Source organism: Hyla sarda, chromosome 3 (assembly GCF_029499605.1).
Source record: "Hyla sarda isolate aHylSar1 chromosome 3, aHylSar1.hap1, whole genome shotgun sequence".
NCBI classification, from domain to species: Eukaryota; Metazoa; Chordata; class Amphibia; order Anura; family Hylidae; genus Hyla; species Hyla sarda.
Window position 1 is genome coordinate 107,814,089 of NC_079191.1, and position 72,089 is coordinate 107,886,177.

Here is a 72,089-nt window from a genome sequence, read left to right on the forward strand (position 1 = left end):
AGGGGATAGGAGGAGGTGGCATCGCGGCAACCTCGCTCCTATCCCTTAGGATGATCGGGGCTGTCACTGACAGCTCCGATCATCTCGGTTTTCCGGGCGATCGGGTCACCAGAGACCCGATCAGCCCGGAATAGCAGAAAATCGCATGTCTAAATTGACATGCGATTTCCTACGATCGCCAAATGGGGGGGTCTCTGGACGCCCCTGGGCGATGTACCGGGATGCCTGCTGAATCAGCTGGCATCCCAGTCCGGTCCCCGCCGCCAGCCAGTCTGTATCCATACGCCCTTAGTCCTTAAGGACTTTAAAATGGGGGCATATGGATATGCCCACCGTCCTTAAGAGGTTAAATCACTATATAGAGAGCAGGTGCTTAGTCAGGGTCCTGTACAGTACACAGTGTACCGGAGATACAAGGAAAAAGAAATACCCTCACCTAGGGTCCAATGGAGCAGCTAGTGTCAGCACAGGTAAAGAGTTGTGCAGTACTGAACTATACTGTAGGGAGGCACTACTAGACAGACAATCAATGTATGTACTTAAATAATACAGGGGTTTTACCTGTGAAATGCCCATTATTATTGTTGGATCCCCAGGCATTCATAGGAGATGTGGATTCTGACTATTTCTGACATATGATGTATAATGAGTCGAAGAAAGACCATTGTATGTTAAACATTTTGGAACCTGAGGCCATTGTAACATGAGTGCTCACTGTAGTTAAAATGTGTATGCTTAATTCTTTCATATTTATCATAGGGGTGTTTTGGTGCCATTAAAACTATTGCTTAGCAGCATTGAGAACACAGTTTAAAACTAGAGATGGGCGAATCGAATTAATTCTAATTTGTTCCAAATTATAACAAATCGCTTCATTCAATCCATTTTGTGCAGGCCGGGGAGCTAAAATGGTGGCTACATGAGGGAGGACATGGAGCAAGGAATTCTGGGAAGATGGGTAGGAGGGATCACTCTGAATCACATGGTGACATGCAGCCTATCAGCAGCCAGACATCCCTGTGATGTCACAGCCCTATATATTCGGCAGCCATTGCTGAAGACAGGCATTTCTGGGACTTTTTGCAGAGAGAGCAGACACTGTATGTTACTGACAATACAGAATCAGATATTTACAGTGGTGACTCCATTCACCTCAAGCCTGAATCACTGCAGGTAGGCAGACAGGCAGGGACAGTTCGCAGAAAGAGAGAGTACACTTATTTCTGGTGCAACTGTACTGGGGCGTATTATCCTAAAATAAGTGAAATATATATGCACTCAGCAGTTCTACATTTTTTCTGGTTAACCCCTTAACAACACTGGATGTAAATGTGCGTCCTGATGAGTTGGTACTTAATACACCAGGACGTACATTACATCCTATACATAACCGCGAGCATCGGAGCGATGCTCGGGTCATGCGTGGCAGGTCCCAGCTGGTGATAGCAGCCAGGGACCCACAGGTAATGGCGGACATCCACGATCGTGCGGATGTCCGCCATTAAGCCCTCAGATGCCGTGATCAATACAGATCACGGCATCTGCAGCATTGCGGTCACAAAAATGGATGATCGGATCGCCCGCAGCTGCCGTGGTGATTCGATCATCCAGAATGGCAGATGGAGGTCCCTCACCTGCCTCTGCTGCCTTCCACGGGTCTTTTGTTCTGGTCTGCGATCGAGCAGACCAGAGCAGAAGATGACCGTTAAAACCGATCAGTGCTATGTCCTATGCATAGCACTGAACAGTATTAGCAATCAAATGATTGCTATAAATAGTCCCCTATGGTGACTATTAAAGTGTAAAAATAAAAGTAAACTAAATGTGAAAAAACCCCTCCCCCAATAAAAACGTAGTAAAAAAAATTATTTTATATACATATTAGGTATCCCCGCATGCGTAAATATCCGAATTATTAAAATATAATGTTAATGATACCGTACAGTGAACGGCGTGAACATAAAAAAAAGTCCAAAATAGTTGCTTTTTTATAACATTTTATTCCCAAAAAAATTATTAAAAATGTATTAAAAGTTTTATATAAGCAAATATGATATAAATAAAAAGCACAGATCACGGCACAAAAAATTAGCCCTCATACCGCCACTTATACTGAAAAATGAAAAAGTTATAGGTCTTCAAAACAGATGGATTTTAAACATACTAATTTGGTTAAAAAGTTTGCGTTTTTTTTTTTTGCGCAACAGTAATAGAAAAGTATAGTATCATGGGTATCATTTTAATCGTATTGACCCAAAGAATAAAGAACACATCATTTTTACCGTAAATTGTACGGTGTGAAAACGAAACCTTAAAAAATTTGCAAAATTGAGGTTTTCTTTATAATTTCCCCACACAAATAGTATTTTTTGGTTGCACCATACAAACAAGCCCTCATACTAGTCTGTGGATGAAAATATAAAAGAGATCTGATTTTTTGAAGGCGAGGGGGAAAAAACAAAAACATAAAAATAATAGCCCAAATGGGCTGAGTCCTTAAGGGGTTGAAGCTACTAGGGAGCATTTAGTGTAAAAGTCCTAAAAGACTAACTCACTAGATTGTTACACTTCTACTAACTGTTCACACACAGCGTTTGCAACCTCTTGCTGTGTGTCTCGTCCACACTTTGCTGTTGGAGCCAATTTTAGGACATGTACATGCTGGTATACCCACAACATTTTAAAATTATTGTTGTATTATAATAGAATAAGGCACAAAATAATTGTGTAAGAATTTTTACAGACTATGTAAATAACCCATATGTGGCACTAAAATTTTTCCTTAAAAAAACAAAAAACATCCATAGTAATGCAGCTTCATACACATTTTGGGGTGGGTAATGTACTGAGCCTTTTTTTTTATTTTTTTTTTGTGGCTTCAGGCTGTGCACATCGAGTGGCAGAGACCTAAATTCAACAGGCGCAGGCAGAGGCTGCAGCAGAGTAGGGGCAAGTGGCAGCAAGAGTCGCAGTGAGAGGTCTGAGCTCCCAGTGTCAGCTAGCAGTCATGTCTCTACCGGCAACCCAGCAGCCGTGATTGATTGGTTCATTTGGTCATCCACTTCATCCCAAGTGACATCCGACACCCCAGTCAACAGTCAGTAGGTTCCTCAGACTCAACCCTGAATTGGCATGGTCCTCATGCTGCTGCTGCCACCTCCAGGTTCTGTCATTGTGCCAAAATATGGTCTCCTCATGCTGATGCTGCCACCTCCAGGCTCTCTCATTGTGCCGCCATATGGTCTCCTCATGCTGATGATGCCACCTTCTGACTCTCTCAATGTGCTGCCATATGGTCTCTTCATGCAGATTCTGCAACCTTCAGGCTCTCTCATTGTGCCACCATTGGTCTCCTCATGCTGATGCTGCCACCTCCAGACTCTCTCATTGTGCTGAAGAAAATAACAAAATGATCCAGCACTGAAGAAATTCCCAGCTTTTTTAAATCCTCTTTAAAAACAGCTTGGCAAGATACACTTCACATGGTCTGAGCAATCTTGACGCGTTTCGAGCGCATACGCTCTTTGTCAAAAGATACGTTGTATGGTAACCAACATAAAGAAATAGGCAGTGCTCCAGATGCATCCAATTAGTTAAAATGACTCAGAAAACGGAGTTCAAATAGTTACAACATGGGGTTAAAAACAAAATATAGAACTTCCAATTCTATTCAAGCAACCTGGTTTCGTTGAGCAAATATAAACACATCTTGTAGAGACCTTGTGAACAATAAATGACCATAAAGAGATGGACAACAAGAAGAAATGGCCGTGCCTTGGGTGGGCAGATAATAAGTCAGGCAGACGGCTGTTCCACTGCCACCTGCAGCAGTTTACGGCCCAGACTAGCACAGCCGATGCGAAGGTATGAACCCAGAAAGTGTGCAAAGACGACCAAGTAGCCACCTTGCAATCTGCGAGGCCGAGGCTTGTTCTGGAGAGCCCAGGATACCCCAACAGAAACAGGCAGAATGAGCCACAACCATGAAGGGAGGAGTCTTCCCCCCACAGTGATAGGTTTCCGAAATGGCAAACCTGATCCACAGAGAAGTGGTGGCTTTGGAAGCAGGTTGTCCCTTACAACGACCCTCCGTAAGGACGAAAAAGGAATCGCACTGACAAGACGAAGAAGAGGTAGAGAGGTAATACCTAACAGCCCAAACCACATCCAGTTTGTGGAGTAAATGCTCCCTAATGAGAAGGAGCGGGAGAAAAGGAAGGAAGAACAATGTCCTCATTGAGCTGAAAGGCCGAAACAACCTTAGGCAAAAAGGAAGGATCTGGCCGGAAGACAACCTTGTCCTGGTGAAGCACCAGAAACGGAGAAAGGCAGGAGAGAGCTGCCAATTCAGACACTCTCCGAATGGAGGTGATAACAACAAGAAAACGCCACTTTCCAAGAAAGGAGGCTCAGGGACACCTCCCCAAGGAGTTCAAAAGGTTCACCTTGGAGTACCCCCATAACCAGATTCAAGTCCCAAGGGGGAGAAGGGGACCGATAAGGAGGCATGCACCACTCCTTGAAGGAAGGTCCAGACATGAGAATTAGAAGCTAGAGGATGTTGGAAAAGAAAAGAAAGGGTCAAAACCTGACCCTTAAGGAAACTGAGAGACAACCCCAGTTCCAATCCCGACTGCAAGAAAGAGAGAAGTCGGGAAACCGAAGGAGGACTAACGAGCCCTGAGCATGGTGCGAATGACTTGGGAAGAGAAACAGCGGCTCTCAAAACCGCGGTCTCGTCCGCCACGCCGTCAAAGCAGAGACGGTAATAGGGGTGGCACAGGAGACCTGAGATAGGAGGTCTGGACGATAGGGAAGGCGCAATGTTAAGTCATTCAGGAGCTTGACCATGACGACTTACCACGCCCGCCGGGCCCAGGCTGGGTCACTAGAATGGCTGAAACGTCCCACTGAGAGTTTCCTCAGGCCCCCGAAAGGAAAGAAAGGGAGGAAACAGATAAGGTAGGGCAAAGCCCGACCACCAAATAGACAAGGTAGGGCAAGGTTTGACCAAGAGAGAGGAATGCTTCGGTTGTGGCGGGACAAGCAGAGATCCACGCCTGGAGCGCCCCAGGTGTTGCAGATCACAGCAAACACCCCTGGATGTAGGGACCAGTGGCCTTGGACGACTGAGGACCGGCCCAGAAGATCACATCCCAGGGACGGCCAGACTGAAGATAACTGAGATGGCCGGAAACCTGAGTTCCGCCCAGGAGGGAAATTCCAAAGAAGCAAGCAAAGAAAGAATTGCCCTAGGCCCCAAAATGTTGAAGGGGAAAAAGTTTCTAGGGGGGCCAAGACCCCAGACTGGGTGGTCCCTGAAAACACCTCCCCAGCCTGACAGACAGGCAGGGATGGAAAGGAAGGGACACCCCTGAAAAAAATGAGGGGGAAAACGAAGCCACCATAGAAGGGACCAACAAGACTGACGAGAGAGAACAATCTTTCAGCCGAGAGACAATGGAGACCTGTCACACTGGAAGAAAATCACCAGTTGAAGAGGTTGGTGATGAAACAGGGCAAATGGCATGGCCTCCACGGCCGCCGCCAATCGACCCAGGACATCCTTGCAAAAGCGAATGGAAACTGGAGCAGGGAGCCGAAGGCATCAGACTCTTGAAAAGAATCGGCGGAGTCGAAAGCGGGCAGAGGCCGCATCGAACTGGAGCCCCAGGAGAGCGGTTGGGCTTGTCCCAAATGACCATCCAACCGAAGTGAGAAGAGGTCTGGAGGTTGAGACTAAGACTCTCCAGGATCTGGGTCCTGCTGGAGCTCAGATCAGGAGGTAGTCCAAATAAGGAATCACGGAAACAACTGTTGTCCATAAAAAAGGCTATCACAGGCGCCAGGACTTTGGTAAAGGTCCGCGGAGAAGTGGCCAGACCGAAATGGATAGCCACAGTAGAAAATGACCGTCCGGAACTGTAGAGCAGAGGTACCGCTGATGACCGGGAACCAAAGATATGTGGAGGCAGGCATCCTGATGTCCACCGAGGAATAAAAACTCCCCTTGAACCATGGACGCCAGCACCGAATGGAGAGACTCCATTCGGGATGGGAACGCAAGATGCTGGCTGAGATACTCGAGAACCAAGACTGGGCGGACAGAAACGCCTTTCTTGGAGACCACAGAGAGGTTGGAATAAACCTGGAAAACATTCCCCTGAAGCTGCATGTCCAGGCATCCCGGCGGGTAATAGGCAACCAACCACCCGAGAGAGGTCGACGGTTGGGGGGGACCCTTCAGGCCGAGGAAGACCTACGGGTGCCTGATGGGGCTGTCAAACGGCCAGAATGGACAGCCGACCTCCGGGAGGAATGGGATCGGAAAGAGGAGCCCTTTTCCCATGAAGGCGCCTGGCTGGACCCTTTCTTGGTACCCTTTGTTGGTACCAAAGGTCCGCAAAATCGGAAGGAGGACTTACGACGGAAGTGGTTCTGTGAGTCTTACCAGAGGTAATAAAGAACTCTTTTTCCACCCGTCGCCTCACTTCTTGAAGGTGGCATCCGCATTCCAGGCTTAAAGCCACATGCAGGGACGGTGGCTACTAGGTAGCTTGTGGTAAAGGCAGCACAGTGGCTGCACATGGAAGCAGAACACAGAAAAAAATCTCCAGCTGCGGAGCATCGGAGAGCTAGATTAAATAAATCCTCTGGAGGGATCTTGAAGACTACCCTGGCGGAGTTGGAAGACCATCCTAAAAGAGACGTTGACACCCAGGCAGAAGCAAAAGCAGGAAGAACCTGCTGCCTCAAGGGCAGAGATTGCCAAAGTATCCACCTTCATGTCCGCTGGATCCTTGAAGGGCGCCACATCAGCCAATGGCCGGGTAGGCGCCTTAGAGTGGCAGGAGACTGGTGGATCCACAGTTGGAGAGGAGGTCCACAGAGCAATGACGTCCTTGGCGAAGGAATACCGCACTTGAACCTTCTTCGTTTCCTGAAACTTCTTGTCAGGATGACTTCAGGCGGATACCAGCAAGGCGTAAAATTCAGTATGAGAGCTGAAAGTCTTGAGTGCCGGTCGGGCACAAAGAAAGGAGACTTCTGGAGCCACGTCCGAAGTTCCTGGGTCCTTTAGATGGAAGGCGTCTCTTATGGCCGCCACCACTGAGTACACCACATCAGGCACATCCGTGCAGTCCTCTGAGTGGGAGGCCGAATCAGAAACCTCATCCACAAGTTCTTCAGGTGAATGGGAACGAGGTGAGGCAGCCCTGGAAGAGGTTGGGCACGATGAAAGGAAACTTCTGGACCATGTCCGAAGTTGCTGGGTCCTTTAGTTGGAAGGTGTCTATTATGGCCGCAACCAATGAGTACACCACATTAGGCACATCCGTGCGGTCCTCGGAGGCCGAATCAGAAACTTCTTCCACAAGTTCTCCAGGTGAATGAGAACGTGTGAGGCAGCCCTGGAAGAGAGAGAGAGACTGACCTGGTATGCGGGTCTGGAGAGCCAGAGCGGTGACCCTGGGAGCCTTCTCTAAAGGAGTGACGCTTGCTACAACGGGGCGATGCCTGCGAGGGGTGCCCGCATGCCTGCCAGAAGACTCGGGGGATGAGTCAGATGACACACCCCTATGACGCTGCAAGAGCGTCAGAATAGGGGGAGCAGGACCCTCCGGAGGGCCGGTGTAGGGAGGGCCTCTCCAAGGCAGTCACCACATAACGGGAGACCTGAGCCAAGTCGGATATAGACTGGGAGAGGGAGGGAACCAAGGCTGGAGGGGCTGCCGAACCCACCGGGTCGGGAAGAACAACCGGGGTAGAGTAGCAGAGGGGTCTGGGGGAGCAGGGGAGCAGGCAGAACAAGTGGTTCAGCAGAACCAGACAGTTTAGAGTTACAGTATTAACAAAGTAAAGGAGTGGCTAACACTTCAGTTAACTGTTTAGAGGGAGGCCGTTCTCGGCCTCTCTCACCCAAGACTGTGTTCCATTTCACTGTGTTGCTGATACAGTCTGCTTATCTTACTGTTTCACATGCCTTGAGATCCCCATAGACCACAATGGGCCTATTTAAAAAAATTAAACTACAACACTGTAACACTCTGTCCCACCTGGGACTCAAACCCGTGGTGGTCTTCAGGCTGTCAAAGAGGAGAAATGCCGGCCAACTGCAAGTGAGGGGCGTGTTAGGAGCAGGGGGCACCGCTGATTGGCCCCTGCCACCAATCGCGCGCACAGCGCTGATTGGTGTACAGTTCGTGCCCAGAGAAGCTTCAGCAGCCCTGGGTGTGCGGAGCTAAAGCGCTCAGGGCCGCCAAAGCATTAACAAGAAGTCTGTAATGGAGCCCGCTCCTTGCCCCGAGTGCACATGCGAATGCATGTGCGCTCGCGGGGAACTGAGCGGACTAGATGCCACCGGCAGCAGCCACTGCCGAAAGTGAAAGTAAACCAGTGCTCAGAGTGCCCGCATAGAGAATGCCGCGGCTGTCAGCTGCTTCAATGTAAAAACACACACACAGACATTCCACACACACACACACACACACACATATATATGAATAAAGTGTAGAGAGTTGTGCCCCATCCAAACTGCCACTGCTCCCCACAGTAATAAAGGACCCCCTGTCCAGGCCAGCCTCATTGGACCCATGAGAAAAGTGGGCCAAAAACTGAGGGTCTCCAGCTGTGGCAAATCTGCATCTAAGGAGAAAGGGAAATGTACTCAACTCAGTCAGAAGAACTTACCTCATGAAGTCTTCCTATGAAGTCTTCAGAAAGCTTTTATCACCTGCATCATGCTGGGCTACCATGTGCGAGCGAGGCGAGCAAGGAGATAGGGTGACACGGACCCATGAGGTACAACCCCAGGCGCTGACCGTTGGTGAGAGGGGGTGAACAGCGCATATACGCAATGTCTGTGCCCCCTTACTCACAATGGGGAAACAGTGAGCCGCAGTTCCTGAGTCCCCACCTGAAAACATGAAAGAAAATGGAATAAAAAACTAACACATTCCCTAACTAGGAAAATAATAAAACATAAGACCTGGTCTGGAGAAATCCAGACCATGTCCACTTCCTTCAGACACTAAGCTTAAACTGATTAGCTCAGGCCCTGGAGGCGGGTATATCCTGCTGGGAGGAGCCGACTTCTTTGTTGCCATAGTGTCATACTCCTAGAGACAGCAGCATACACCCACGGTCTGTGTCCCCCAATGGAGCCGATAGAGAAAGAAATTATCTCCTTAAATTGAGACCGTGAGGCATTCTGGAATTCAATGTGAATTGCCAAAATGCCTCACAGTCCATGAGTTTTCATTGTATATTTCCGCTTCTAACATTCATGTATACCTTTTCTATAGCAAACACTCGAATCAAGTGTATGTTTCTGTTATGTTCTTGTATAAAATGTAATGAGGCGCTGGAAAGATTTCTTATGGTTGTGTTATTAATGTCATTTACAAGTTCCAAAAATCGGGTTTTTAATTTGCGTGTAGTACAACCAACATATTTTTTGGAACATGCTTGACATTCAATAACATAGATACAGTTGGTGGTATTGCAGTTCAAAAGATTTTTGATTACATACAATTTTGTCCCATCAGCATTGTGAACATTTTTGTACACTTTGACAAATTTACAAGTGTGGCATGCAGTAGAGCCGCAATGATAAAAGCCTGTGATGCATAACCAATTAGAAGTTCCCTGTGATTGGGATGTAACTATGCTGGGAGAAAGTAAGTCGCCCAAAGTAGGGGCTCTTTTTAAGACTACACGACATCCCGTTTTGAGTATCTCCATCATGTAATGATCATCCTTTAGAAGATGTAAATTGTGGTAAATCATTTGTTTGACTTCTTTAAATGGAGGCATGTAAGTGACACTCAAACCTGGGATGGGCATATAACGAGGCTTGCAGTTTTGGTTGCGGTGAAGATTTGAATATAAATTTCTACTTAATAGATCATTCCTTCGTTGATATGCAGTATGTAAATGTTTGGTTGTATAACCGCATAACTGTAGTTTAGAATTCAGCTGCATGGCTTCCTGTTTAAATTCATTGATGTCAGAACAATTGTGTCTGAGTCTAGTTAGTTCTCCCGTTGGGATGGCTTTCACTGTGTGTGGGGGATGATTGGAATCGTAATATAGTGTTGCCTGAAAGAGGTTTGCAATAAGTGGAAGAAACAATGACGTGACCGACAATGCCCCTTACTTGCAAGTCCATAAATGCTGCACTGTCAGAATGGAGCTCAAAGGTGAATTTCAAATTGAATGAATTGGAGTTTAGATAGTCCACAAAAGGTGGTACGGGAGAGAAGTCCCCCCTCCAAATCAGGAGGAGGTCATCTATGTACCTCCCATACCACTTTATGTGACTAGAAAACGGATTGGATACCGTATAGATGTGCAACTCCTCCCAGTGCGACATTGTTAGATTTGCAAGTAAAGGGGAATGTCGAAACTCCACTGGATTGTAAGAAAAATGTGGAATCAAATGTAAAAAAAATTGTGTGTGATCAGAAACCAGGTTACTTTCAGGATATAACAAATCAAATCCGAGGTATAATGACTATATTTACATAGATGAAATTTTAGGGCACCCATTGCAATCTCCCATGGAATACTCGTGCACAACGAGTTCATGGAGATTGCCAAGGACGTCCTTAGAGTCCTGGAGATATCCAGGAACTCTCTTGACTAGAGGTTGGAGCAATAGATCTAGCCATGAGGACAATCGGTCAGACATGGATCCTATGCTAGAGACTATGGGTCTCCAGGCCCTTGTGGGTTTTTAGTAATGCATGCATTATAGGAGTTTTAGGATGTTCAACAAACAAATATTCAGCCTCTTTGTCCTTCAAAATTCCATATGCTACTCCCTCTGTGAGTAAACCTTTCAATTCCTGTTGGAAGGACTTGGTGGGATAATTTTTCAGATTGTGATAAACATTGTTATCTGATAATAATTTGTGTATGGAGGATATATACTCCTTCTTGTCCATAACAGTTACCAGACCCCCCTTGTCAAACATCATAATGGTTATGTCATTAAAGGACTGTAATTCCTTTAGAGAAGCACACTCCTGAACATTTAAATGATGTCTGTACTTGGGTTGTGAATCTAATCTAATCTAATCTCTAATCTAATCCACTAAATCCTTCTCAACTTGATTTTGGAATTCATCCATACCCTCAGTTCTAGACTGTATGGGATAGAAGTATGGATTTTTTGTAATGTAATTGCTATTGCGGGATACTAACGGAGATGTGTCTCCCACCTCCGCCAAATCCTACAATGCCACCAAAGCTTGTTGCTCATGAAAATCCATACCCTTATGCTCATTGGATTCCTCCAAAGGGGATTCCATATTAACAGATTACGAATAAAAAAAAATTAATTTGACAGTTAGTATGCGCACAAATCTATTTATATCACACAAAGTTTAATAAACATCAAGAGTATTAGAGAGAGAAAAATTTAAGCCACATTCTAACACAGAAATTTGGTGTTCAGTAAGATTTTTTGAGGACAAATTTAATACACCCCTAGATTTCAAAACTGGAAAATTGTCCAGCAAATCAGTTCCAAGATGTTCCATGGATCTGATGGATCTAGAATGTTTACGACCACCTCTTCTTATTTTCTTTTTGGTTTTGGTTTGACATGGGGTTTCTTGGCTTTCCGAAAAAAAAGAAATCCTACTATCTTGGTGTGGAGAGGGGTTTTCAGATTCCGAACTTGCTCCCACATCAGATTTATGTTCAGATGAGCTGAATATCACATACGGTTTTTCAACAGATTGTGTTTTTGGTTGTTGGTTTTTCTTTTTTCTTTTTAGGATAGATTTTGGGGTTGTATCAAGTTTTTCCCAGTGTCCCCATTTATATACCTGGTTCAGTGCATAGTCATTTAAATCACATTTGAATTTGATTTCCTTTGTTTGCATAATATATTCTTCCAACTTATCGATATTATCATTAGTTTTTTGCATTAATTCTTCATAATCAGTTAAATCTTTGAACAGTAAAGCTTCTTCTTGTAACTTAGCAATAGCTGTTCCTATTTCTTGTAGTTTATTCATTTCATATTTTTGTATGATATTCATCAGTCTGAAAGAACATGTAGTAAGAGCTTCATTACATTCATCAATCATCTCTTGGCAAAAGATGGTGGTGGGTATTTTTTTGATTCTTAACCCACGGAATCACATGTTTTTCGAGATAATTTTTGATTGTTTCCTGATCCCACCAAATCCGTGTCTCCTGGTTTAACAATTTCTCTAGGTCATGTAGCAGTACTTTAAAGTCCACTGATGTGTTTGTTACATGTCCCGAACTGGAAAATAATTGTGCTGTTTTATAAGACCTATTCTGCCCAGTTTGAGACATGTCGGAGGGAAATACAATTGCTTGAATGTGATCAGACCGGAAAGTGCAATTGCCAGCTGAACTGTGGTAAGTAAGAGGAAATGCTGTTTTAGAAGGGAGCTCGGTGGAGACTATGTCATGCTCAACATGCAAGAAAATGAAGGAAAGTCCAGCTCACCTGCTTGAATTCGTGCACGGATCCTCACCCAGGCTCTGTGTGTTCAATAATGAAGAAAATAACAAAATGATCCAGCACTGAAGAAATTCCCAGCTTTGTTAAATCATCTTTAAAAACAGTATGACAAGATACACTTCACATGGTCTGAGCAATCCTGACACGTTTCGAGCTCATGCACTCTTTGTCAAAAAATACGTTCTATGGTAACCAGCACAAAGAAATAGGTAGCGCTCCAGAAGCATCCAATTAGTTAAAATGACTCCGAAAATGGAGTTCAAATAGTTACAACATGGGGTCTCTCATTGTGCTGCCATATGGTCTCCTCATGCTGATGCCACCTCCAGGCTCTGTCATTGTGCCGCTCTGTGGCCTACAAAGGCTGCCACCACCTCCAGGCTGTGTCATTGTGCCGCCATGTCATCTCCTCATGCTGCTGGCACATTAAACGTGTTAAAGGGGTACTCTGATGGAAAACATTTTTTACTTTTTAAGTCAACTGGTGCCGGAAAGTTAAACAGATTTGTAAATTACTTCTATTAAAAAAATCTTAATCCTTCCAGTACTTATCAGCTGCTGTATACTATAAAGAGGAAATAATTTTCTTTTTTTCACAGTGCTCTCTGCTGACACCTCTTTCCAGGAACTGTCCAGAGCAGGAGAAAATCCTCATAGCAAACCCATGTTGCTCTGGACAGTTCCTGATACGGACAGAGGTGTCAGCAGAGAGCACTATGGTCAGACTAAAAAGAAATTAACAAAGAAAAGAATTTCTTATGTAGGATACAGCTGCTAATTTGTACTGGAAGGATTAAAGCGGTACTCCACTGGAAAACATTTTCTTCTAAATAACTGGTGCCAGAAAGTTAAACAGATTTGTAAATTACCTCTATAAAAAAAAAAATCCCAATTCTTCCAGCACTTATCAGCTGCTATATGCTCCACAGGAAGTTATTTTATTTTTGAATTTCCTTTCTGCCTGACCACAAGTGCTCTCTGCTGACACCTCTGTCTATGTCAGGAACGGTGCAGAGCAAGAAAGGTTTGCTATGGGGATTTGCTCCTACTCTGGACAGTTCCTAAAATTGACAGAGGTGTCAGCAGAGAGCACTGTGGTCAGCCAGAAAGAAAATTCAAAAATGAAAATAATTTCCTGTGTATTATAACTACTGGAAGGACTGGGATTTTTTTTTTTAATAGAAGTACTTTACAAATATGTTTAACTTTCTGATACCAGTTGATTTTAAAGAAAATGTTTTCCAGTGGAGTAGCCCTTTAAGATTTTTTAATGGAAGTAATTTACAAATCTGTTTAACTTTCTGGCACCAGTTCATAAAAAAAAAAAAAAAAAAAAAAAAAATTATAATATATATATATATATATATATATATATATATATATATATGTATATATATATATATATATATATATATGTATATATATATACATATATATATATATATATATATATATATATATATATATATATAATATGTGTGTGTGTGTGTTTTCCACCATTTAATCTCTTCAAAATCTTAACTTGAAATCTCAAAAAACTCTTTAATCGCTTCAATTGTGATGCCATATGGTAGTATGCTCATATACATAGAACTCTCAAGTAGATTGTATGCTCATGTAGACAGTATGCTCATGTAGACAGTATGCTCATGTAGATAGTATGCTCATGTAGACAGTATGCTCATGTAGATAGTATGCTCATGTAAATAGTATGCTCATGTATATAGTATGCTCATGTAGATAGTATGCTCATGTATATAGTATGCTCATGCAGTCAGCATTCTCATGTAGGTAGTATGCTCATGTAGATAGTATACTCACGTAGATAGAATGCTCAAGTAGATAGTATGTTCATGTCAATAGTATGCTCATGTATATAGTATGCTCATGTAGGTAGTATGTTCATGAAGATAGTATGCTCATGTAGAAAGTATGCTCATGTAGGTAGTATTCTCATGTAGTCAGTATTCTCATGTAGGTAGTATGCTCATGTAGGTAGTATGCTCATGTAGTAAGTATTCTCATGTAGATAATATGCTCATGTAGATAGTATTCTCATGTAGATAGTATACTCATATAGATAGTATGCTCAAGTAGATAGTATGCTCATGTAGGTAGTAGGCTCATGTATATAGTATTCTCATGTAGATAGTATGCTCATGTAGATAGTATGCTCATGAAGGTAGTATACTCATGTAGTCAGTATTCTCATGTAGATAGTATGCTCACGTAGATAGTATGCTCAAGTATATAGTATGCTCATGTAGATAGTATGCTCATGTATTTAGTATGCTCATGTAGATAGTATGCTCATGTACATAGTATGAACATGTAGATAGTATGCTCATGTACATAGTATGCTCATGTATATAGTATGTTCATGTATATAGTATGCTCATGTAGATAGTATGTTCATGTATATAGTATGCTCATGTAAATAGTATGCTCATGTATATAGTATGCTCATGTATATAGTATGTTCATGTATATAGTATGCTCATGTAGATAGTATGCTCATGTAGATTGTATGCTCATGTATATAGTATGATCATGTAAATAGTATGCTCATGTAGATAGTATGCTCATATAGGTAGTATGCTCATGTAGACAGTATGCTCATGTAGACAGTATGCTCATGTAGATAGTATGCTCATGTAGACAGTATGCTCATGTAGATAGTATGCTCATGTAAATAGTATGCTCATGTATATAGTATGCTCATGTAGATAGTATGCTCATGTATATAGTATGCTCATGTAGTCAGCATTCTCATGTAGGTAGTATGCTCATGTAGATAGTATACTCACGTAGATAGAATGCTCAAGTAGATAGTATGCTCATGTCAATAGTATGCTTATGTATATAGTATGCTCATGTAGGTAGTATGTTCATGAAGATAGTATGCTCATGTAGAAAGTATGCTCATGTAGGTAGTATTCTCATGTAGTCAGTATTCTCATGTAGGTAGTATGCTCATGTAGGTAGTATGCTCATGTAGTAAGTATTCTCATGTAGATAATATGCTCATGTAGATAGTATTCTCATGTAGATAGTATACTCATATAGATAGTATGCTCAAGTAGACAGTATGCTCATGTAGGTAGTAGGCTCATGTATATAGTATTCTCATGTAGATAGTATGCTCATGTAGATAGTATGCTCATGAAGGTAGTATACTCATGTAGTCAGTATTCTCATGTAGATAGTATGCTCACGTAGATAGTATGCTCAAGTATATAGTATGCTCATGTAGATAGTATGCTCATGTATTTAGTATGCTCATGTAGATAGTATGCTCATGTACATAGTATGAACATGTAGATAGTATGCTCATGTACATAGTATGCTCATGTATATAGTATGTTCATGTATATAGTATGCTCATGTAGATAGTATGTTCATGTATATAGTATGCTCATGTAAATAGTATGCTCATGTATATAGTATGCTCATGTATATAGTATGTTCATGTATATAGTATGCTCATGTAGATAGTATGCTCATGTAGATTGTATGCTCATGTATATAGTATGATCATGTAAATAGTATGCTCATGTAGATAGTATGCTCATATAGGTACTATGCTTATGTAGATAGTATGCTCATGTAGGTAGTATGCTCATGTAGTCAGTATTCTCATGTAGATAGTATACTCACGTAGATAGTATGCTCATGTAGATGGTATGCTCATGTAGATAGTATGCTCATGTAGATGGTATGTTCATGTAGGTAGTATGCTCATGTAGATGGTGTGCTCATGTAGATGGTATGTTCATGAAGATACTATTCTCATTTAGAGAGTATGCTCATGTAGGTAGAATGCTCATGTAGATAGTATGCTCATGTAGGTAGTATGCTCATGTAAATAGTATGCTCATGTAGGTAGTATTCTCATGTAGATAGTATTCTCATGTAGGTAGTAAGCTCATGTAGGTAGTATTCTCATGTAGGTAGTATGCTCATGTAGATAGTATGCTCATGTAGATAGTATGCTCATGTAGATAGAATTGTCATGTAGATAGTATACTTACGTAGATAGTATGCTCATGTACATAGTATGCTCATGTAGATAGTATGCTCATGTAGATACTATGCTCATATAGATACTATGCTCTTATAGAGAGTATTCTCATGTAGATAGTATGCTCATGTAGATAGTATTCTCATGTTGGCAGTATGCTCATGTAGGTAGTATTCTCATGTAGGTAGTATGCTCATGTAGGTAGTATGCTCATGTAGATAGTATACTCACGTAGATAGTATGCTCAAGTATATAGTATGCTCATGTAGGTAGTATGCTCATGTATATAGTATGCTCATTTAGATTGTATGCTCATGTAGATAGTATGCTAATGTAGGTAGTATGCTCATGTAGTCAGTATTCTCAAGTAGGTAGTATGCTCATGTAGATAGTATACTCACGTAGATAGTATGCTCAAGTAGATAATATGCTCATGTCAATAGTATGCTCATGTATATAGTATGCTCATGTAGGTAATATGCTCATGTATATAGTATGCTCATGTAGATAGTATGCACATGTATTTAGTATGCTCATGTTGATAGTATGCTCATGTATATAGTATGATCATGTAGATAATATGCTCATGTACATAGTATGCTCATGTATATAGGATGTTCATGTATATAGTATGCTCATGTAGATAGTATGTTCATGTATATAGTATGCTCATGTAGATAGTATGCACATGTATATAGTATGCTCATATATATAGTATGTTCATGTATATAGTATGCTCATGTAGATAGTATGCTCATGTAGATAGTATGCTCATGTATATAGAATGATCATGTAAATAGTATGCTCATGTAGATAGTATGCTCATATAGGTAGTATGCTTATGTAGATAGTATGCTCATGTAGGTAGTATGCTCATGTAGTCAGTATTCTCATGTAGATAGTATACTCACGTAGATAGTATGCTCATGTAGATGGTATGCTCATGTAGATGGTATGCTCATGTAGATGGTATGTTCATGTAGATAGTATGCTCATGTAGATGGTATGCTCACGTAGATGGTATGTTCATGAAGATACTATTCTCATTTAGAGAGTATGCTCATGTAGGTAATATGCTCATGTAGATAGTATGCTCATGTAGGTAGTATGCTCATGTAGATAGTATGCTCATGTAGGTAGTATTCTCATGTAGGTAGTATTCTCATGTAGGTAGTATGCTTATGTAGGTAGTATTCTCATGTAGGTAGTATGCTCATGTAGATAGTATGCTCATGTAGATAGTATGCTCCTGTAGATAGAATTGTCATGTAGATAGTATACTCACATAGATAGTATGCTCATGTACATAGTATGCTCATGTACATAGTATGCTCATGTAGATAGTATGTTCATGTAGATACTATGCTCATATAGATACTATGCTCTTATAGAGAGTATTCTCATGTAGATAGTATGCTCATGTAGATAGTATTCTCATGTTGGTAGTATGCTCATGTAGGTAGTATGCTCATGTAGGTAGTATGCTCATGTAGATAGTATACTCACGTAGATAGTATGCTCAAGTATATAGTATGCTCATGTAGGTAGTATGCTCATGTATATAGTATGCTCATTTAGATTGTATGCTCATGTAGATAGTATGCTAATGTAGGTAGTATGCTCATGTAGTCAGTATTCTCATGTAGGTAGTATGCTCATGTAGATAGTATACTCACGTAGATAGTATGCTCAAATAAATAGTATGCTCATGTCAATAGTATGCTCATGTATATAGTATGCTCATGTAGGTAGTATGCTCATGTATATAGTATGCTCATGAAGATAGTGCGCTCATGTAGATAGTATGCTCATGTAGGTAGTATGCTCATGTACATAGTATGCTCATGTAGATAGTATGCTCCTGTAGGTAGTATGCTCATGTAGGTAGTATACTCATGTAGTAAGTATTCTCACGTAGATAGTATGCTCAAGTACATAGTATGCTCATGTAGGTAGTATTCTCATGTATGTAGTATGCTCATGTAGATACTATGCTCATGTAGATAGTATGCTCATATAGGTAGTATACTCATTTAGACAGTATTCTCATGTAGATAGTATACTCACGTAGATAGTATGCTCAAGTATATAGTATTCTCATGTAGATAGTATGCTCATTTAAATAGTATGCTCATGTATATAGTATGTTCGTGTAGATAGTATGCTCATGTATATATAGTATGCTCATGTAGATAGTATGCTCATGTATATAGTATGTTCGTGTAGATAGTATGCTCATGTATATATAGTATGCTCATGTAGATAGTATGCTCATGTATATAGTATGCTCATGTAGATAGTATGTCCATGTATATAATATGCTCATTTAGATAGTATGCTCATGTAAATAGTATGCTCATGTATATAGTATGTTCATGTAGGTAGTATGCTCATGTATATAGTGTGCTCATGTATATAGTATGCTCATGCATATAGTATGCTCATGTAAATAGTAGTGTTGAGCGGCATAGGCCATATTCGAATTCGCGAATATTCACAAATATATGGACGAATATTCGTCATATATTCACGAATATTCGCATATTCGTTATATTCTTGTTTTATTTTCGCATATGCGAAAATTAGCATATGCGAAAATTAACATATGTGAAAATTAACATATACAAAATTAACATACGCGACAATTCGCATATGCGAAAATTAGCATATGCTAATTTTCGCATATGCGAATTCTTGCACACCAGTCTCACACAGTAGTTTTACAGCCTTCTTTACACCACACAAGCTGGAAGCAGAGAGGGGTGATCACTGTGTACTGTGAAGAAAAAAAAAAAAAAAAAACGAATATTCGTAATTACGAATATATAGCGCTATATTCACGAAATTCGCGAATTCGCGAATATGCGATATTCGCGAATAATATTCGAATTGCGAATATTCGCGATCAACACTAGTAAATAGTATGCTAATGTATATAGTATGCTCATGTAGGTAGTATGCTCATGTAGGTAGTATGCTCATGTAGTCAGTATGCTCATGTAGATAGTATGCTCATGTAAGTAGTATGCTCATGTAGATAGTATACTCACGTAGATAGTATGCTCATGTAGATGGTATGCTCATGTAGATACTATTCTCATATAGAGAGTATTCTCATGTAGGTGGTATGCTCATGTAGATAGAATGTTCAGGTAGGTAGTATTCTCATGTAGGTATTATACTCATGTAGATAGTATGCTCATATATATAGAATGCTCATGTAGATAGTATTCTCATGGCGGTAGTATGCTCATGTAGGTAGTATTCTCATATAGGTAGTATGCTCATGTAGATAGTATTCTCATGTAGGTAGTATGCTCATGTCGGTATTATGCTCATGTAGGTAGTATTCTCATGTAGGTAGTATGCTCATGTAGATAGTATGCTCATGTAGGTAGCATGCTCATGTAGATAGTATGCTCATGTAGATACTATTCTCATATAGAGAGTATTCTCATGTAGGTAGTATGCTAATGTAGATAGGATACTCATGTAGGTAGTGTTCTCATGTAGGTAGTATGCTCATGTAGATAGTATACTCACGTAGATGTTGGCCCTCATTTACTATTGCAAACTCAACATTTTTTTTCGGGTTGTGCGCCAGTTTTGGGCTTATTGCGCCTGAAATTCTGTCTGCGCCAGAATATGCGCATGAAATTCTGTCTGCGCCTGAATTTGCGCCTGAAAATGTGCCTGAATTGAAAAAACCCCAACTAACTCTCCATTTTGCTAAGAAAATCAGAAAAGGGGGCGTGACCGTAGGGAAAAAGGGGTGTGGTCACAGAAAAGGGGCGTGTTTCCGGCATTTTCACAAAATCCGAACATATTTACTAAAGTTTCCACAGAAAATGTGGTGGATTTCAGCTGAGGAAAACCCTACAGATCAGAGCATGGGTTAAAAAAGCAAAGTGTAGGGAAAGTGGAAAATGTAGGGAAACCTTAGTAAATACCGTGGAAAATAAATTGCAGAGAATTAAAACCCAAAAAGAAACCTACACTCCACTCTTAGTAAATAAGGGCCATTATGCTCATTTACATAGTATGCTCATGGAGATCGTATGCTCATGTAGATACAAGCCCTTATAGAGAGTATTCTCATGTATATAGTATGCTCATGTAGGTAGTATTGTCATGTATATAGTATGCTCATTTAGATATTATGCTCGTGTAGGTAATATGCTCATGTAGATAGTATGTTTATGTAGATAGTATGCTCATGTAGATAGTATAGCCATATAGGTTGTATGCTCATGTAGGTAGTATGCTCATGTAGTCAGTATTCTCATGTAGATAGTATGCTCATGTAGATAGTATGCTCATGTAGATAGTATCCTCATGTAGGTAATATGCTCATGTAGTCAGTATTCTCATGTAGGTAGTATGCTCATGTAGATAGTATGCTCATGTAGGTAGTATTCTCAAGTAGGTATTATGCTCATGTAGATAGTATGCTCATGTAGATAGTATGCTCGTGTATATAGTATGCTCATGTAGACAGTATGCTCATGTAGATAGTATTCTCATGTAGATAGTGTGCTCATGTAGATAGTATCCTCATGTAGGTAATATGCTCATGTAGTCAGTATTCTCATGTAGGTAGTATGCTCATGTAGATAGTATGCTCATGTAGATAGTATGCTCATGTAGGTAGTATTCTCATGTAGGTATTATGCTCATGTAGATAGTATGCTCATGTATATAGTATGCTCATGTAGGTAACATGCTCATGTAGTCAGTATGCTCATGTAGGTAGTGTTCTCATGTAGATAGTATGCTCATGTACATAGTATGCTCATGTAGGTAGTATTCTCATGTATATAGTATGCTCATGTAGGTAGTGTTCTCATGTAGATAGTATGCTCATGTATATAGTATGCTCATGTAGGTAGTGTTCTCATGTAGATAGTATGCTCATGTGCATATTATGCTCATGTAGGTAGTATGCTCATGTACATATTATGCTCATGTAGGTAGTATGCTCATGTACATATTATGCTCATGTAGGTAGTATGCTCATGTACATATTATGCTCATGTAGGTAGTATGCTCATGTGCATATTATGCTCATGTAGGTAGTATGCTCATGTACATATTATGCTCATGTAGGTAGTATGCTCATGTACATATTATGCTCATGTAGGTAGTATGCTCATGTACATATTATGCTCATGTAGGAGTTTTGCACATAATATAGTACAGTAAAGCTTTGGTTTGCCTCAGTGTTGCTGGAAATATGCTTTAACTCCATTGCAAATGAACTGTACATTCTGTGTGTGGAGGGTCTGACATACATTTCAGTTTACTTATTTTAAGCATTTAATGCCACACAGATCTCAAAGGGTGACAACATCAAACCACCAGGATTTTTCTTGTTACTTAGTAATAAAATCTAAAACAGGGTGGACTAAAAAAATGGTTGTTTCATAAGTCTGTTGCATTGCTTGGTAACAGATTTTCAGAGCAGTTCAAAGAGTCTACTTTCCATCTGTGTTTGGTGAAGGGTGCAAAATCCTTGAGGCCATCTGCAAACTTTGCTTCATCTCTAACACTTGGAATAACAAAGGTTTTTTTTTTTTTTCAAAGCTCCCTTCTCCCCTCCTGGAGTGAGACTGTAGATATAGTTCAGGGAAGTTTGGAAACTTCAGAGTCAATATTCCGCTTTCCTTCAGGGAGATCTTTTGAGGATGTCAGGACTGTGCCCTACATAACATGGGTTACTGCTATCAGAGGACAGCAGTTAACAAACCCTACACAGAAATGCTTTCTTCTGGATACTGAAGAATCTGCCGACCACTCGCATTCACTCCGCTTCATTCAAGTGTTATAAAGGAGAAAGAAAGTAGATGGTGCTCTACACCTGCATTATGATCAATCCCAATATCAAAGACGAGGGAAGAGCTATGATAGTCATTCCTTCTGAGCCAAAAAATGAAGAATAAAGATGAATTTAAGCTAAGAACAAAACTAAATAGTTTTAAAAAGTTGCTGTAAACCTGCAGATTACTACCAACATGTATATGAAGATACGGTTTTATACAGAAACATGGGCATCCATGCCGGAATGACAACTCTTTTATGTTATACATACTTAATATGGTCAGTCATTATTAATAAAGGATATTAACCACCCCTTTGGTATAGTGATATTCAAGAGACCACAGGATTCACAAACATACCATTTTTCTTTTATGTATTATTTATATTATTATTATTATTATTATTATTATTATTATTATTATTAATAAACCTCATTTGGAGCTGTTAATAGCTTAAAAGGCCAAGGTAAAAAAAAATACTGAAAACACTTTGGCCCTCATTTACTTAAGTCCAACAGACTCTTTTTCTTGGTTATTGCGACAATTTATGCAACCAAATTTTAGTCACACCACCGACACTTTAGAAAACACTCGGAGTGTTTTTTTTTCACTCTGAAATGGGCGTGTTTTATGCAAAAATGGGCGTTTTACCGACAACAAACAAAAAATACTCGGAGTACTTCCAAAATCACTCAAGAAAAAGTGTGAGTTTGCTTCACACAATAACCGACAGCCAAGAGGCCGAGTGAAATTCCAAAAATGGAGTGATTTCTAACAAGGGACTATTTGTGATTGTGTTTTTTGTGAAAGTAACTTGTTTTATAACCTGAAAACATTTTGTACAGTTCAACACTTTTATGAATAAAATATAGAATGCTTATGTGATAGTTAATGTTTATATATATTTTTTCCTTTAAACACATTTGCAATATTAGGTTTAAATCAATTTAACACCCAAGCTGATAAACAAGGAGAATTGTTGTAGTGTTTGAAAAATTATAACACATGAATACTTTTGATTCATGGAAACATTTTTAAGCAAACAAGTCTAAACCATTTTGACTCACACAACTAATTTCTTTAGCTCGGAGTTTGTGCGGCACAATTGACTAGTGCGACACAAAAAAACGTGCGGCAGAAAAATAACCGACATGTGCGACAGAATAGTAAATAAGCCTGAAAAAAAGACGAGTGATATTGAAATCACTCCAGAATACACACTCCACTCTTAGTATATCAGGGCCTTTGTGTGAGAACACAAAAACAAAAATAAGATAAAAAATAAGTTTAAAAAAATCAGTAAGTTAATATTGCCAGAGTGCTGCTATACTTTATAATGACTGAGTACACCAAAAGGGAATAGCACAGTGTAATAAAGATTGGATTCTCACTCCATCAACCCCACTCCTAGGGCTGAAGTTCAAACAATAGTGAGTGTTAGGAGGTGGCACTCGATGCAAATTCCAAAGAAATAAAATGCCCATTCGTATATAACAAGGACATTTCAACCTCTTTATGAAGTCTTTTTAGCTTGAAAAAGAGAAGTTAAACATTACTATTACATATGGGTGAAACTATATGGGTTTGCCTATTACATATGGGTATGAGTTTTTGATTCCATTAATATATGTAAATATATATATATATATATATATATATATATATATATATATACTCACCATGACTCCATAAGGCATCCTCCATAAACAGCTTATGAAAATCCAGGCACTTGTGCAGGGAGAACTGCAGGAAATTAAACAAGCCATTACCCTATTTGCTTGTTTCCTGTGTTGTGTCAGCCCAGCAGGCTGTATCACATATACAGTAGAGTAATATGCTTTGATACACTGCTGTAAAGTCAGAATTTAACATACGATTGCTGCCCTGGCCGTCAGTATGACCCTCTTCCTGCAGCTCAGCGAATTACTGGCCACAGCATTGTCCCAACTCAGCCAGTGATTGGCTGGGTGGCAATATGACATATTGGGTCCGGGCACAGGATAAAGACCGGGACTGAAGCTCAATACATACAGTGGAGAAAACTAGTATTTGATACACTGCCGATTTTGCAGGTTTTCCTACTTACAAAGCATGTCATTTTTATCATAGGTACTCTTCAACTGTGAGAGACGGAATAAATTAGCATTTTATTGCATGACATAAGTATTTGATACATCAGAAAAGCAAAACTTAATATTTGCTACAGAAACCTTTGTTTGCAATTGCAGAGATTGAACATTTCCTGTAGTTCTTGACCAGGTTTACATACACTGCAGCACAGATTTTGGCCCACTCCTCCATACAGACCTTCTCCAGATCCTTCAGGTTTCGGGGCTGTCACTGAGCAAGACTTTCAGCTTCCTCCAAAGATTTTCTATTGAGTTCACTCAGCCAATCTGGAGGCACTGGACAGCCAAGCCTGGCAGTGTCATACCCCACTATGCATGATGTCGGGGCCCAGAGTATCATACTGCCGCTCAACCTATCATTGGCTGCAGCGATGTACCACATCAGTCAGTGATTAGTTGAGAATCAGTATAACACTCTGAGCCCCGATGTTAATCTGGACCCTAGCATCACACTTTTTCTTGTGAAGAGGATCACAGCTGGGGACCAGAGATGGAAATACCTGAGGCACCGTGGGAGCATTGGAAGTAAATAGAGGTTCATTTTTATACACTGTAGAATAGGCACTGATTGTAAAATACAAAAAAGAACCTTCCGCTGTATAACCTCTTTAACATCCTGCTCTTACTTACACAGTGCAAGCATTTATTCCAGACACCCACAGATACTATGCTGTTTTTTTTTTTTTCGTGACATTGCCACAGTCCTGGATCCTATATACAGACTACTCCCCCTTTTATTACCAGCTAGTGCAAATGAAAAGCCAGTTGCAGACTCCTCAACCTGGAGTAGACAACTAACTCTAACAGCCCCATATCTACCTCCACCAGTGGAAGGCTACTGTGGACAGATGTCTGTTGAAAGGAGATACAAGCCTTCAAAACTGATGGCTACTTCTACTTGTGGGGACATCTACTTGTAGAGACTTGTAGAGGCAAAGGACCTATACCAAGATTTGGGTGTGTGGTTTCTACCAATCACATGCGCTGATTTCAGCCAATTATGAGCATTTTCTGGCTAAAAGATGTTTCAGCAAATTGTATGTCCTGATTATAGTAGCTTACAGAATAAATGTAAGTTGAATAGACACTCAAGTTACAATGGCCATTGAGCTACGTTATGCGCTCCGGCCGCACACGCTGGCCGTGAGTGCATGGTCCCATTACCTGCTGCTGCCGGTGGGGCTGGGACCGCATGCGAGCCCCAGTCCGTCACTCACCTGGTGCTTCTCCTGACCAAGCCTCTGCCTCTCTGTTCTGGCACACGTGTCCCCATCCCCTAGGGCCCGTGCGCGCCAGAGCTTTAAGATTTAAAAGGCCTCATTAGTGTAATTCACCAGTGGCTCATTGATATATTTGTCCACCCTCCTCACTTCCCTGCCGAATCTTTGTTGCCTTGTGCCTGAGAGAAAGCATTACTGAGAGTTGCCCTACCGTGTATCTGATCCTTTGCTTTGTGACTTGACCTTGCTCCTCTGCCGCCTGCCTACTGACCTCCTGCTACGTCCAGACTACGCTACTTTGCTGCCTTCCTTGACCTTCTGCTATCCTGACTATAAGCTGCCTTAACCCTCCTGTGCCTCACATCTCCCCAGCCGCCTCTGGGGTTGAGCCGTGCCAGGGGTAGCAACCTGGGGCAGCCGGCTGCAGCAAGTCCATCCCGCTTTGCCGTGGGCTCTGGTGAAAAGCAGCGGCACCTTAGACTTAGCTCCCTGGTACGGTCCGAGTCATCTGCCACGCAGGTCCAGTGGATCCACATCCACCGGAGTTCCTGTCTTCTGAAACGTGAGTGTTACAGTAAGATATGGCCATGGATCCCGCTGAGATAACCCTGCCTGAAGTTGCGGATCTTCCCTTGTGGTACGTCAGTCACAGCACTTTCTCAACCTTCAGCTATGTTGCAACGGCTTTTGGCCTTGAAACAGTAGCAGGTACCGCAACCTGACCCACTCCCACCTCCAGCTGCAGTGTCTTCTGGCTCCCACCTACGTCTGTCTCTACATTCCAAGTATGATGGGGATTCCAAGTCATGCAGAGGCTTCGTTACACAGCCCTCCATGCACTTGGAGCTCATGTCTGAACTGTTTCCGACGGAACGTGCAAAGGTGGCCTTTGTCATTAGTCTACTGTCTGAAAAAGCCCTGGCCTGGGCTACAACCCTTTGGGACCGTGGGGATCCAGTAATTTCCAACTTGACGGCTTTTCTGTCAGAATTTCACTGTGTCTTTGAGGAACCTGAACGTGCCTCTTCTGCTGAGATGGCTTTGCTGAACCTATGGCAAGGGAATTCTTCTATTGGTGACTACGCGGTTCAATTCCACACTCTAGCCTTAGAAGTAGCATGGAATGATGAGGCCTTGTGTGCCACATTCAAAAAATGACAAATTTTTCATCCTTGGTTGCTCCAATTGGGGCTCTCACTAAGAAGGAATCTAATCCTAAATCTTGGCCTCAAGAGGCTGAAGAGGCCTTCTCCCATTTAAAGTCTGTGTTTTCCTCTGCTCCCGTGCTTACAAGACCTGATCCGGAGAGGCCCTTTGCTTTGGAGGCTGATGCCTCATCTGTTTGAGCTCGGGCCGTTCTTACTCAGAAAAACGCCAATGGCAAGACTGTTACTTGTGGGTTCTTCACCAAGACCTTCTCTCCTGTTGAGAGGAATTACTTCATTGGAGATCGTAAACTCCTCACTGTCAAGCTAGCTTTGGAGGAATGGCGACATGTATTGGAAGGTTCTTCATATCTACTCCGACCATAAGAATTCTATACCTTCAGTCTGCTCAGTGTTTAAACCCCGCCAGGCAAGGTGGTCACTGTTCTTTTCCAGATTCAATTTCTTCATTCATTTCCATCCAGCAGACATGAACATCAGGGCTGATGCTCTCTCCAGGTCCTCTGTCATCATTGGTTTGGACTCCACGCCTAGGCATATTATTCCTCCTGACTGTTTGATTTCTGCAGCTTCTACCGAGATTCAACAAGTTCCTCCCGGAAAATCCTTTGTGCCCGCCAGATTGAGATGCAAGGTCCTGAAATGGGGTCATTCTTCCTTGACAGCAGGACATCCTGGAATACGCAAGACTCTATTTCTTATCTACCGACACTACTGGTGGCCCCATCTTGAACGTGATGTTTCTGATTTTGTTCGTTCCTGTGAAACTTGTGCCCGTTAAAAAACTCAGCGACAGAGACCTGCAGGACTCTTACAGCCTTTATCCATTTCAGAGACTCCCTGGTCCCATTTTGCCATGGATTTCCTCACCGATTTGCCACCATCTCAGTATTACACTGTCATCTGGGTCGTTGCAGATCGGTTTTCCAAGATGGCTCATTTCATTCCTCTACCAGGTCTTCCTTCTGCCCCACAGCTGGCAAAGTGCTTGTTGCATGTCTTTCGTTTACGTGGTCTTCTTCAGCCTATTATTTCGGATCAAGGTGTGCAGTTTGTCTCTAAGTTCTGGCGAGCCCTGGTCAATTTACATATCCTCAATAAGGACATGAATAGGCGGATGATATTTTTAAACCAAGTGTATTGTGCGAAATATAAATATTGAAGATTGCACTTTTAAATACAAAAATAAACCAAAAGAATAGGGTGTATGTGAAAATAATAGTTTTTTTGGGGGGTTAACCACGGGCAACCTATAAGTATTGTGGTCTAATTCTCCACCCTCCATACATTCGTCTTCAAATTGGGAACATAACGAAAGGGAACTTAAATTCCTTACTGTTGTTTGCCGGGGGACCGGAAGTCGGGGCTGCATCGATGATGTCCTTCCGGTCGGCAGCCATTTTGGAGAAGCCCAATATAAAAGGAGCACTGCAGAGCGACCTCTTCAGTCTGCTCGAGGAAGAGGAGAGTACCGCCTGCAGCGGTTGTCGCTCAGCACTGAGGGGACCTGCAATCTACTTCTATTACCCGATGACGACAACTGGCCGGCCACGCCGACAGGGGAATCTCCAGGGACATCCAAGGCGGCATCACGGGTGAGACTGTCCCCTCACCACTGGACATGTGGATCCTGGGCAGAGATCCCGACAGGGGAGTCTTCTGTGAGTACCCCGGCGGAAGCCGCATTCTCCTCCTCCTCCAGCCCAGAGCCAGAAGTTCCCCTGTCCCACCTAACCCTTCTGAGTGCACGACCGCATTCTCCCCCTCTGCCTAAGTGGGTGTGTGGGGACGAACCTGAGCTGATCCAGTTTATGCATGACACTGTCCTCCCTCAGCCCGGGAAGCCACATCCACCGGTCCCCACAGCACAAAGAGAGAGGGCACGCAGGGAGGCCGAAATAGCAAAGATCATGGAGAGCTTGAAAGCCCGACATAGGAAGCTCTATGGCCCTAAGTCTATCCATCTCCCTTATGATTAAAGGATCAGACAACAGCAGGACACGAAACAGCTGAAGGCCCTTTTCATCCGGATGTGGGACTACCCCCGAGAGGGTGAAATACCGCTGAAGTGCCGTCGCGCTACAGTGGCCAAAATTTGATAAAACCAGGGGATATGGTACCCTCCTAGATTGCAGGCACAGGGGTACCATCCTGGTGAAACAGAGGGCTGTCCGGAGGGACTATTTACCAAAGAAGTATCACTCCCTGGAAGAGGGAGAAATTGTGGAATACACCCCAGTACAAAGTCTGTGGGGTGAGTGGGCTGCAGCGGTTACAAGGCCGAAAAACCCCACACAGCTTCCATTCAAATACTTCCCCTTTGATGACTGGGAGGTGGATCCATTTGGACTGAGGCCGAAAAGGTCTTTCCCTATTGCCTCCAACGTCAAGTTCTGTGAACGGGATTTCCTCCAGTGTCAACCAGAGTCCCGCCAAGATGTCTTCAAGCCCAACAACGTGCCCAGGCCTACTCCTACCAAGGAGGTGAGGCCTAAACTGCGGGCACCAACCACTGTGCCGCTGCCCACTCCTACCAAGGAGGTGGGGCCGAATCAACCAACACCAATGGTTGTTCCTCCGGCTTCTACAGCAGTGGCCGTTAATTTCATGGTCAATGTGAACCCTTCTGTATCCCAGTCTAGGCTCACCAACGTTGCCTGGGATACGACCATCAATCCTGTAAAGTGGTCCTCATCCCGTCCTAAATCTCAAAGGGGCAAGAGTTCAATCAGGAGAGGATGGGGCGTCAGAAGGGGATTCAAGTGAAGCTTGCACTAATTCCTTTGGTTCAGTTGTTTTTCTTTCTCAGACTGTTCTGCAACATGTTCCAGCTGGTGCCTGGCAGGATTATGCCATGACAGTTCTTGTTTTGCAATGAAACCATCAAGCTTGTGCCTGGCCTATGGCCAAGAGACTCCTGGTTCTTAGGAGATTCGTAAGTGTGTGCCCGGCATAGGTGGTAGCCATGTTTATGGACTCTTAGCATGGGTGGACTATTGATCCTTGTGCGACTGTTTGCATGAAAATATATCTCTAAAGTAATATATTGTCGTCTTGTGCAGCCAATGTGCACATATGTCAGGTGAATGCACCTGCAATTTTTGTGTTCTTCAATAAAAGTTATGCTAAAAGGTGCACCCAATGTAAATGGTTATTGTACAGGAATTTCAACCTCTGTACACCTGTACACAAATATTTGTGGGTGTTGTAGTAGTTGGCTTTAGGTGGCTCTCCCAGCTCCTCTGGAAGTAACATTGGTGTCACCCCTCACTGGCACCTTCAGGGAAACATTCCTCTAGGATACCAAGACTGATCTCATATAGTTTCATGTACACATAGTACATTTCATAATTCTTCAGTGTACTTACCTCATGCTAAATTCAGTACACGTAATGCAAGTAAATATTTCACACTTCCAAACTCAACAAAAAGCTTTAGGGACTGTATCATGTCATTACTCAGTTCAATACCAATGTTTGTACACTAACTTGTTTTTTTCTTTCCTACGTGTTCAGGATGCTCTTCCTGGCCAGAAGATGCTCCTATAAGCCTAAGTTAGAGCACGTATTCAGTAAGGTAACCCTATGCCAGAGTTATCTAGGAAGAGTTCTAGGGAGTGTGTAACCAATAGACCCTAGTAGCTAGGTATTGGTCAGACAGCCTCAGGCAAGTCAATACTCCACCAGTGTATTAAACAGGTAATCTAATGTGGTATAAATAAAATATAAGTGAGATTATTGCTGTTCTAGTATGTAGAAACCTAAACTCAATATACATACTTCTAGTTGTAGCTTTTGTCAGTCAAAAGAAAAATAGTTAGTAAAGGTGAATAAATAATAAAATCTATTTCATGCATAGTCACAACTCTCTATAATCCTGCTCATAGGATTCTGCTAATCCTGTTATCAAATTAAGGTAATATCATCCTGTTCATGAATTCATGGATATCACAATCCTGTTCGTGAGTTCACTAGTACTTTCAATCTTGTGAATTCATGCAAAATAATCTTGTTAATGTATGTATAACAAAAAAAATTAAAGAAAAAAGAAAATTTAATATGTTTTATTTTTGGAGCTTGCAAGGACATTCTTATCATGCGCAAGGACTCTATGTTATGTGTTTTCTACAGCCTGACTGAAAGGACATTATCAGTATGCCCAGGACTGTTTAAGGACTCTCAGCACTTCATCCCTCTGTCTTAGGGGACAATCGTCGAGGCCGATTCATCTTTAGTAAGGGGGTTTGTGGTGCCCAGGTATGGGACCTGGTTCCATACCTTAGTCGTGGGCTCTCTTGGTGGGTTAACCCCTAGTCGCCTCATAATGCCTTTAAAAATGTATATAATTAATATATTTTCTAATGGTATAAGTAATGTACAGGACCTTAGGTCATGTGATATTTAATAATTCTGTTATGCTAAGGTTAAGGACCTTTTGGGTCATATGATGAGGTCATGTGATGTAACCAGAATCCTTTGTACTAGAACTGACAGGTTTGGGGAGCCAATAAGCTTTGATCCTGCCCCTTGAGATATAAGGGCGCTGTTAGCCAATGATCTCTCTCTTGTTCCTGCGCTGAGAAAGCAGTGACAGCTCCGTACAATTCTGCAAGAGAACCTAGGCCTGTAGCCTACTAATTCAGCACCTTTCTAAACTGGGAGTTTAATCCAACTCCATCCTGCTAATCCTACGTGACTACTGGACCTAAACATACCCCTAAATCCAGTAGAACAGCGTATAGAAAGGAATCAAAGCTTATTTCCTACAACGTCCAAGCCAACCTGTGAGGAGCCTAAATCCCGGTCCTCTTGTAAAGACTGTTGTTAATTGCATACTGCATAAAATCTGCAGTACAGTTATTTCAAGTTTATTACAATTCCGGCTGTGGACAATCCTTTATTCCTCCCTATCGTTCCTGGGATGGGTCGCGGTAGGATATTTATGTATATATATACAGAGGAACCCACACCCTAGCATCACGACATTCACCACTCAGCATCACCCCTGTTCACCCTACACCCCCAAGCTACCACACATATGTTCGACATATCAAATATAATCTTCGATATGTGGAAGATGTATTGATTTGGGAAGGCATAAAAACAGAGTTTGACATGTTTGTACTATATCTAAATAATATTAACAGCATGTACAGCATGTACCAGTTGCTACGAAGGCAAATGTCTCAATTTTCTTGATGTAAGGTTGGAAATAAAGGACAACATCTTGATAACATCTGGGTATCGTAAGGCCTTAGCAAAACACTCTTTTCTACATTATGAGAGCTCTCATTTAAAATATGTAAAAGATAACATCCCTTACAGCCAAATGTTAAGATTAAAAAAGAGTAAACAGCAACCCAGAAACTTTGAAACACCAATTAAAAGATATCTGCGACAGATTATCCGAACGCGACTTACCCGAAAGAATTGTCAACCAAGCTTTAAAAAGAATTGAAAAAAAAGAACAGAAGAGATTTACTACAAAAACATATAAAAACCGAGCAAAAAATAATAGATGCATTTTTTCCTTTGCAAACACATTTATGAATGAAAAAATAAAGAAAAGCATTCTGAACAACTGGCTCATTTTTTAACATGATCCCGATTTACATGAATATGCAAAGGAAAGACCCATCATCACATTTCGGCAAACAAAAACAATAGGCAATATGACAAAAAATGCAAAACATCAAGCTCAAAAGAAAATTGGCTTGCAATATCCACCCCAAAAGGGAATTTTCCATGCAAAAATTGCAAATACTGCAAACTGATTTTAGCAAAACGAAATTTTATTCTTGGAAGTGAAAACATTTTTGAAGCCAATTTATTTCTTGTCAAACGACATATGTGGTGTACTCACTAATTTGTTCATGTAACTTTTATTATATTGGAAAAACATGCAAAAATTGCAAATACTGCAAACTGATTTTAGCAAAACAAAATTTTATTCTTGGAAGTGAAAACATTTTTTAAGCCAATTTATTTCTTGTCAAACGACATATGTGGTGTACTCACAAATTTGTTCATGTAACTTTTATTATATTGGAAAAACAAAAAGAAAAGCATGTACACGCATATGTGAACATCTCTATTCGCTCCAGACTGACAAAGGTGCAACACACTTTATTACACACATGAGAGAACATCATGAAAACAATATTAACCATTTGAAGTTTGCCGGCCTGGAAAGAATAAAAAACGTTCCATTAGGAGAAATTCGTCATACCCACTTGCTTTGCAAAGAAGCATTTTGGATTATGCATTTGCAGGCCCTGGGCCCGCTAGGGTTAAATGAAAGAAACGTCCTCTCTTCTTTTCTTTGATTTCACAGAAAGATTCTGTCTATTTGTCTCCCCCCCCCCTCTTTTCTAATGGGCCGACAATTTAATAATGTGCTTTAAATTTTTTGCAATATATATATATATATATATATATATATATATATATATATTCCTTTTGTATATATGTTTCCTCTTTTTCTGAGGTTTAATTATTACTCACCTGTATATAAGCACCAACACTACGACAGAATGACGTACTGCTGACCGGAAGAAGCGTCTGTAATGACGTGAAACTAGTCGTCATCCTGTGGTACGCCCCCCGCACCCGAGAGTTGTGTCTCTTGCTCCCTGCATGTCTCAGCATTCACTTGCCTGGCTGTTTGACACTACAATGAAGATTGTCTTCTGGCAACTACATCCGTGGGTGAGTGCAGCTTTTTAAAGTCTTCTTAATTACTTATAATAAATATTTATTATGCTTGCACCTTAATTTTCTAGAATAATGTCCATCTTCTCCTTTAGGGTTAATCACTTTTGCTTGGGGAACATGGTTGACCCTTGTTTTTCTCCCTCAACCATTAGCGTAAATTCAACTGCAAGCAAAACAGCATTTGCATTCAAACTGAGCTTTCAGCATCACTTGCCTTCCTCCACATCTCTCCTCTTTCCTACCATCCCATGCTTACTGCATCCCCTCCCCTCTAATGTGGTCTCCAGCTGCCCAACACCCCTTTAGCAGGCTAGTCCATTTCCATGTACGGGCAAGTCCATTTTAGTGTAGTACGGTGCAAGGTAAGGCCTGGTTGGACTGGAAGAGAAGCCTGGTTGTCCACTATTGGGAAGTTAACACATCCGCACTGTTGTGTACGCATCCACTATTGGGAATGTCACATACATTGCAAATACATTAAGTCTTATGGGACTATGCCAGGAAATAAAAAACGATCTTCTATTGGGGGGTGTCCGCTAAGGGAGCTTTTACTGTACTTTAATTCCATAAAATTAGGTTATTGGGCAATGGTTTTTGGTAGACAGTCCCATGAACACATCCATAAAGTGTTCATATAAATACAGAGATATGTATTCTCATTTTTTATGTAACAAACTCTACTGACATTTATGATGCCTTCTATGCCAAAAACCAGGCTGTCTACTTAGCACTGTTTCAAATCCTATAATTTATTTACTAACATCAAAATGAAGAAGAGGGAATTTGCCGCAGTAGTCATTTTCAAGAAAGCAAACATAAAATTATTTTTACTTGTCTTGCCAGGTTTAAAAAAGAGTGATATGGGTGGACATCTTTGCAGATGGCAATGCCAGGATATAATTTGAGCTACAGGCAAAGTACTTCAGCTGGTGGGAATTCTAATATTTAAAAGTAATCACTTTAAAATTATACAAAATGGATTTAAAATTACACAAATTAATATGTGTGCTTCAGGGATTTATTCTGTATGACTTTTGTTTGACAGGTGTTGATGCCAGAAATAAAGAAAGAAGTATTGAATATATCACCATGTATAATATAGTTATGAAGGGCTGCTGGCTAAGCGGTTACCAAGTAAATTGGTGGAAAATGTTCACTAAATATAGTTCATTTAATATCTATTTGAATTAAAGAGAAGAATATGTACAGAAGGTCTGGAAAAACTATCAGACAAGAATGTTGATATCTACTTTTTATGCATATTTTGGGAAATTATATATGGCTATTATAGTGGGTTTTTTTGAGGCCTAAAGGGGTTATCCAGTAAATAAAATGTGTCTGATCACAGAGAGGGTTCACCGCTGGTATCCCCTGCAATCTCTAGAATAAGGCTCATCTCTTACCTCGGAGTGCTCTCCCCATGTCTTCTGAAACAAACTGTTCTTAGTAGAGTAGAGATGGCCTGCTCCGCCAATTATCGTTCGCAGCAATGTCACACATCAGCCGATGATTGGCAGAGTGGGCCGTCACTCCCTAGACCTGTTCCTTTTGGAAGGTGTGGGCCAGATCATCTCGAGTTAAGAGACAGACCCTGTCCTGGAGATCAAGCAGGGGTCCCAGTGGTCATACTCCCTGCGATCAGACACTTATTTCCTATTCTGTGGATAGGGGATACATTTTATTTGCCAAATAACTCCTTTAAATATCGATGAACTATTCTTAGTATATATTATAATACTATCCAAAGTAAAGAGGGGATAGCCCAAAGATATAATGCAACCTAATAATAAACTCGAAAATATTATTACACCAAAACTTTAGTAGGGTCAAGCAAGTAGAAAAGAAAGAAGGGGGGAGGGGCAGAGAGAACTATACACTGACCCCAATGTAACCCCAGGAAGGTAAATAGAAGTAACAGAAACAATATACATGCAAGACTCATAAGACTGTTAGGATTCGGCAGGCTGGAGGTGGATCCTCAGTGTCAGCGAGGGATTGGCGTGGACCGTACAGGTGGACCGGTTCTAAGTTGCTACTGGTATTCACCAGAGCCCGCCGCAAAGCATGATGGTCTTGCTGCGGCGGTAGCAACCAGGTCGTATCCTCCGGTAACGGCTCAACCTCGCTGACTGCTGAGAGTGGCATGGGACAGGAGGACTAGACAGAGACAAGGTCAGACGTAGCAGAAGGTCAAGGCAGGTGGCAAGGTTCGTAGTCAAGGGTAACGGCAGAAGGTCTGGTAACACTGGTAAGGCAATCACAGGAACCCTTTCACTAGGCACAAGGCAACAAGATCCGGCAATGATCTTGTTCTAGCTTATCGCTTGTCTAGGTTTATGCCAGAATTGATCGGGGCCCATCAAGTGCGGTTTATCAGAAACCGATCTGCTACTCTTAATCGGAGGACTGTCCTTGTGGTTTTAGACCGGCTGCAGCACCATCCCCTGCCGGGAGAACAGCCGGCACTGCTGGCTCTAGACGCCGGAAAAGCCTTCGACAACGTGCGCTGGGACTGGCCAGGGATGGTGCTGAACTGTATGGGCTTACAGGGTGCCTTCCGTGATTATCTGGTTTATAGCACACCTATGGATAGAATCTACACACCAGGTATCCTTTCGGCCCCTTTTCCTTTATTTAATGGGACGAGACAGGGGTGCCCCCTTTCACTCCTCCACTTTGACCTGGCTCTCGAACCATTGGCCATATCTTTACTGTCTTCAGACATCTACTCGAGTGGGGGAGAAGGAGGTGAAATTAACTATGTTTGTAGATGACGTTTTATTTTCCTAGATGACCCGGGATCCCCCGTTCGAGATGTCCTGACCCATCTACGACATTTTGGGGAATTTTCAGGGTATAAAGTGAATATGACTAAATTAGAATTACTTCCCATAAGACCTTCCCTGCCCCGCTGGCCCCAGAAATAGATGGCCTAGGTATTCATGTTGCCTCCTCCTCTGTCCCCTACTTACGGATCAAAGTGGGTAAAATTCCTTGCACGATATACACCCTGAATTACTCCCCCTCTTCTCCAAAATTCGAGCTGAATTACTGAGGTGGGGTAGTCTTCCGCTTACCTATATGGGCAGATGTCAGTTGATCAAAATGATCAGCTTTGCTCGACTCCTTTATCCTTTGCAGACCTTTCCCTTATTGTTAAAACACTCTGGCGTTAAGTCCTTGAACTCAGCTTTTACTAAATTAATTTGGGCAGGTGTATGACCTAGGATAGCCCTTTCTAAACTCATGCTGGGTTCTGAACTTCCCTAATTTGAGAGGTTATAACTTATCCTGCCTGTTTCGGTTCGTGGTAGACTGGATCCATAGAACCTCCTTCCATGCCGGCCATGACCTCTAAATGGCATTGGCTGGCCCATAGGATCTCTCAGCTCTTCTCCACACTTCCTACTCTAAACTGCCACCCTTGGTGAAGCGCTCTGTACTATTCAGAGATACCGTGGCAACATGGAAGGAAGTTAGTAAATTATTCCAACTCCCTTTTCTGGTTTCTAAGCACCATCCCTTGATAAATTATCCAGAGCTTCCGATTGGTGTTCCTCCTCAGGTGTACACAGTATGGGCGGCCAACGGACTGACCACAGTTCAACATTTTGTTGATAACCCTAATAAGTGTTGGCTCTCTCCAGCGTCCCTGTGTTCCACATTTGACTTGCCACCCTCCCACATGTTCCCTCTAAATCCATTATACTTCTTTTTTAGTACTTGTCTGAGAAATCTTGATAAAGAATCACTGGATCATGGGTTGGACTATCTAACTGACTCAGGGCCCCATAAGCTCTTAATTTCCATAATTTATTCCACCATCAAGAGAGTCCTCCTGAAAATTGATCCTACCACCCTCTACACCTCGTGGTCTGCTTGGGTGCCGGGTGATGATATCTCTGACTGTGTGTTGCGGGGATGGAATATAATATGCAGGTGTATCATAAATGAGAGGTGGAGGGAAACATACTATAAATTGGCCCATAATTTTTTTAATATTCTCCTGTTACCAGATTTCCCTGACAGAATCACTGCCTGCCCTAAATGTCCCACCCCCCCGACTAATCTATGGCACGGTGTGTGGACTTGCTCTCATACTGCTGCTTATTGGCAACTTGTCTTGACTTCTGTTAAAGGGGTATTCCAGGAAAAAAACTTTTTTTTATATATATATCAACTGGCTCCAGTAAACCTCTTCTAAACTGGGCGGTTCCCAAGACACATGTCATCAGAGAGCACTTAGACAGAAAAGAACAATCATAACTTCAGAAGCTCATAAGTACTGAAAGGATTAAGATTTTTTAATAGAAGTAATTTACAACTCTGTTTAACTTTCTGGAGCCAGTTGATATATAAAAAAAAAGTTTTTCCCTGGATAACACCTTTAAAGGAATGTGGGATGTGACTTTATCCTTTACCCCAAGGGCTCTGCTCTTCCACCAATTCCGAACACCAGGTCCAGACCAGCAGGCCTCCTCTAAAGTGCCCCAAATGGTACATATTGTCCTTTTAGTAGCCTTAAGTTGTGTATTTGTCTCCTGGCTCATGCCCTCTACCCATACCTTGCCTATGGTGATAACACATCTTAAAAAACTTTGTGATAGACAGACTCACACCGAAAAGTTCTTTGATAAATGGAAGGTGTTTATTCTTTCTCATTACACTGACAGTGAAATTGCTGATATTGTGAGTCCTATTAGTTCTACTAAATGCTACTGTCTGGGGGTGATTGGGAACACAGTGGGAGCCTAACAATTGCCACAGTAGCTCTATATCTGATTTCCAGATGCCCTTACTCCAGCCATCATTGTCATCACATGTAGCACTGCTGAATTGTACATCCTGCCTCTGACTGTATTTGTCTGATCTCCTGTAAAGCACGTCACTGTACATTTTTTGTATGATCGTATTTATGTTCACCTTTTCTATTTTTGTATGTTATGTATTGGAAATTTTTTTAAATAATATGTGTTAAAAAGAAAAAAAAAGGGGAAGTAATCAAAACCCAATAAAGAGACTATATATCCATAATAGATTTAATACATAGGTGATAATAGTGTGAGCATATTAGTAATGGACCCACTTATAAAAACCAATCCTTTCCTATACATTAGTATTATTAATCTAGATAAGGTGCCCAGTGTATCCAAAAACTGGGGAGGTTGTGTCCTGCATATATAACATCTATTGCATAAGTGCCAGACATAAAGTGTAGATTAGTAAAGGGTATATAGTGCAGAAGAACGGGAAGGGGGAGAAAAGGTCTGGTGGCAGGGTGGGGGTGGGGGGGGGGGGGTATACAGACCCCTATATAAAAAAGGTAAGAAAGTGACAGTGTAGGAAAAATATCTAGTGACAAGTAGAATCGCATCCTTACATAAAATAATTATTGTGAAACCAATACATCTCAAATCTTAGGTAAAAAAAATAATTACACTCAATATTTCATATGTGTGGGTGTCAATTTATGACTACCCAGTACATAAGAAATGGTAAATACCGTACATACTTACTATACTGGTCATATGTGAATAATAAAGAAATACAGTTAGAGGTGAGACTGTATAATCTTAAACATATGAGTGCAATACAAACAGTGAAAAAAAATTTACAAAACAATTCAGTGCAAGAAAAAAAATATAATATGGTGTGATAATAAATGCATAAATAATATGATAAATATTATACTAGTGAATAATAAAACGTGTAGGTTATAGTCATAGAGGGAATGTGGGAAAGGGAAAGAAAAATTTAAAACAGAAGAGGGGCCAGGTAGATGGAATAAAAGCTGGTGCACATTATACATTCCAGGGTTAGATGCCCATGATGATATCCGCGAGCTGAAAAAAGATGGAAGTCCAACAGATCTTGCCAGAGCTAAAACAGTATACACAAAATATGTAATGTTAGAACCAAGGTCACACTATCAAAACCAAACAAACCTAGACGAAGGGAACACGTTTGGAGAGGATAGAATAATTAACAAATACACAAAGACACTGGCAACAGTTAATTTATATATATATATATATATATATATATATATATATATATATATATATCTCAATCAAACGAATAGCCGACAGCACTCCCATAAGGTGCAAATAAACTGTCTTTATTCACATAGACATGGTGGCTCACCCAGCCATTATCAAGCAATGAAATGTGCAAACAACAGAGTATATATGGCCACGCAGGGCCCATCAATTAGTGACATCACAAACGTGATAAGACAGAATAAACAATATTCATACAAGTGTTAAAGTGATTAGTGCCTTGGTAAACACTAGTAAGGCTTCCATAAACAGAAAGCAAAAGTGCGATCATACAAATATAGAATACAGTAGTCATATACAATAAAAAGTGCATAACTGCATCCAGGTGTGTGTGACGTTGCTTATTTACCTGGGCGGGGGCACGGGCGCTCACCGGGTTGGCATGGGAGACAGCATGTAAACAAAGGCATATGTCCTATGCTTTCAGAACGTCGCTTCTCGCGGCACATAAGTGGCGTCATAGTCGGTCAAAGGTTTACAGTTACTAGGCTGAGAGAAAGCTTCTGCCTGTGCAAGCTGAAGCTGAAGCTTTGAATCCCGTCGCAGCCATCTTTGTGTAGGGCAAAGGGTCCTGGTGCTTCCAACACACTGGCCAATCAGGGTAGCTGCGGAGATCGCAATCCACCCAGTTAACCCCTCCTCGTCCTCTCGGACCTCCACCGGACAGCAGTTGTCCCGGGCAACGAGGGTGCACAGATCAGTTGTCTTGGGAGATGACCCTCCTGCCACCTGAGATATACAGCATGTAGTGCCGACCTTATGTTACTGCCATGAATCCCTGATCTTTTCTTGTATGGAGAGTGTCTTGTAGCTGTCACTGTCTCCCACAGTTAGAACAGCCTGTGCTATAAGGCAAACAAACAACATAATATTAAAATCATGAATACACACAAAACAAAAAAATATATAAAAAAACATATATATATTTTTTCTTTTTACCTTATACGGAATTTATACGCTATAAGTTTATGTATCACATATGTCGTGGGTTATTTTAAAATCCACATTCAGACCATGCGGCTTCAATGAATTCAATTCAAAAAATCCACCAGAGTTCCCTCTTTTTTAATGTTGCAATACGATTGCCTCCTCTTTTAGATTTAACTATCTGGTCCAACAACATAAGCTTCAACTCACTCTCTTTGTGCCCTGCCTCTATAAAGTGCTTTGGTACTGGTAAATCAGTGCGGCCTTTGCGGATTGTATATCAATGTTGATTTATCCTGGTTTTTGCATTCCAGGTGGTTTCCCGTATATAAAGTAGATGGCAGGGACACCACAAAACATAAATTACATGGTCCGATGTACATGTCAAATAACTCTTGATCGCATATCTCTTACCAGTCACTAGATGTACAAATTCTTGGCCTTTCTGCATGTAGGAACAGTTTACACAGCAGCGACAAGAGAAAGAACTTTTGTTGATGCTGAATAAATATGTCTGGTGGGATTTAGCCAATGCTACGTCGGTTTTTACCAGTTTATCCCTGAGATTGCTGCCCCTCCTGTATGACATCAGGAGTGTGCAATAAAACTCAGGGATATCATTGTGTCCTTTCTTGAGAATGTGCCAGTGTCTCCTTATAATATTGGTGAGTCTTTGTGATGTCTCAGAGTATGTGCAGACAAAGGCCACCCGTTGACCGGATTTGGTGTCACGGTTCCTGAGTAGCTCCCGTCTCTCAATACTATATACTTTCGTCCTTCAACCGTCTACCAGTTTTCTAGGATAACCCCTATGAACAAAATTCTGTGCCATAGTATCTAATGCCCGATCTACATGTTGTTGACTACTTATGATACGTTTAGCTCTAGTCATCTGGCTAATAAGCAGTGAGCGTACCATACTTCTGTGATGATTACTGTCAAAGCTAAGTGTCGAGTTACAGTCAGTTGGCTTTATCTAAATGTCTGTATCCAGTTGATGTCCCGAAATCGTCACTTGAGTGTCCAGAAAGTTAACTGTGATGGAAGAGAAGGTCAGGGTGAATTTAATGCTGTCAATCATAGAATTTAGAAACTCATGAAAAGCCTGTAGTTGGTTGACTGATCCTGTGCATATCAAGAAAACGTCGTCTATGTACCGCCACCACCTCAGCACATGGCTGAAGTGGTAGCATACATAGACGATGCTTTCCTCAATGTGTGCCATATAGATGTTGGCGTATGTTGGCGCCACATTGGTCCCCATAGCCGTACCCATACATTGTATGTAATGAGTATCGTTAAACCCTTAAGGACACATGACGTACTGGAACGTCATGTGTCTGCTCCCGATCTATAACGCGGGGCCACGGCATCATAGCGGTTCGGGCCCGCCCTCTAACAATGGCCGGGACCCGTGGCTAATAGCGCGCGGCATTGATTGCGGTGCCCCGCACTAATAAGCCTTTAGACGCGGTGTTCAAAGTTGAACGCCGTGTCTAAAGTGAAAGTGAAAGCATGCCGGTAAGCTCAGGGAGCTGTTCGGGATAGCCACGGTGAAATTGCGGCATCCTGAACAGCTTACAGGACAGCCGGAGGGTCCCTACCTGCCTCCTCGCTGTCCGATCGCCGAATGACTGCTCAGTGCCTGAGATCAGGGCATGAGCAGTCAAGCGGCAGAATCATCAATCACTGGTTTCCTATGAGAAACCAGTGATCAATGTAAAAGATCAGTGTGTTCAGTGTTATAGGTCCCTATGGGAGCTATAACACTGCAAAAAAAAGGGAATAAAGATCATTTAACCCCTCCCCTATTAAAAGTTTGAATCACCCCCCTTTTCCCATAAAAAAAACAGTGTAAATAAAAAAAATAAACATATATGGTATTGCTGCGTGCGTAAATGTCCGCATTATAAAAATATATCGTTAATTAAACCGCACGGTCAATAGCGTACGCGCAAAAAAATTCCAAAGTCCAAAATAGTGCATTTTTGGTCACTTTTTATATCATGAAAAAATGAATAAAAAGCGATCAATAAGTCCTAACAATGCAAAACATGGTACCGTTAAAAACTTCAGATCACGGCGCAAAAAATTAGCCCTCATACCGCCCCATACGCGGAAAAATAAAAAAGTTATAGGGGTCAAAAGATGACAATTTTAAACGTATTAATTTTCCTGCATGAAGTTATGATTTTTTCCAGAAGTACGACAAAATCAAACCTATATAAGTAGGGTATCATTTCAATTGTAAAAAAAACTACGTAGAAACGGAATCCCCCCAAAGTTACAAAACAGCGTTTTTTTTTCCATTTTGTCTCACAATGATTTTTTTTTCCATTTCACCGTAGATTTTTGGGCAAAATGACTGACGTCATTACAAAGTAGAATTGGTGGTGCAAAAAATAAACAATCATATGGATTTTTAGGTGCAAAATTGAAAGAGTTATGATTTTTTAAAGGCAAGGAGCAAAAAACGAAAATGCAAAAACGGAAAAAAAAAACGGTCCTTAAGGGGTTAAACATGAAGTGATTTTTGGTACAATATGTAGAAGTTCAGTGAGAAATGTCCTCCTCTCAGGTGAAAAATCTGCAGAGATGGTGGAGGATACAGCCTGTACACCCCCATCGTGGGGTATGGAGGTGTACAGGCTGACGACATCGAAGGAGGCCAAAATGGCTCCTTCAGGTACATGTCTTTCACTCAATTTATTAAGTAAATCACCAGCAATGAGGTGCTAATATGGTGTCCTAGCTGTATCTCGACATAGTACAATCGGAACAGAGCAGATATAGTGAACTACTGGGGAGACGAATTATAAGTAAAAATTGCACTCATCCCAAGTGAATTGGATATATTATGAAGGTAACTATATATGACGTGTATTACAAGAAGGGGGCATAGCTGATGCCCTCATTGAGGCCAAACGGGGCTATCGTATTCAAGGTAAAAATCCATCTGACCTCTTTCTTGACCAGTATACGTTTCCAATTGTCACCCCTTTGTGTGACAATCACCCTGTCAATACCCCTCACCCGTAACAGTGAGGGGTCGGAGTTGTGTCTTACTTTTAAAGGGGTATTCCATGAAAAAACTTTTTTTTTTTAGATCAACTGGCTCCAGAAAGTTAAACAAATTTGTAAATTAAAGAATTTGTTATTAAAGAACACTCTTCTGAGAGAATAGCGATCATTCGCCAGATCCAAGGCATTCATCACAGTGAACCATCTCCCGAGCGCGCGACCTTTGCACGCGGAACGCCGCCGGTTTACTCACTCTGCTTATCGCATACAGCCGTTATAACAACTACCAGTGAGAAGCCAATTGGGCCATCTACAATAAGGACTTGAGGTCTACAGACCACCATCATTCCAAGTTGGTCAGACCAAGGGACTCCGCTTGACAGCGCTGCAGTCCCCCAAACGGTGCCCACCACCGAGTGCTGCGCTTTTAGGAGTTGGCCGAGACTCCAGCAGCACGATCCCTGACAGAGGCAAGGCACCGGCCATAAGACGCTATACAGCCGGCCCCCAGGACTATACTGAAGGGAGATCCGTGACATCTCGGAGTGGTGAGCATTATATGAAATGTATTGCAAACTGGCTTCTTTGATGTATGACATACGCAGAAATGCTTAAAGAGTGATTCCAAGTGACTGTTCACTGCTCACAAAGTGCCACATTGTATCACTGTGTCGGTGAGATCTAGTTGCCAAGGTTTGGACAGATACAGCACTGTCACGATGCCGGCTGGCAGGTAGTGGATCCTCTGTGCCAGAGAGGGATTGGCGTGGACCGTGCTAGAGGATCGGTTCTAAGTCACTACTGGTTTTCACCAGAGCCCGCCGCAAAGCGGGATGGTCTTGCTGCGGCGGTAGTGACCAGGTCGTATCCCCTAGCAACGGCTCAACCTCTCTGGCTGCTGAAGATAGGCGCGGTACAAGGGAGTAGACAGAAGCAAGGTCGGACGTAGCAGAAGGTCGGGGCAGGCAGCAAGGATCGTAGTCAGGGGCAACGGCAGAAGGTCTGGAATCACAGGCAAGGAACACACAAGGAACGCTTTCACTGGCACTAGGGCAACAAGATCCGGCGAGGGAGTGAAGGGGAAGTGAGGTGATATAGGGAAGTGCACAGGTGTAAACACTAATTGGAACCACTGCACCAATCAGCGGTGCAGTGGCCCTTTAAATCGCAAAGACCCGGCGCGCGCGCGCCCTAGGGAGCGGGGCCGCGCGCGCCGGGACAGAACTGACGGGGAGCGAGTAAGGTACGGGAGCCGGGGTGCGCATCGCGAGCGGGCGCTACCCGCATCGCGAATCGCATCCCGGCCGGAGGTAGTAACGCAGCGCCCCGGGTCCGTGGAACCGACCGGGGCGCTGCAGTGAGGGAAGTGTAGCGAGCGCTCCGGGGAGGAGCGGGGACCCGGAGCGCTCGGCGTAACAGTACCCCCCCCCTTGGGTCTCCCCCTCTTCTTGGGGCCTGAGAACCTGAGGATCAGACTTTTGTCCAGGATATTGTCCTCAGGTTCCCAGGACCTCTCTTCTGGACCACAACCCTCCCAATCCACTAAAAAAAAAGTTCTTCCCCTGACCTTTTTAGAGGCCAAAATCTCTTTGACAGAGAAGATGTCCGAGGAGCCGGAAACAGGAGTGGGAGGAACAGATTTAGGAGAAAAACGGTTGAGGATGAGAGGTTTAAGAAGAGAGACGTGAAAGGCATTAGGGATACGAAGAGAAGGAGGAAGAAGAAGTTTGTAAGAGACAGGATTAATTTGACACAAAACTTTAAAAGGACCAAGATAGCGTGGTCCCAACTTATAGCTCGGGACACGGAAACGGACATATTTAGCGGAGAGCCATACCTTGTCTCCAGGGGAAAAAATGGGAGGAGCTCTTCTTTTCTTATCTGCGAATCTCTTCATGCGAGAAGAAGCCTGTAAGAGAGAATTTTGGGTCTCTTTCCATATGGTGGAAAGATCACGAGAAATTTCATCCACAGCGGGCAGACCAGAGGGCAAGGGGGTAGGGAGGGGGGGAAGAGGGTGACGGCCGTACACCACGAAAAACGGAGATTTGGAGGAAGATTCAGAGATTCTGAAATTATACGAGAATTCGGCCCAAGGTAGAAGATCTGCCCAGTCATCCTGGCGGGAGGAAACAAAATGTCGTAAATAGTCACCCAAGATCTGGTTAATTCTCTCTACTTGTCCATTGGATTGAGGATGGTATGCAGAAGAAAAATTTAATTTAATCTTGAGTTGTTTACAGAGAGCCCTCCAGAATTTAGACACAAATTGGACGCCTCTATCCGAGACGATCTGTGTAGGCAACCCGTGAAGACGAAAAATGTGTACAAAAAATTGTTTAGCCAACTGAGGCGCTGAAGGAAGACCAGGAAGAGGGATGAAATGTGCCATTTTGGAGAATCGATCAACGACCACCCAAATAACAGTGTTGCCATGGGATGGGGGTAAGTCAGTAATAAAATCCATACCAATCAGAGACCAAGGTTGTTCGGGGACAGGTAGAGGATGAAGAAAACCAGCGGGCTTCTGGCGAGGAGTCTTATCCCGGGCACAGATAGTGCAGGCTCGCACAAAGTCCACCACATCAGTCTCTAGAGTCGGCCACCAATAGAAGCGAGAGATGAGTTGCACAGATTTCTTGATGCCCGCATGACCTGCGAGATGGGAGGAGTGACCCCATTTGAGGATCCCAAGGCGTTGGCGTGGAGAAACAAAGGTCTTTCCTGGAGGAGTTTGCCTGATGGAGGCTGGAGAAGTGGAAATCAGGCAGTCAGGAGGAATGATGTGTTGAGGAGAGAGTTCAATTTCAGAGGCATCTGAGGAACGAGAGAGAGCATCGGCCCTAATGTTTTTATCAGCAGGCCGAAAGTGAATTTCAAAATTAAATCGGGCAAAGAACAGAGACCACCTGGCCTGACGAGGATTCAGCCGTTGGGCAGACTGGAGGTAGGAGAGGTTCTTGTGATCGGTGTAAATAATAACTGGAAATCTTGATCCCTCCAGCAGATGCCTCCATTCCTCAAGTGCTAATTTAATGGCTAGAAGCTCTCGATCCCCGATGGAGTAGTTCCTCTCCGCCGGAGAGAAGGTCCTGGAAAAAAAACCACAAGTAACAGCATGCCCGGAAGAGTTTTTTTGTAGAAGGACAGCTCCAGCTCCCACTGAGGAGGCATCAACCTCCAATAGGAAGGGTTTAGATGGGTCAGGTCTGGAGAGCACGGGAGCCGAAGAAAAGGCAGACTTGAGTCGTTTAAAGGCGTCTTCCGCTTGAGGAGGCCAAGACTTGGGATCGGCATTTTTTTTTGTTAAAGCCACAATAGGAGCCACAATGGTAGAAAAATGTGGAATAAATTGCCTGTAATAATTGGCGAACCCCAAAAAACGTTGGATGGCACGGAGTCCGGAGGGGCGTGGCCAATCTAAGACGGCAGAGAGTTTATCTGGGTCCATTTGTAGTCCCTGGCCAGAGACCAAGTATCCTAGAAAAGGAAGAGATTGGCATTCAAACAGACATTTCTCTATTTTGGCATAGAGTTGATTATCACGAAGTCTCTGAAGAACCATACGGACATGCTGGCGGTGTTCTTCAAGATTGGCAGAAAAAATCAGGATATCGTCCAGATATACAACAACACAGGAGTATAGTAGATCACGAAAAATTTCATTAACAAAGTCTTGGAAGACGGCAGGGGCGTTGCATAGACCAAAGGGCATGACCAGATACTCAAAGTGTCCATCTCTGGTGTTAAATGCCGTTTTCCATTCATCCCCCTCTCTGATGCGGATGAGATTATAAGCACCTCTTAAGTCCAGTTTGGTAAAAATATGGGCACCTTGGAGACGATCAAAGAGTTCAGAGATGAGGGGTAGGGGGTAGCGGTTCTTAACCGTGATTTTATTAAGACCGCGGTAGTCAATGCAAGGACGTAGAGAGCCATCTTTTTTGGACACAAAGAAAAATCCGGCTCCGGCAGGAGAGGAGGATTTACGGATAAAGCCCTTTTTTAAATTTTCTTGGACGTATTCAGACATGGCAAGAGTCTCTGGGACGGACAGAGGATAGATTCTGCCCCGGGGTGGAGTAGTGCCCGGGAGGAGGTCAATGGGACAATCATAAGGCCTGTGAGGAGGTAGAGTCTCAGCTTGTTTTTTGCAAAAAACGTCCGCAAAGTCCATATAGGCCTTAGGGAGACCGGTTACATGAGGAAGCACAGGGACACGGCAAGGTTTACTGGGAACCGGTTTTAAGCAGTCCTTGGAACAAGAGGGCCCCCAACTCTTGATCTCCCCAGTGGACCAATCCAGGATTGGGGAATGGAGTTGAAGCCAGGGAAGTCCAAGAAGGATTTCAGAAGTGCAATTGGGGAGGACCAACAGTTCAATCCTCTCGTGATGAGATCCGATGCACATTAGAAGGGGCTCCGTGCGGAAACGTATAGTACAGTCCAATCTTTCATTGTTTACACAATTGATGTAGAGGGGTCTGGCGAGACTGGTCACCGGGATGTTGAACCTGTTGACTAGAGAGGCTAAGATGAAATTTCCTGCAGATCCAGAGTCCAGGAAGGCCACAGCAGAGAAGGAGAAGGCAGAGGCAGACATCCGCACAGGCACAGTAAGACGTGGAGAAGCAGAGTAGACATCAAGGACTGTCTCACCTTTGTGCGGAGTCAGCGGACGTCTTTCCAGGCGGGGAGGACGGATAGGACAATCCTTCAGGAAGTGTTCGGTACTAGCACAGTACAGGCAGAGATTCTCCATGCGGCGTCGTGTCCTCTCTTGGGGTGTCAGGCGAGACCGGTCGACCTGCATAGCCTCCACGGCGGGAGGCACAGGAACAGATTGCAGGGGACCAGAGGAGAGAGGAGCCGGGGAGAAAAAACGCCTCGTGCGAACAGAGTCCATATCCTGGCGGAGCTCCTGACGCCGTTCGGAAAAACGCATGTCAATGCGAGTGGCAAGATGGATGAGTTCATGTAGGTTAGCAGGGATTTCTCGTGCGGCCAGAACATCTTTAATGTTGCTGGATAGGCCTTTTTTAAAGGTCGCGCAGAGTGCCTCATTATTCCAGGATAATTCTGAAGCAAGGGTACGGAACTGTACGGCATACTCGCCAACGGAAGAATTACCCTGGACCAGGTTCAACAGGGCAGTCTCAGCAGAAGAGGCTCGGGCAGGTTCCTCAAAGACACTTCGAATTTCCGAGAAGAAGGAGTGTACAGAGGCAGTGACGGGGTCATTGCGGTCCCAGAGCGGTGTGGCCCAAGCCAGGGCTTTTCCAGACAGCAGGCTGACTACGAAAGCCACCTTAGACCTTTCAGTGGGGAACTGGTCCGACATCATCTCCAAGTGTAATGAACATTGGGAAAGAAAGCCACGGCAAAACTTAGAGTCCCCATCAAATTTATCCGGCAAGGATAGTCGTATTCCAGAAGCGGCCACTCGCTGCGGAGGAGGTACAGGAGCTGGCGGAGGAGATGATTGCTGGAGCTGTGGTAGTAACTGTTGTAGCATAACAGTCAGTTGAGACAGCTGTTGGCCTTGTTGCGCAATCTGTTGTGACTGCTGGGCGACCACCGTGGTGAGGTCAGCGACAACTGGCAGAGGAACTTCAGCGGGATCCATGGCCGGATCTACTGTCACGATGCCGGCTGGCAGGTAGTGGATCCTCTGTGCCAGAGAGGGATTGGCGTGGACCGTGCTAGAGGATCGGTTCTAAGTCACTACTGGTTTTCACCAGAGCCCGCCGCAAAGCGGGATGGTCTTGCTGCGGCGGTAGTGACCAGGTCGTATCCCCTAGCAACGGCTCAACCTCTCTGGCTGCTGAAGATAGGCGCGGTACAAGGGAGTAGACAGAAGCAAGGTCGGACGTAGCAGAAGGTCGGGGCAGGCAGCAAGGATCGTAGTCAGGGGCAACGGCAGAAGGTCTGGAATCACAGGCAAGGAACACACAAGGAACGCTTTCACTGGCACTAGGGCAACAAGATCCGGCGAGGGAGTGAAGGGGAAGTGAGGTGATATAGGGAAGTGCACAGGTGTAAACACTAATTGGAACCACTGCACCAATCAGCGGTGCAGTGGCCCTTTAAATCGCAAAGACCCGGCGCGCGCGCGCCCTAGGGAGCGGGGCCGCGCGCGCCGGGACAGAACTGACGGGGAGCGAGTAAGGTACGGGAGCCGGGGTGCGCATCGCGAGCGGGCGCTACCCGCATCGCGAATCGCATCCCGGCCGGAGGTAGTAACGCAGCGCCCCGGGTCCGTGGAACCGACCGGGGCGCTGCAGTGAGGGAAGTGTAGCGAGCGCTCCGGGGAGGAGCGGGGACCCGGAGCGCTCGGCGTAACAAGCACCACCGCATCAATTGATTATTTGTAGCGGCTACATTTTATCTTTTCTATATTGAAGATCTCTGGAAACAAGAGTTTTTGAATGAACATTTATACTGTGCTGTTCCTCAAGATCAGAAGATCACTATATTGATATCACAGGCTCAAATTGCATATCAATTTTATAGTTGTTATTATTTTTAGTTTTTATATTGGGATTATCATATTTTATTGTTATTTAATTAATTAGGGAGGTACAAGGGCCCTGTACATCCCTATTTAGTCTTTTTTTTGCATTTTATATTAATAAATACCAATCAATTTAAACCAGATATCTTTGACCCTTGAGCCCCATTTATTTTTTCCAAATTTGTAAATTAAACTATTTAACACAAGGTATTTGACCTGGCACTGTCACGATAATGTTCAATTACAGAGTGCTCTCCTGTTGGCAAACAGGGGGCTAGCTGCTTTATCTATATGTATGCCTCAGTATGGTGCTTCTCGAATAAAGCAGAGCCTTCAAAACCATATCCATATTGACAGGCATTTATCAAGCGATTTAGTTAATTTTTTTACTAAAAATGTCGCAAAAATGTCGCACCTGCGACTACGCGATTTTTTGTGCGACATTTTGACTGGAAAGCGAGAAAAGCAAGTTTTCCAAAACGTAACTACGAAGTAATAATTTTAAAATGGACTACGGGTAGTCTGGTATTTATTAACTGCGACAGTCGCAACTGCGCAAAAAAAAGTCACAACAAGGTTAAAAATTTACTAAATTTACTCCAGCTCAAACATGGAGCAGAAAAAGCTACTACCAAAGTAAAAAAGAAAAAATTGCTTACGTGAAAGAAAATTATCAACAGGCTGAAACCAGTTGATAAATAAGTCACACATAAGCAAAAAAAAAAAGTTAAGAAAAAAGTACTAAAAAAAGGAATACATAAGCAAACATGATAAATGTCCCTCATTGAGAAAGGAACAATTTTGGAGCACTCACCTCAGACACCGATTTAACGTGCAGAAGATTCTTTATTTGTGATTACAATAGCAGGTACATAGCAGGGAGGTGGTAAGATGGAACAGGAGCAGGTGGATTCAGCCGGTGGGCGACGGTCCGTTATCGCGCTCTTGCGCTTCGTCAGGCCCCTTCAGGCAGGTGTGCATCAGGTAGGTTTATTGCACAAGACATAGGGAGGGGTCAGAACAAAAAAAAAGACACAAACTTTGTGCACACATTAACCCTATAAGTGCCAAACAAAAATGTGTGTGTCTTTAAAACCAACCTGAATATGTTACAACATGATTTCGTTTTTCTCTCTCCAATAAAATAAGGGGTAAATTCAAGATGTAATAAAGAGGGAAGTCATGCATGTGGGAAAAATTACTTTAAAGCAATGCATTTAATTCATTATAATCATTCAAGCCCAGGGGACCTGTAGCATTACAGCGTATGATCCACCTGGCTTCTTTATTAAGTAAAATTTGAGCTTTGCTTTTTCCCGAATGCACTCGTTCCACTCTCTCCAGACCAGCAAACTTCACAGATTTGGGGTCTCCATTATGTACATTCAACATATGCTCAATAAACCGGGTAGATCCCTTTCTTGTTTTCAAGGAGTGGAGATGCTCCCTAACTCTGTGGAATAGGGGATGGATCATTTTGCCTACATATAAAAGCCACATTCACATATTAAGGCATAAACTATATGGTCTGTCCTGCATGTGACAAATTGTCTTACTTCTATTTTATAGCCCCCTAGAATTACGGATTTAGCTTCATTATTATATTTACAGTAGAGGCATGTGCCGCACTTATGATTACCTAACGGCCGGGTATCTGTTAACCAATCGGTTCTTACAGTAATCTTCCTAGCACACCGTTTTATATAATCATGTATTGTAAGATTTTTTCTATACGTGATTATAGGAGGTTTTTCCGTTACAGGGATGAGGTCTTCGTCAGCTTGAAGAATGTGCCAATTGCTGACTATAGCTTTTTTTACAGTTTCATTCATATTAGTGTTTTTAAAAGAAAAAAACTGCACGTTCTTTATTCTCATCTCTTTTGTTATTGACGCCTGTTAGTAAATCTCATCTAGGTATTTTGTCAATTCTCTTTTTGGCTTGATCTCAGACTAATTTAGGGTAACTTCTATTTTTTTATCTTGATATTAATTCACCGGCTTGCTCCTCAAACTTCTTTTCAGTATTATTAATTTGTTTAAGGCGGACTAGCTGTCCGTATGGGATGCTATCCCTAACTTGGGAGGGATGGGAAGATCCATAATGTAACAGGGCATTTTTAGATGTAGGCTTACGATAGCATGACGTAACTATTTGCCCATCCTTTACTTCGATACTGATGTCAAGGAATTCCAGGGAATCGCCTCCAAACACAAATGTGAACTTCATGTTGACGTCATTGACATAATTTAAATAGGAGACAAATTCCTGGAACTCCCTGTCCGAGCCATCCCAGACGATTAACAAATTGTCAACAAACCGCAGTAACAACTTAATGTGACGATTAAAAGGGTTGAGCGATGTAAAAATATAATTCCTTTCAAAAATAACTAAAAAAATATTAGCGAAAGAGCAAGACATCGGAGTCCCCATCGCTGTTCCTGATCTTTGATTGTACCACTGTGTATCGAACTGGAAACTATTGTGGGACAATACGAATTTAGTGGACTCTGTCACACACTCTATAAATTTCTCAGATTTATCAGTACTCTTCAGGAACTCCCCCAGAGCCTGTATACCTGCAGCAGATTTGTAAATTACTTCTATTAAAAAGTCTAAATCCTTCCAATAGTTATCAGCTGCTGAAGTTGAGTTGTTATTTTCTGTCTAAGTGCCCTCTGATGACACGTGTCTCGGGAGCTGTCCAGCTTAGAAGCAAATTCCCATAGCAAACCTATTCTGCTCTGTGCAGTTCCTATGGGAATTTGCTTCTACCCTGGACAGCTCCCGAGACACGTGTCATCAGAGAGCACTTAGACAGAAAAGAACAATTCAACTTCAGCACCTGATAATTTTTGAAAGGATTAAGATTTTTTAATAGAAGTAATTTACACATCTGTTTAACTTTCTGGAGCCAGTTGATATATAAAAAAAAGTTTTCCCCTGGATAACCCCTTTAAGTGCTTTGGGAAGGTCTTCAGTTTGAACAAATCTTCCTCAGAACTTGCCGATTGAATTCCCAGTGCATTTTCTCTTATTCGTTGACTGAGTTCTCGTGATGTCAGGCTCACATAGATAAGGCCGCAAGGGCAGGTTGCAAAATAGATTACTCCAGATGTCATACATGTAATTGAATGCATGATTTTAAATTCTTTTAAACCTGTGGAATCAAAAAATGTGGTTGATAGTTTCCATATTGCAGAAAGAAACATAATTTCCACAAAGACCCTTTTGAGCCAAAAATGTGGCCCACTTTCTGACCCGAATGGTGGCTACGTACAAGAATGTCCCTCAGGTTTTTTGTTCTCCGATATGTAATTGAGGGATTAGTTGGGAGGTATTGTTTTAAGACAGGGTCATTAGTAAGAACATTCCCATACTTTCTTAGTCTTTCCCTCATGTGCCACCAACCCGAGTTATATTCAGACATAAATCTCACCAGTTTTTCCTCTTTCCTCTCATTCTTCCTTTGATGTAATAGGTTGTGTCTTTGCACTTCTGCTCAAAATAAAGAATCCAAAGGATCTGTGACCCAAGTGAGGGGTGGATTTAACAGACATTAATGTTAACTGCAACTCAGTGCATTGGGACTGAGTAAATAGATCCAATTAGTGAGCTATTAGTGAATTAAAAACCCATCATCATCTGCACTGAGTCATCACTTGTGTACTGTAGTCACACAAGACGAACACTATAATACTAGTACGGCGCACCTGCAGTGTGTGCCGAAAACAATGCAAATAAAATCCTTCACAGAGCTCACCTAACATGTTTTGTCACAGATGTGAGGTCCTCAGAGGTTATGGGGCAATGACAGTGAGACACGCCACACAGGGGTTTTATAACTTCCCTCATTGACATCATAGGCCACACCCTCAGATATTACCCTATTAGCTTGTAACTTATTAGCTTGTAACTTAAGGATACACGCTAATAGGGTAAAATCTGAGGTAGTGGTCTATGATGTCAATGAGGGAAGTTATTAAACCCCCTGTGCTGCCTGTCTTACTGTCAATGCCCCATAACCTCTGAGAATGTCACATCTGTGTCGAAACATGTTAGGGGGGCTCTGTGAAGGATTTTAATAACAGCAGCAGCACTGTTTTTGGCACAAACTGCAGGTGTGCTGTACTAGTATTATAGTTTTCAACCTGTGTGACGACAGTGTACACAAATGATGACTCAGTGTGGATTATGCTGGGTTTTTAATTCACTAACAGTTCACTATTATGAATTGTTACAATAAAAGTTAAGTTTGATAGAATTTCAGTGAGGGATAACAAGTGGAACTATTTACTTAGTCCTTTTGCACTTCTGCAGCCCTCTTGTAGCCTTGTCTGATGGAGCCTTTGGAGTATTTCCTTTCTTGGAAATGGAATCTTGTGCTAAGTTCTGAAGAACATTGTCTAAAGGACTCTTCTGTTGAGCATATTCTCTGCATACTGAGGAATTGGCCAATTGGTATACTGTTAATTATATTACGTGGGTGAGAAGAGTTAGCATGAAGGAGTGAATTTGTGGCGGTCTGTTTTCTAAATAAATCAGTTTGAATGTATCCTGAGTCATCCACATGGAATAGGATATCAAGAAAGTCCACGTCTTTCCTCCCTGCTTTGTAAGTTAGTCTGATGTTCCTTTGATTGTATTTTTGATGGTTCATGAATGTCTCCAAGTCTTCCAGGGAGCCCTGCCAAATAAACAGAATGTCATCAATATACCTGCCCCAGTAATGTACTTTCTCGATGAGTGGTGGTGGGTCAATTAAGAATATCTTCCTTTCCCACAGCCCCAGGAACAAATTAGCATATGATGACCCACAGGCACCCCCAAAGCTGTTCCCTGGAGCTGTAGGTAAAAAACTTCCTGGAAGATAAAGAAATTGTGGGTCAGGACAAAGCTTAATAGAGTAACAATGAACTCATTAAACTCACTATCATATTCTGACATCGAGAGGAAATACTTGGTCATGGACCTGCAGTCCATTGGTGTGTTTGATTGAAGTGTAAAGTGCCTCAATGTCACAGGTCACCAAGTACATATCAGATTCCATTTGGATGTTATCCAATTTCTGTGATATATCATTCGTATCCTTTAAATACGCAGGTAAGGATTCATCCATGGGCCACAGTACATAATACATTAGTTTACACAGGTTACCTACCCGGGAGACAATTGGTCTCCCTGGATGTACCATCGGGTTTTTGTGAATCTTTGGTAATAGGTAGAACGTGGCTATTGTCGGGTTCTCAGGGATTAAGGCTTCCCACTGTTTTACTGTCAGGATACTTTGCTCCTGGGGTATAAACTGTAAGTTGCTCTAATAAGAGGAATCTCAAGGGTGAATCAGAAACCAGGTACTTTATTGTTGGTGCTGTGCTACCGCACGGTCCAAGATTTGTGTGGTCTTGGCCATTCGTGTCATCCTTCCTAACTTCATACAACTGTTTTCCTGATATCAAAGTAGAAGGTAAAGGACAGGCCTTCTGAACTTGTTTAGATGGACTACTTGTTCTTATGCTTTCTTTTGGGCATGTCACTTGTCTTATGAAACCTGGTACAAAAATAGAAGTTGGATCAAAAGCTTTCTTCTGATCCAAATTACGTGTGTCTGATTGAGTAACACAGTCTTCCTCAATAGGACTAATATTAGAAATATACTGCTTGTGCCCTGCTGATCTCCATATGAGAAAAAAATTCTATTGCCAAGTATTTCCTGACCAAATACAGTTTTCTCAGACAGACTCGTGAATCTTCTTCACAGACTTGTTGAGGAGGTGAGTAACTGCATTCATTTTCAATGTCAAGTGCAGTATAGTCAAAGGCAACATACGATTCATGACCTGAATAAGAACTTATAGATTCACGGTTATCTTCACCTTCAAGGACCAGTTCAGGGGACGAGCAACTGGGTTCTTCATTTGTGTTAATTTCACTGACTTTATCATCTGGTTCACTGTAGAACAGAGCCTTGTCTGATGCACTGTGATCTTCACAGACTTGTTGAGGAGGGGAGTAACTGCATTAATTTCCACTGTCAAGTGCAGTGAAGTCAAATTCATCATACGATTCATGACCCAAAGAAGAACTTTAGGATTCACTGTCATCTTCACTTTCAAAAGCTAGTTCTTCATCTGTGTTAATTTCCCTGGCATTATCATCTAGTTCATGAAAGACTGGAGCCCTGTCTGATGCACTGTGATCTGATGTGGTCTCATTTACAGCACGTGGGACATTCTCTAACTCTTCATCACCTTTGTTATAATTAGTGTTGTCATAGAAGTTTGTTCTTATTTGTGACAATAACACTCTCCCTACTCATCTCATTCTTTCTGTTTAAGCTTTTATACTTTGCTTTTGTTCCTTTTAAGTTCTTGATACTTAAAGATGCAGAATTCACATAATTTAGCTCCTGGTTTTTCACAGAAAGCTTTGAGTAACAAGGCCGTTCCTCTCCCATGTTACTTAAATCATTCTCACTTATGCACATGATTTCTTCAATACTTCCATCCTTGTTTGGCTTAATATTTTCTTCTGCTATTTTTCCCAGCAAGGGAAAACTCTTTTTTCTTTTTCTCCAGCTCCGATGCGGGGATAGGGCGACATGCCCAACTCCCTGTTCCCTATGGATTGTGTCCGCAATCCCTTCTCTGCTAAATGATGAAAATACATGAGGTTACATAGTAACCATTCGGGTCAGAAACTGGGCCACATCTGTGGCTCAAAAGGGGCCAAATGGGGTAGTCATCCCTGTGGAAACTGTGTTGCTTGCTGGAATATAGAAACTACCGCCACATTTTTTTATTCCACAGGCTTAAAAGAATTCAAAATCATGCATGCAATTACATGTACAACATCTGGAATAATCTATTTTTCAATCTGCCCTTCAGGCCTTATCTATGTGAGCCTGACATCTTGAGAACTCCGTCGACGAATAAGAGAACATTCAAACTGAAGACCTTCCCGAAGCATTTTAATGTAAGACACAACTCCGACCTCTCCCTGTTAGTGTTGTCAGTGTCTTTGTGAATTTGTTAATTATTTTATCCTCTCCAAGCGTGTTCCCTTTATCTAGGTTTTTTTGGTTTTGACCGTGGCTGTAATATTCCATATTTTCTTTATATTGTTTTAGCTCTACCCTGGAATTTACAATGTGGACCAGTTTTTATACCATCCACCTGGCCCCTTTTCTGTTAAACATTTTTCTTTCCCTTTCCCACATTCCTTCTATGCCTATAATCAACACATTTTATTATTCGCTAGAATATTATTTATCATATTATTTACTATATACAAATATAGTAAATATATAGCACAAAACCACCGTTTTGTTGCCTCTGAGCCCCCGTCTACCTCCTCCACCCCCTTCCTTCCCATTTGCCTTCATTGAATTAGTGATGGACATGGTGAGTGCAGGATTTTCATATCTTATTTACTGTCTATAATAATAAACATAGCCAAACTACTACTGCTGCTGCATACGTACAACAAAATACTGTAGTTCAAGTAGGTGACAAGTTTAACCCCTATTTATTTCTGCTTCTGCCAGGGTCCCTCTGGGTACCTTTTCACAGCAGTACTGTACACATCCCACTGTTTGAGACATGTTTCAAGCCTCCTGTTATCTGCTTGCAAAGGGGGGTTGATGTATGCAAGTGGTAAAGGGGATGGTAAATAATAGAACCATGGGTTCTTGCCATGTTTGTGACGACCCCTCTGGGCACTTTAACTCCATTAACATGTTTAGAAAGCAGCTTATATTTTGGCCACTGAAAAGAACGATACAGATAAAAATGGAATCCCTGGAATCCAGATGGGAAGCCCTATGTAGTCATGGACTTATTTGAACCCTTGTTAAGCTGCTGACTGGTCCACTTTAACACTATTTTCTATCAGATGATCAGGTTTTATTATGGATGACAGGTCCACTTTAAAAAAATGTCTTATTGTCTTATTTCATCTTTTTTTTTTTTTTTTTTTTAGCAAATAATGATTTTATTTACATTTACATTGCAGAATTTAGGTCATAAAAAGGCTAATGATTATTTTTGTAGCGCTTTCTGTACAGCTTTTAGTGATACAATCTTGCTATTGATTTATTGATGAATACTCCCTGCAGTATTATACATTTCCATCTATTGTTACCAATTAAAAATAAATCTTGAGCTTTTTACTCCTACTCGCTTTCTTTGCTTTATTAGAAAATACATGCCTTTTGTATCTCGAATAAGGGAAAGAAAAGTTTGAGGGGGGGGGGGATCAAGGGGGAGAAAGAGGAAAAGAAAAAGACTGGAGAGACTGTCTGTATATTTTAGCACGGCAGTGAAGCTTACAGCTAATTTCAGAATCAAAGAATAATCACATACAATTCTGAGCAATCAGCCACCGATTTTTCCATAAAGACTTTGCATTAGGTTATTTTTAGCAAAGGGAGGTAAAAAAAGAAAATGCAGAAATGTCATTTAGTTGAACTATATAAGCAAAATAGTCCTACATAAGTATATAATTACCATTGCTTGCTCCCTCATGCAAACTGGCACTTTGAAAAACCTAAAAAAAATATAGCGAAGGTATTTTTATGCATTAGCAGCCGCACAGAAATGGTATTATTATTATTCTTGCACAAATTGTAACAGGTTTGATTCGCCTGAAGGTGTTGTAGTCTTGAGGCTGATGGAAAACTAAAGTAACTATTCAGGTAGCAGTAAGGATATTGCCAACTGGCAATTGCCACATAGGCATTTGGAAAGTCATCAATAACAGAGAGTTAATGCACATAATAATTCTTCAGTGCAAAGCACTATATTTTTGGGCTCTGAAGAAGTTTTTGCAGTAAAATGTTCCTTTAAAAAATGATTTTGCAGGCTTAACATGCTATATTGTATTCGGCACAAAAAAATGTTTTTCTAATAGTAATGCCAGACCCTCCTAACTGCTTCTTTTATGAATAGGCATAGTATTAGGGGCACTGTGTGGCTGTTTATAGCTGCTTCCCTACCTGGCACTTGTATGATACATTTGCCTAAAGTGGAGGGACAATCTTGTGCAGCAAATCACAAAAGAGGTACTGTTTATACAAACTGTGTCCAAAATGGGATATTTGGGAGTTGTTTTGGGGATGACTTGTCAATTGGCGCTGTAACCAGTTCGCACATTTTCATCTCCTAAACCACTGTTTGTTAACAGTACCCTAACCACCAAGTACCAGAAACACCCACAAGACCTGTTATTTTTGAGTTGCTTTGACCCAGTAATTTACCTATCTCAAGGTCACTCTCATTAATAATATCCTTCTTTTTGCAATATTTTTTTTTGCTTTCAGCACTTCATGTCCCATGGCATTTAAGTTTTTTTTTTTTTTTTTTTTTTGAAAGAGTCTAAATTACTTTAAAAAAATTTGCTACCACTAAAAAAAAAAAAAAAAAAAAAACTGTGAATGGGTACATTCACACATACAGGATCTTCTGCATATTTTTGCTGCATATTTTGTGCAGCTGATTTTGCTACCCATTAACTTCAATGGATAGCAAAATCAGCTGTGCAAAATATGCAGCAAAAATATGCAGCAGATCCTGAACGTGTGAACGTACCCTTAGGGGATGTTCAGATGAATTGATCCACAGCGTATTTTACTCTGTGGATCCGACGATGATGGACCCTACAGTGCTGCCTCAGATGTGCCTGCTTAGAGCAGCAATACGCCACTATGAGCAGGCACACTGCTGCGATGTACGAGTCGCAGCGCATGCACGGTGTACATGCACACATTGAGGCCACTCCCCTTGCTCCCTGAGCTAGGCCGAGAGCAGCCGTGATGTGCGAGTATACTGTGCATGCACGCGGCGAATCGCACGTCGCAGCGTTTCTGCTAATAGCAGCGGTTTGCCGCTCCGAGCAGGCACATCTGAGGCACCATGTAAGTGTCATTTGGCGGCGGATCCGGAGTGTAAAATATGCTGTGGATCCACTCATCTGAACATACCCTCAGGGTACGGTCACATGTGCTTATATTTGCTGCAGATCTGCTGCAGATTTTTCTGCCTATTGACTTCTGCTTAAGCAAATCTGCATTAGAAAATATGCATGAATGAAGCCTACCATAGGTTACGTTCACATGTGAATATTTTTGCTGCAGATTTGCTGCCCATTGACTACAATGGGTAGAAAAATCTGCTACAACAAATCTGCAGCAGAAATGTGTGAATGATCCCTTCACACATACATTCACACATACGGGATCTGCTGCATATTTTTTGCAGCTAATTTTGCTACCCATTGAAGTTAATTGGTAGCAAAATCAGCTGCAGAAAATATTCATAAAAATATTCAGCAGATCCAGTATATTTTCTTGGTTTAATCACACCGTCAGTATTTCTATCTGGGTGTAACAGAACAATGCATCTTAAATCATTGATAGTGAAGGTTGACTAATAGGTAAGAGACAAATCACACCAAAAAGTTAAAAATAACTTCAAAATCTTTTTATATATACATATGTATATATATGTATATATATATATATATATATATATATATATATATATATATATATATGTATATATATATACATATATGTATATATATATATATATATATATATATATATATGTATGTGTGTGTGTGTGTGTGTGTGTGTAGAAATAGATTTCAGTGCAGCACTCCATGGTTATGAAAAAAGTTATATTTTATTCCATCAGAAAAAGTGAATACAACAGCGACGTTTCGATCCTCTCCAGGATCTTTCTCAAGCAACTAACAACAGATCTTTGGTGCATTTTATACACGGCAAACTCATAACTTTCCATTTATCAGTGCAATAAAGTGCATTATGTGCAATTAAGGTACAGTATAAAGATATTGTACAATCTAATGTGACTACATACATGAACAATACATAAAGTGTACAATAGTGTGTTCTGATATCAATTAATAAAAGATAATAAAGTGTCACACAGTTAAAAACAGAATAAAAAACAATAACCAACCAGAGGAGCCAATTAATTGAAATATAGTAAAATTACATTACTTGTGAACATGTGCGGCATCATATGCGGCCATCTTGGCGTTCCGGAAGCTCAGTCCACAATAGTGCCGCCCCTGGTATAACATATCTCCAATCCGAGACTGAAGAACAGATCACATGTGTAATACGTCATCGTAATCATTCGAGCACATACAAATAAAGCTGCGCGCATGCGCATATGTGCATAAAGGCAACCTCCGCCATCTTACTAAAGGGTGCATACAGAGAGGCTACCTGTATGCGAATACATAAAAAAAGGCAATTCTGCCATATTATTAAAGTGATATCAAGCGTAATGTACTCTAATGTACTCAATGTAATGTACTTAATGTGCTGACATTTAAATATATTTCTAATCTATGGATGCACCATCAGGTTCCCGCCCTGGAGCGTAGGTGGTCTCGACCTAGTCCAATATGCCTCAGGTAGAAAATAATCAAAATTAATCAAAATTAACAAAATAATAAATAATGTTTTATTATTAGTAAGAGGGCGCCCCTTAGTAAGATGGCGGAGGTTGCCTTCATGCACATATGCGCCTGCACGCAGCTTTATTTGTATGCGCATTAATGATCACAATGACGTATTACACATGTGATCTGTTCTTCAGTCTCAGATTGGAGATATGTTATACCAGGGGTGGCACTATTGCGGACTGAGCTTCCGGAGCGCCAAGATGCCCGCATATGATGCCGCACATGTTCACAAGTAATGTAATTTCATTATATTTTAATTAATTGGCTCCTCTGGTTGGTTATTGTTTTTAATACTGTTTTTAACTGTGTGACACTTTATTATCTTTTATTAATTGATATCAGAACACACTATTGTACACTTTATGTATTGTTCATGTATGTAGTCACATTAGATTGTACAATATCTTTATACTGTACCTTAATTGCACTTAATGCACTTTATTGCACTGATTAATTGAAAGTTACGAGTTTGCGGTGTATAAAATGCACCAAAGATCTGTTGTTAGTTGCTTGAGAAAGATGATCGAAACATTGCTGTTGTATTCCCTTTTTTTTATGGAATAAAATATCACTTTTTTCATAACCAGTATGCACTGAAATCTATTTCTATGGACATTCAGGAATCGATGAACTTGATTCTTAGGAGTGGCCTGCACCCTGCACTTTAATCTTTTCTAACTGGAGTGCTGCTGTACTTTTTAGCTTATATATATATATATATATATATATATATATATATATATATATATAACTCTTGTACAAAACTCAGTTTGTAAAAGGAGAGTAAGAAGTATATGGATTCAATGAAACACAAAAGGCTCAGCCTTTTCTAGTTACGCTCCTGACATTAGTCTATGACAATTAAGTTAAATAACTTGCGTCAAGTCACTACTGAGCCACTATGCCCCAACAAGTGGTGGCTGCTGGTAAATTTCATGTTCTGCATTGGAAAAACAAAGCTCCATAATAATCAGCTGGGAATTGTGAAAACATAAAAACAACATTATATTTAACCCCTTAAGGACACGTGACGTAAATGTATGGCGGTGCAGCGAGACGCTTCTTGCACAGCGTCATACATTTACGGCTTGGCTGTGACACGAGCACAGGAGCTGCACTTGCTTCAAGCAAGGCGGGTGCCGGCGGCTGTCAGCAGCCACAGAGCCGCCGGTAATGGCGGACATCAGCGATCGCGCAGATGTCTGCCATTAACCTCTCAGATGCCGTGATCAATACAGAGCATGGCATCTACGGCAGTGTGGCACTAAAAATGGCTAATCTGATCGCCCGTGGCACTGCCACGGGGATCAGATCAGCCAAGATGGTGGCCGGAGGTCCCCTCACCTGCACTGATCTGCCTTCCAGCAGACCAGAGCAGAAGAGCGCTGATAATACTGATCAGTGCTATGCCTTTGAACAGTATAAGCAACCTAATGATTGCTATCAATGGTCCCCTATGGGGGCTAAAAAAGAGTAAAAACATGTAAAAAGAAGTTTAAAAAAAAAAGTGTAAAAAGCCCCTCCCCCAATAAAGTTTTAAATCACCCCTTTTCCACCTTTTTACAAAAAAAAGTGTAAAAAATGATCAATAATAAACATATTTGGTATCACCACATGCGTAAATGTCCAAAACTATAAAAATATAATGTTACTGATCCCTTATAGTAAACGGCGTGAACGTAAAAATAAAAAAAAATCAGCTTTGTGGTCACATTGCAAAAAATTATGAAAAGTGATCAAAAAGACCCATATACGCAAAAGTGGTACTTAAAAAAAGCTACAGGTCATGGTGCAAAAAACAAGCCTCACACATTCCTGTATATGGAAAAATAAGAATGTTAGAGGTGGTCAAATTAGGGCAAATTTAAATGTACTGTTTTTGTGAAAAAAAAGTTTGAGATTTTTTATAAGCAGTACAATCATAGAAATGTATGTAACCATGGGCATCATTTTAATTGTATTGACCCAGAGAATAAAGAAAACAAATAATTTTTACCATAAAGTGTACAGTGAAAACGAAGATCTCTCTGGCTCATACTCTGCTTAAGAATTGCTGCTGGACTAACATGAGATAGTCTGTGTGGATTGAGGTTTGCTTGCCCTTACAGTCTGAGCTGCTAACTTACTAACACTATTAACACTGCCCGAGGCGAGTTGGTATCCCGCTAATCTGTCAATACTAATAAAACTGTCTGACCATTGCCTGATGTGAGGCAGACAATATAGCAAATACTGCTCGATGCTTGGCTCTCCCCTAAAGACTGAGTTGCTTAACCATTAACACTACTAACACTGTGTGCCTGATGGACATAGTGACTAATAACATTTAATGTGATTGGAGTGAGCGATTATTTTACTAACTCTGGTTAAAAGTGCACAAGGAACTGTTGGCGAGTGACGGATAACCGCAGGCAGGACATCTGCATTACCGAATGACCAGTACTGTTTGAGCTTATCTATTAATATTGCTTAAGGCCGCTATTAACACCTGTGGTTTTGAAGAATTGCACCAACAATTGATTAACATTGGTTTAAAACACACCAACACCAAAATAGTGGCGTAATACTGGTGTAACTGTACTTGGGGTCAGAGATGGGCCCTAGAGCGAGGAAATCTAACAGCCCCGTGAAAGATCAGAAAAACTCTGGTAAAATGGACAAATACCTAGCTTCCCCTGGCCTCACCCCCAAAAATCACAGACAGGGCAAGAATTGCGCGACTGAGTCTATAAGAGGGGAGCTGGATTCAGTGCAGGGTGGTGAGGTCTCCTCATGTGCCCTGGAAACAATTCTAGAGGCGATTAGTAGGTGTAACTCCTCCATTGAAACTTTAGCTAACCAAGTTGGATGCATTGAGGGAGAAATGGCTCTTATTAGAGATGACTTAAAGAAAACCAGAGAAAGGTGTTTAGAAATGGAGAATAGAATCTCAGCAGTGGAGGATGACATGCAAGTAGTTAGAAAGGATATGAAAAAGATACTAGCAGAAAACAGCTCATTAAACCAAAAAGTCACTGACTTGGAGGACCAATCAAGAAGGGGGAACCTGAGACTTGTCGGCTTCCCTGAAGGGGTGGATGGCAAGGACCCGGTTGCATTTTTGCATTCATGGATACTCAATGTGGGGGAAAAAAATCTCTCAGCTTTTTTCAGTGTAGTGAGAGCTCATAGGATCCCAGCCTGGCCCCCACCCTCCGATAGTAACCCAAGAGCAATCATCGCGAAAATGTTAAATGATAAAGATCAGGACAATGTCATTCGAATTATGCGGGATAAAAAGACTGTTACATGAAATGGTAGCAAGATTATGATCTTCCCAGATTATGCCACTAAAATGTAAAAGAAGAGGGTTGCCTTTAAGTAAGTTAAAAAAGATTAAACATGAATGGAACTAAGTTCTCCTTCTTGTTCCCCACTGGACTGAGGGTGGTATATAATGAGCAGGCAATTTTTTTTGCCAGTGCAGCTGAAGCGTCAGAGTGGATGGACAGTCAGGGCTTTAGAAATGATGTATTGTAAATTAATTAGAGGACATATTGGGAAGGGGTTGGAAATAGGGGGGAGGGTTATTGTGTGAGTTTAAAAAAAAATGACTTCATCCAAACAGAACGGAGGTATATGTGGTCACGGATAGTACGGTTTGATGAGGACCTTGGATGAATACTAAAGTAGTGGTATGGAATATTAGAGGGTTGGGAGATAAAGTTAAGCGATTAGCAATGTCAGGGTTTTTGAGGCACTACGCAGCAGGGATAGAGGGGTTGTTGGAAACACACTTTATTAGGGAAAACTCTTATTTACTTAAAGGGGTACTCCGCTGCCCTGTGTCGGAAGCTCCGCTGGCAGCGTCCGGAAGTTTATTGTTCCGAACGCTGTGTGCGGGCTTCCGTGTTCAGGGCCACCTCTCGTGACGTCACGCCCGCCCCTTTCGTGACGTCACGCCCGCCCCCTCAGTGAAAGTCTATGGGAAGGGGGCGTGACAGCCATCAACAATAAACTTCCGGACGCTGCGAGCGGAGCTTCCGACACAGGACAGCGGAGTATCCCTTTAAGAGAAATGGGTGGTTACATTACTACCACTCGTTCCACACATCTTATTCAAGGGGGGTATCTGTACTAATGCACAAAACTGTTAAATGGGAACTATACGATAAGATATTAGACGAAGAAGGTAGATATGTTTTTTTACACGGAAAATTGTGGGACATAATCTGTATTATGGCTTTTGTTTATATTACACCACCATATTCATCCAGGGTCCTCAAGAAGTTATTTGAATACTGTATGCAAAGGGATGAGTGTCCGGTTTTTGTTTAAGGGGTAATGAACTGTGTCAAGGATGAGGAAATGGACAGAATAAGGTAAAAAGGGCAGCTCCAGGTTAAAGGCCAAACGCCTTTGGGAAAACTTTGCCCTGAAATGGGCCTTATTGACATATGGAGGACCCAGAGCCCTCCAAAAAAATGATTTACTCCTGCTGGAACAAAACCTGCCTGTAACATCAGTGCTCCAGCCAGACACACTGGCCGTGAGCACTCTATTGAGATGCCCCCACTGCCACCGGTGCTGGGATTCACATTGCGGGATGCGCCTGCATGCAAATCCTATCACGTCACTCACCTCCCTGGTCTTCCTGGTCTCGCAGCCCTGGCGCGAGTGCCCCCGCCTCCTAGGGCGCGCGTGCGCTGGAGCTCTTTCATTTAAAGGGCCAGTACATCCCTAATTAGTGTTTTCACCTGTGATCTAGTTAAAAGTACTTGCTCCTCCCTTTTATCCCTGCCAGATCTTTGTTGCCTTGTGCCCTAGTGAAAGCAAACTCTGTTCCTGTGTTCCTGATATCTGTGTTCCTGATCCTTGTTCTGTTCCGTGACCCTGTACCTGTGCCGCCTTCTCTGACCTACTGCTACCTTGACCTCATCTTGGCAGTTTCCTTTTGTGCCATGCCACATCCAAGAAACCTGCGTGGATGAGTCGTGCCAGGGTAGCAACCTCTGGTGAAAACCAGCGGCACCTTAGACTCTGCTCCCTGGCACGGATCACGTCATCATCCACACAGGCCCAGAGGGTCCACCACCTGCCGTGACCCTTACAGTAAGAGCCGGCCATGGATCCCGCTGAGGTGTCTTTGCCAGATGTCTCGGATTTTTCCACCGTCATGGCTCAACAGTCGCAGCAATTAGCCCATCAGGCGTCTTCTGCTCTGGTCTGTGATCGAGCAGACCAGAGCAGAAGATAGCCAATAACAATGATCAGTGCTATGCCCTATGCATAGCACTGAACAGCATTAGCAATCAAATGATTGCAATAAATAGTCCCCTATGGGGACAATTAAAGTGTAAAAATAAATGTTACAAAAAAGCGAAAGAAAAAAAAGTTTTAAAAAAATTAGAAATAAAATCTCCCCCAATAAAAACGTAAATTGTCCCATTTTCCCTATTTCGCCCCCAAAAGTGTAAAAAAATTACTATACATATTTTATCTTGCCGCTGTTTTTTTTTTAATAACATTTTATTCCCAAAAAATTGATAAAAAATGTATTAAAAGTTTTATACAAACAAATATGGCATCAATAAAAAGTAGAGATCACGGCACAAAAAGTTAGCCCTCATACTGCTACTTATACGGAAAAATGAAAAAGTTATGTCTTATAGAGGGATTTTAAACGTACTACTTTGGTTACACATGTCACATGTCATTTTTTATCGTAAATTGTACGGCGTGAAAACGAAACATTCCAAATTTGCAAAATTGCGGTTTTCTTTTTAATTTCCCCACACAAATATTATTTTTTTGGTTGTGCCATACTTTTTATGGTAAAGTGAGTGATGGCAGCATCTGCCCAAAGATTCTTCTCTGCTTGACAGAAGTGAATAAAAAAGTCAAATATGGAGAAGAACATAGACCAGCGAGCCTGACGAGGGTTGAGACGATGAGCAGTCTGTAGCTAGAGCAAGTTCTGTGATCTGTATAAAGAGTGATTGGGTGTACAGAGCCCTCCAAGAGATGACGCCATTCTTCCAAAGCCAACTTTATAGGCAAGAGCTCATGATCTCCTATGGTATAATTTCTCTCCGCAGTAGAGAAGGTCTTAGAGAAAAAAAAACGCAAGTTACAGTTATACCTTTGGAGGACTTATGTGTCAAAACTGCACCTGCGCCAACTGAAGATGCATCCACTTCCAGAATAAATGGCTTGCCTGGATCGGGTCTTGATAACACAGGAGCTGAAGCGAAGGTGGACTTTAATTGTTTGAAAGCTTCTTTGGCCTCCGGAGACTTTAGGATTAGCAGTATTCTTGGTAAGCGAAACAATGGGAGCTACCAGAGAGGAGTAGTGAGGAATGAATTGCCGATAGAAGCAAAGCCGAGGAAGAGCTGAATCACTTTCAGACCAGTAGGTTGTGGCCAGTCAAGAACTGAGGATAACTTGTTGGTATCCATTTGAAGACCTTGACTGGTAACAATATAGCCCAGAAAAGGGAGGCTAGTCTTTTCAAAAGTACATTTCTCCAGTTTAGCATAGAGAGGATTTTCGCGGAGACTCTGTAACACTTGGTTGAGGATAAGAGCGATGAGACTGGACATTGGGCGAGTAGATGAGTATGCCATCCAAATAGACAACGACACAAGAGTACAGGAAGTCATGGAAAATATCTTTGACCATCTCCTGGGAAAACTTCTGGAGCATTACAAAGTCCGAATGAAGATATTCAAAATGTCCATAATGAGTATTAAACGCAGTCTTCCATTCGTCCCCTTCATGTATACAAATCAAATTATAGGCTCCACGAAGGTCTAGATTAAAGAAAATCCTGGCACCTTGCAGATGATCAAATAACTCTGAGATTAAAGGAAGTGGGTAGTGGTTCTTTACTGTAATTTTATTCAAGCTTCGGTAGTCAATGCATGGTCGCAATGACCCGTCTTTTTTTCCCATGAAGAAGAACCCTGCTCCGGCAGGGGAAGAGGACTTCCTGATAAACCCCTTCTGAAGGTTCTCCTAGATATAATTAGACATGGTCAGAGTTTCAGGGACTGACAAAGGGTAAATTCTGCCCCTGGGAGGAGTGGTGCTAGGCAGTAAGTCAATAGGACAATCGTAGGGACAATGTGGAGGCAAAACTTCAGCTTGCTTTTCATGGCAGACATCAGCAAAGTCCTGAAGGAACGAAGGCAAAACGGACAGAGGACAAGAAAATGATGGTTCCAACTTAGACAAACATATATGAATACAGTGACTGTTGCAATGCGGACACAGAGGACAATCCTTGAGGAAATGATCTGCACTGGGGCAGTATAGGCATAGATTCTCATTTCATCGGTGAGTTCTTTCCCGCTGGGTCAGGCAAGACCGATCCACTTGCATAGCCTCCACTGTGGGAGGCATCGTAGAAGTTTGCAGTGGGTGCTGGAAGACAGGTGCCAGACGAGGAAGGTGCTGAGGTCATGCAGACTCCCTTTCTTGGCGTAGTTCCTCCGGGATATCAATCCGGGATGCCAAGTGTATAAATTCATTCAGATTAGATGGCAATTCCCGGGCAGCGAGGACATCCTTGATATGACTTGATAATCCTCTCTTGAAGGTAGAGTAAAGAGCTTAAGTAAAGAGGAAGCCACATTATTAGTCAGTCGCCAGGATTAGGGGATGACTGACATCATTCCACTGCTTCATATCCTACAACATGTGTTGGAAACGATGGCTGGTCAGGGCACTGGAAATATGGCGCCTACATCTCGAGGCCACATGAGACCTGTGGGGGATGAATTGGAGGAGGGGGAAAGTGGAGCACAGGCAAGGTTTTGCGAAATGTGTGGTTTTTATAGTCATCTGACAGGAATGGTGGAGCAGAAGCAGGCTGTGGATCTATAGGGTGATGAGGAAGATGAGACAGAAGACACAGACACTGGATATGTGGTCTCCTCATGCTGCTGGCACGTTAAATGAAACTTAATCTATTTTAAATTTTCAAATTAAATTTTCCCAAATATCTTTAATCCTTTCAATTGTGAGGCCCTATGGTCTTGTCAGGCTGTGGTTTCCTCCAGGCTGGGTCGTTCTGCCACTATATGGTCTCCTCTTGCTGGTGCCAATTCCAGGCATGTCATTCTGCCAGATTATGGTCTCCTCATGTTGCCGCCACCTCCAGGCTGTGTCATTGTGCCACCAAATGGTCTCCTTATGCTGTTGGCACCATAAATTTAACTTTTAAAATGTTAATCTATCTAAAATCTTCAATTTAAATATTCAAAAATATATTTAATCTTTTCTATTGTGAGGCCCTATAGTCTCGTCGGGCTGCTGCCATCTCTAGACTCTGTCATTGTGCCACCATGTGACTCATTGTTATATTGGTTTTTGTGGTCATACAGTATTAGTTCAAGTAAATGCTTTGAGCACTCGGGACATTAAACTTGTGAATCTAATCAAAAAATTAAATTTAAATAAATTGATGTAATCTTTTCAAGTCTGAGGCCATATGGTTGTCAACGTCATACATTTCCTGTGGAATTACCACAAGAATCCAATAAACCAATCAAACAGGTTGGAGCGATAACAATGAACCATAGCTGATTAAATGAAACATTCGCACTTTCACAGTCTATTGCATGCACTATTTCTCACGTTCTTATGGCCAGTCACAAAATAACAGCTGTTATTAATAACGGGCGATAACGGATTAAAACGGCTCTTAGAAAAATCCCATTCACTATAATGGGATTTTCTAACGGCTGTTTAACTGCCGATCTCCGTGGATTTTATAACGGCGTTTATTAACGGGAGTATTTTACAGTGTGAAAGCACCATAAGATACAAGTACAAGCTTTTTCACTGCAGCCACTTCTAGCTTTATGTGCCCACTTATCCAACGGCACAGAAGCTGAGTGTGCTCCTGTCCAAGTTGCTGGGGCTGCAGTCCCTCCCTTTTGAAGTGGACACTCAGTCATGAGCATGAATGTGCGCTGAGAGGCAGGGGCTGGGAAAGGCAGTAGATGGCCTCACAGCGGATTGCCAGCTCGATTTTAAGATACAAGCATGAGCTTTTTCACTGCAGCAACTTATACACAGCAGAAAATTTTACACCAATGGGTCCTCAATAGAGATGAGCGTATCAAATCGAACTAATCAAAAAAAAAAATCACTCCTCTCTAGTCGTCATCATATATTACCTCTGGAATTACCACAAGAATCCAATGAAGCAGGTTGAGCCATAACTGATTAAATGAAACATTTGCAGTTTCACACAGAGTAAGACAGTCAGAGGGGGGGGGGGCAAAGGCACTGAGAGGCACGGATAGGAACAGGTGGTAGCTCGCCTCGCGGTGGACTGACAGCTCGATGCTCACCAGAATTGGTGCTCAAAAAATAAAAATGAATTTAAATTAAATTAAATAAAAATTACATAAAAAAATCTCTTTAATCTCTTCAATTTTGACGCCATATGGTCTACCTGCATCCACATCCAGACGCAGAGGCGGCTCTCTAATTTGACGATTTATGCGGCTGCATAAGTCCCGCTGAAGTCCCGCTGTTACCAGCAGAGGACAACTTCTGGCAGAAGTCCCACTGTTACCAGCGGGGGACAACTTCTGCAAGCCCCCCCAGGACCATCTGTGGATCTGGTTAGCAATCACTGTGATTGGTCCCTGTGGACTCGCTGACTGGGGGGGTTTAGATCCCCCCACTCTGCCTGCCCCTAGAAGTCAGACAGAGCAGGGGAAGAGGATCCTGGGAGCTGCGGGGGGGCCGCGGCACATACCTCCGGAGGGACTGGCGGGGACGGAGCAGCAGTAAGGACCTGGGACCGACGACAGGCACACGTGGAGGTGGCGGCTGCAGGCACGTCTAGAAGGCAGCGGCGGCAGGCAAGTGGGAGCAGCAGAGAAGATCGCCATAAAGTGATATTCCCTGCTGCTTCTAGGAGTTTCATAACTACAACTCTCGGCATGCCCAGACAGCCTTTGGCTGTCTGGGCATGCTGGGAGTTGTAGTTTTGCAACATCTGGAGGGCCGCAGTTTGGAGACCACTGTGCAGTGGACTCCAATCTTTGCTCTTCCAGATGTTGCAAAACTACAACTCTCAGCATGCCCAGACAGTCCAGGCATGCTGGGAGTTGTAGTTCTGTAACATCTGGCCCTTCAGATGTTGCCAAACTACAACTCCTAGCATGCCTGGGCAGTCTGGGTATGCTTGTAGTTGAAGTTTTGCAACAGCTGGAGGCACACGGGTTGGGAAACACTGAGTTAGGAAACAATGTTTCTCAACCAGTGTGCCACCAGTTGTTGCAAAACTACAACTCCCAGCATGTCCAGACAGCCGAAGGGCATGCTAGTAGTTGTAGTTTTTCAACAACTGGAGGAGAAGAGTTGGGAGACCGCTAAGTAGTGGTGTCCAAACTGTAGACCTCCAGATGTTGCAAAACTTAAACTCTAAGCATGCCCAGACTGCCCAGGCATGCTGGGCAACATCTGAAGGCCCAGATGTTACAAAACTACAACTC